This window comes from Camelus bactrianus, chromosome 36 (assembly GCF_048773025.1).
Source record: "Camelus bactrianus isolate YW-2024 breed Bactrian camel chromosome 36, ASM4877302v1, whole genome shotgun sequence".
NCBI lineage: Eukaryota > Metazoa > Chordata > Mammalia > Artiodactyla > Camelidae > Camelus > Camelus bactrianus.
The window spans coordinates 9,615,434-9,687,522 of NC_133574.1; the positions used below are offsets into that span (position 1 = coordinate 9,615,434).

Genomic DNA, 72,089 nt, shown 5'->3' on the forward strand with positions numbered 1-72,089 from the left:
CCTCCGTTTGTACTGTGTATACAGATCTGAACAAAATGAAAGAGGGAAGAGAAAAGGACCATGGGACCCTTCTGGATAGAATCACATTTCCCTTAGGAAACTCTCGTCAATGCAGCATCACCCCCAACACGGATTTGATGCATCAACCACTGGGGATGGCAGTTACCGGATGGATTCCAGGTGGAATGTTGGTGTGTACCACGAGGCTTGTTGCAGCTGGTGGATCCAAGGTAACTGGGCAGAATTCTGTGGGTGGATCAGTTTGATGGTGGGTCTGCTGCCCTATGTGGAGATTGGCTTAGGTCTTTTTTTCGGGTAGCTGAGTAAGTTCGAGATAACGCTGCTGCCCACAGACTTGAGATCACGGGTCAGTTTCCAGAATCTGAAAGGGCAGACAGTGGAAGATCTGCCTGTCATCAGCTTACTGGTGAGGCTCCGAGGTGTTTTCAGACTTGCCCAGTCCTGTTGACATCGACTTTATTGGAGACACGAAGAGAAGCTGGCAGAAAAACTGGCTGCATGGATTGAGGAGATGTGCGAACACATTGTTGAGAGTTGTTCTGTGACAGTGGAGAATATCGGCATGGAGACATCTCTAGAGAATACCAAGCCCGAAAGACATTCATGAGACCTTCTGAACCTCGGTGATACTGGAAGAAACATACGGAGTGTCAACGTGACCTTGAGAAAGTTCCTCGATTCTTAGGTCCAAGAACGGGTCCAAGATTGCTGACGTCTAAAAGAGAAGAGGTGGCAGAGATGGTAAAAGCGCTCATGTTCTTGGAAGAGGTCGTGAGAATCCACACATCCCAAGGGGCATTTACGAATCATTCAGACCAAAATGAACCAAGCCCAGGTAAGCCTATTCCCACGTTTGTGGCTAGCTATCAATCACATGCTCTTCCCTCCAATGCACTCAGGCATCCATTTCAAAATATCAGAACCTGAGCTGTAATGAATCCAGTAGGAGGAGAGCAAGCCCGTACTAGAATCAGAGTTCCTCCAACTTCACACTCGGTGAACAACAGTGAACTCATTAAAGGTCAAATACTCTCGACTAAAATACAGAGGAATTGAATACTTAGCTCACACAAAGAAATGATGACCTTCCCCTAGATTCAGGAAATGCTGGGTTTATGTATTCTTTGGGCTGAAAGGAGTGTGGGAAGTGAGGGGAATCTTTGAATGAACTTGAATATGTATTAGGCCTCAGTTTTTCAATACAGTACAGGAAAATATTAGAAGTCAGATTGTGAGCTAAAATGTAAATGTCGCCAAACACATTAAAGACACATATTTTGTGGACCGTCTTCCCTTCCGTCATTCCCCGGGTTCAGTATATCTTGGAGGTGCAGTCTTGGCTGTGTTAAATTCCTTTACCTAAAATGATCTTATGATTAAGCCTTCTCAGCACTGATAGAACACTTGGTTCTCAATAGCCTAGCATAGCTGCAGCAGGTTTCTCATAGTTAAATGCCTCTAGGTGCTTTTGGAATCAAGCCTAAATGTGTATATTCTGTTTAGATTTTCTTGTATATTCCTAGAGAGGAATGTTACCCCTTGAAATGCCAACATTGCCTAGTATGTATCATTGGGGATAAAGGGCACCACATGCACAAGGGAAACCCAGGTTGGGGGTTATTTCATGTTTCCAATAGGTATTTCATTGTTCCTTTTGTTGTTGGAGGCTTCAAGAGAAAAGAGTTGGCATGTCCCCTTCAAGTTTTTGGACTGCTATTTTACATTGAGACTGTCTGTTTTTTTCCTTAGAGCTGACAAAATGTTACAGAAATTGTCAAGTCTGGCTTTTGGTTGATTTGGTAATTTTCAAAAACTATCTTCACTTTCATATAAATCCCACAACAAGTAAATCGATAATACTAACCTTCTAAAAGACTGCAACTGCCTTATCAACATAATGTCAAAGCTGGTGTCTTCGGACACACCCTCCGAACATGGCTGTAAAGAAAACGGAGCTAAACTAATATCCAATTTCTGTGAATTATTTGTTGAAAGTGTTGATTTATCGATGCCCAGTAGGAAGAGAACCACTGCAAACTACTCTCACTTGCTCCCATACACAAAACTTTGTAAAAATACAATCAGCCTGCCCTTGGCACAGGACACTTGTGGAAGATTGGTCTGTTATTTTCAAAGACAGGATGAGGCCTCAGAAAACCTGGAAGCAGGAAAAGGTAAAGGAGAGAATGGAAAAGAGTGCAGGGTCGGACCTGTGGTAATGGAGAATAAAAGGTGTAACTCTGTTATCCTTGGAAGCAAACTCTCAAGCGGGCAGCAGGCATGGGATTGAAGGTGATGCGCTGAGTATTAGCAGAGTGCACAGCAGATGCTTGGCTGACAGAACTCAAAGAAATCAGCTCAAAATATCCCCACAATTGAATCTGAGACCAAGATCCGAGCTGCCAAATCTGAGCTAGCAGAGGCAGCGGAAAAAGATGGATAGGGCTACGGATGATGGCTCTCACAGAACTCAGGGATCTAGAGTGCGTTGTGGGTTTTGGTGTGTACTTTCAAGAAAGCAAAGATAAATGTGACCTCAGTGAGACAGCAACCGCACTGGCTCGTGAGGTTGAGTTTATCGATATGTCCTATGGCCACATCCACTGCATCTGCAGGTCCAGGGTCCAATTTGACATTTTGACAATAGAGCACCTGTGGGGCTCATTCAGAGGAATCATGCATCTGGTCTGAGTGTTCCAGGGGGCGTTGGGTTTGAAATCAGTATTAAAAGATTTAGGATCCGCTACGTTCTTAACCTGGATTTGGATTACAGTCTGGTTTGAGGCAGACGATGCGGAACAGCTCTGTGGTTGCCTTCGTGAACGCATGATTCAAGCATGAGAGAACTAGGAAGAGTTGTCAAAGTCCACAGCATGAGAAGCTGAAGCATTTCTTACAGCATTATCACCCAAATGCAAATGCTACATTTTGGACGGCACTGACAGGGTACTGCACCGATGACACATAGTTCGGTCTGCGGGATCATCCCAGCAGGCCCTGAATTATGACATCCTTTCATATGCTTCCACTGGTGTTTCTGTAGACAGAGAATCTCTGGGAAGAACTGGTAACATTGGGACTTTCCCATGGCAGTAGAAAGTACAAGCGTACTCTCTGTTGGCTGTTTTGGTGACACTTCAAAATGACATACAGAAGAATGCAGAGCTGAAAACCTATAGAAGCTTCATTTCCACTAGAAGAAGTGCCCTGTGCCCTTTCAGAATTGTGAGATTAGTGTAATAAAAACGAGGATTTACTAACTGAAACATTATGGTGTGTTCATCACATCAAATGCAACACCAGGATTTAGAGATATACCAGACAACACACACAGGAACAGGGCATGGCATCAAGGTCTAGGGAAAATTATCCACACAAAAATACCATGTAATTGCGTACACCAATGAGTCTAAAGTTAGCACTTAACCAAGCCGTAAAAGTCTATGTCAGATACATTATAGTACTTGAACTGTAGTTTAAAGAAGTAGAGTAAAAGAAACAGGAAGTACCATTTTCAGTTCCAAAGAGATTGAAGGCCCAAAAAAAAAACCTTTCAAACAACTAGACGGCAAAACGTTACCACAGCAAGCTCTGAAAATGGATGTGAGGAAAACACTGATGAACAACAGTGCCTCAGAATCACAAAAGGCAGAATACCAGAAAAGGGGAAGGGAAACTATAAAATGAACAAAATAATATCAGAAAACTCAATGGATGAGATAAAAACTGGGCTAAAGTCAATCCTAAGCAGACTATATAATGCAGAGGGACTCGAGAATGACTGTGAGGACAGAGGAACAGAAATCCCTCGACCAGAAGAAGACACAGAACAGCAAGTGCAAACCAACCCTAACATCACTGTTGAATCCTGGATTAAGAAAAAGCAGGTAAGAAAAGGACTCATAGGATTCCCAAATGGAAAAGCAAGAGATAAAATAACAAATACTGAAAAGGAATTTATAGAAAAATCAGAAAGAAACTTGTGAAAGCCAAGAAAGTATCATCTGTACGAATTCATGTATTACAATTCATCCAAAAGATGTGGAATACCAATAGACCAACAAGCAGCTATAGAATTCAAGTAAAAAAAGTTTATGATCATCCCAGTGATGTAAAATGCACCTCGAGGAAAGCAACTTAGTCACAACAGAACCTCCAGAGGGTTTTCAGCTGATATCTCGGCAGAAATTTTGCAGCACTGGGAGGAGTGCCAGGACATATACCATATCCTGAATGAGATAAAGCTGCAATATAGGGTAGCCTATGCCAAATGACCGCCGTTTATAACAACGGCAGAGCTAGGGAAATTCACTGACCGGCAAACCTGAAAAGAATTCAGCAGTTTGAGACTGATCGTAAAACAAAAATTGAGAATCCTACCCTGAGTAGAAAAGCTGCAAGATGAAATGGAAATATCAAAACCATTATTGCAAATGCAAAAAGAGCCTGAGTTGCAAAGAAGTAAGAAGAAGAAGGCAAGTAGGACATCAAAATCCTAAAGATGGGAGAGGGTAGCATAATATCATAGGTGATTTTAAGCACTATCTTAAGTGAATCAGCTTACATGACTGTCTGAAGCAAAAGGAGAGATGCATGGCCTAATGTGTTTGCAAAACATACAAACAATCAGACAAACAAACAAACACCAAAAGTTTACAGTTGGCTGACATATACCAAAAAAACATTAATATTGTACACACTATACTCAAAGTGATGTCAAGGATCATTCAGCACGCATCGACCCAATATCGCGGCTAGCATGTACTCAACAAACTAGTATTCAGAATACAGATGCGTTCATTACTCTTAATAGATACTGATCCAGAAGTGCATATCGTGACCCAACACAAATGTCGGTTTTGAATAAGTGTGGGTCATAGAACGGGATATAGTCTTATATGTCTTCCAACAGAATGAATGAATGCCATATTCTACGCTTCGTAGGAAAGAAATGGCATAAGCCTATAACAAAGACAAGTAGCTCTGCGAAATTGTACAAAGTGCAAAAGAGACAGACAGGAAAGTGCACGTTGGGATTGGTTTCAATTCTAGGAATTTCAGCCCCATGAAACAAATGGATCCATGTTCTGAGAGTGTGGGTGATTTAGCAGAAAGCAACAGACGGATATGTAATCTGGGTGAATGGATATTACTCAAACATGAGTATCCTTGAGTGGGTCTCTGTGTACTGTGAAATGTTAGAAAGTTTAAAGAGGTGTGAATACATAAACTTAACATGGACACACTTCCCTCCATTTGTACTGTGTATACAGATAGGAAAAAAAAGAAAGAGGGAAGAGAAAAGGACCATGGGACCCTTCTGGATAGAATCACATTTCCCTTAGGAAACTCTCGTCTAATGCAGCATCACCCCCAAAATGGACTTGATGCATCAACCAATGGGGATGGCAGTTACCGGTTGGATTCCAGGTGGAATGTTGGTGTGTACCACGAGGCTTGTTGCGGCTGGTGGATCCAAGGTAACTGGGCAGAATTCTGTGGGTGGATCAGTTTGATGGTGGGTCTGCTGCCCTATGTGGAGATTGGCTTAGGTCTTTTTTTCGGGTAGCTGAGTAAGTTCGAGATAACGCTGCTGCCCACAGACTTGAGATCACGGGTCAGATTCCAGAATCTGAAAGGGCAGACAGTGGAAGATCTGCCTGTCATCAGCTTACTGGTTAGGCTCCAAGGTGTTTTCAGACTTGCCCAGTCCTGTTGACATCGACTTTATTGGAGACACGAAGAGAAGCTGGCAGAAAAACTGGCTGCATGGATTGAGGAGATGTGCGAACACATTGATGAGAGTTGTTCTGTGACAGTGGAGAATATCGGCATGGAGACATCTCTAGAGAATACCAAGCTCGAAAGACATTCATGAGACCTTCTGAACCTCGGTGATACTGGAAGAAACATACGGAGTGTCAACGTGCCCTTGAGAAAGTTCCTCGATTCTCAGGTCCAAGAACGGGTCCAAGATTGCTGACGTCTAAAAGAGAAGAGGTGGCAGAGATGGTAAAAGCGCTCATATTCTTGGAAGAGGTCGTGAGAATCCACACATCCCAAGGGGCATTTACGAATCATTCAGACCAAAATGTCCCAAGACCAGGTAAGTTTATTCCCAAGTTTGTGGCTAGTTATCAATCACATGCTCTTCCCTCCACTGCACTCAGGCATCCATTTCAAAGTATCAGAACCTGAGCTGTAATGAATCCAGTAGGAGGAGAGCAAGCCCGTACTAGAATCAGAGTTCCTCCACCTTCACTCTCGGTGAACAACTGTGAACTCAATAAAGGTCAAATACTCTCGACTAAAATACAGAGGAATTGAATACTTAGCTCACACAAAGAAATGATGACCTTCCCCTAGATTCAGGAAATGCTGGGTTTATGTATTCTTTGGGCTGAAAGGAGTGTGGGAAGTGAGGGGAATCTTTGAATGAACTTGAATATGTATTAGGCCTCAGTTTTTCAATACAGTACAGGAAAATATTAGAAGTCAGATTGTGAGCTTAAATGTAAATGTCGCCAAACACATTAAAGACAAATGTTTTGTGGACTGTCTTCCCTTCCGTCATTCCCCGGGTTCAGTATATCTTGGAGGTGTAGTCTTGGCTGTGTTAAATTCCTTTACCCAACATGGTCGTATGATTAAGCCTTCTCAGCACTGATAGAAGAACACCTGGTTCTCAATAGCCTAGCATAGCTGCAGCAGGTTTCTCATAGTTAAATGCCTCTAGGTGCTTTTGGAATCAAGCCTAAATGTGTATATTCTGTTTAGATTTTCTTGTATATTCCTAGATAGGAATGTTACCCCTCGAAATGCCAACATTGCCTAGTATGTGTCATTGGGGGTAAAGGGCACCACATGCACAAGGGAAACCCAGGTTGGGGGTTATTTCATGTTTCCAATAGGTATTTCATTGTTCCTTTTGTTGTTGGAGGCTTCAAGAGAAAAGAGTTGGCATGTCCCCTTCAAGCTTTTGGACTGCTATTTTACATTGAGACTGTCTGTTTTTTTCCTTAGAGCTGACAAAATGTTACAGAAATTGTCAAGTCTGGCTTTTGGTTGATTTGGTAATTTTCAAAAACTATCTTCACTTTCATATAAATCCCACAACAAGTAAATCGATAATATTAACCTTCTAAAAGACTGCAACTGCCTTATCAACATAATGTCAAAGCTGGTGTCTTCGGACAAACCCTCCGAACATGGCTGTAAAGAAAACGGAGCTAAACTAATATCCAATTTCTGTGAATTATTTGTTGAAAGTGTTGATTTATCGATGCCCAGTAGGAAGAGAACCAGTGCAAACTGCTCTCACTTGCTCCCATACACAAAACTTTGTAAAAATACAATCACCCTGCCCTTGGCACAGGACACTTGCGGAAGAGTGGTCTGTTACTTTCAAAGACAGGATGAGGCCTCAGAAAACCTGGAAGCAGGAAAAGGTAAAGGAGAGAATGGAAAAGAGTGCAGGGTCGGACCTGTGGTAATGGAGAATCAAAGGTGTAACTCTGTTATCCTTGGAAGCAATCTCTCAAGCGGGCAGCAGGCATGGGATTGAAGGTGATGCGCTGAGTATTAGCAGAGTGCACAGCAGATGCTTGGCTGACAGAACTCAAAGAAATCAGCTCAAAATATCCCCACAATTGAATCTGAGACCAAGATCCGAGCTGCCAAATCTGAGCTAGCAGAGGCAGCGGAAAAAGATGGATAGGGCTACGGATGATGGCTCTCACAGAACTCAGGGATCTAGAGTGCGTTGTGGGTTTTGGTGGGTACTTTCAAGAAAGCAAAGATAAATGTGACCTCAGTGAGACAGCAACCGCACTGGCTCGTGAGGTTGAATTTATCGATATGTCCTATGGCCACATCCACTGCATCTGCAGGTCCAGGGTCCAATTTGACATTTTGACAATAGAGCACCTGTGGGGCTCAATCAGAGGAATCATGCATCTGGTCTGATTGTTCCAGGGGGCGTTGGGTTTGAAATCAGTATTAAAAGATTTAGGATCCGCTACGTTCTTAACCTGGATTTGGATTACAGTCTGGTTTGAGGCAGAGGATGCGGAACAGCTCTGTGGTTGCCTTCGTGAACGCATGACTCAAGCATGAGAGAACTAGGAAGAGAGGTCAAAGTCCACAGCATGAGAAGATGAAGCATTTCTTACAGCATTATCACCCAAATGCAGATGCTACATTTTGGACGGCACTGAAAGTATACTGCAACGAGGACACATAGGTCGGTCTGCCGGATCATCCCAGCAGGCCCTGATGTATGACATCCATTCATATGCTTCCACTGGTGTTTCTGTAGACAGAGAATATCTGGGAAAAACTGGTAACATTGGGACATTCCCATGGCAGTAGAAAGTACAAGCGTACTCTCTGTTGGCTGTTTTCGAGACATTTCAAAATGACATACAGAAGAATGCAGAGCTGAAAACTTATAGAAGCTTCATTTCCACTAGAGGAAATGCAATGTGCCCTTTCAGAATTGTGAGATTAGTGTAATAAAAACGAGGTTTTACTAACTGAATCATTATGGTGTTTTCATCACATCAAAGGCAACACCAGGATTTAGAAATATATCAGACAACAAACACAGGAACAGGGCATGGCATCAAGGTCTAGGGAAAATTATCCACACAAAATACCATGTAATTGCGTACACCAAAGTGTCTAAAGTTTGCACTTAACCAAGCCCTATAAGTCTATGTTAGATACATTATAGAACTTGAACTGTCGTGTAAAAGAAGTAGAATAAAAGAAACAGGAAGTACCATTTTCAGTTCCAAAGAGATTGAAGACCCAAAAAGAAAGCTTTCAAACAACTAGACGGCAAAACGTTACCAGAGCAAGCTCTGAAAATAGATGTGAAGAAAACACTGATGAACAACAGTGCCTCAGAATCACAAAAGGCAGAATACCAGAAAAGGGGAAGAGAAACTCTAAAGATGAACACAATAATATCAGAAAACTCAATGGATGAGATGAAAACTGGGCTCAAGTCAATCCTAAGCAGACTATATAATGCAGAGGGACTCGAGAATGACTGTGAGGAAAGAGGAACAGAAATCCCTCGACCAGAAGAAGACACAGAAAAGCAAGTGCAAACCAATGCTAACATCACTGTTGAATCCTGGATTAAGAAAAAGCAGGTAAGAGAAGGACTCATAGGTTTCCCAAATGGAAAAGCAAGAGATAAAATAACAAATACTGAAAAGGAATTTACAGAAAAATCAGAAAGAAACTTGTGAAAGCCAAGAAAGTATCATCTCTACGAATTCAGGAAGTACACATCATCCAAAAGAGGTGGAATACCAATAGACCAAACTGCAGCTATAGAATTCAAGAAAAAATTCATGATCATCCCAGTGATGTAAAATGCACCTCGACGAAAGCAACTTAGTCACAACAGAACCTCCAGAGGGGTTTCAGCTGATATCTCGGCAGAAATTTTGCAGCACTGGGAGGAGTGCCAGGACATAGACCATATCCTGAATGAGATAAAGCTGCAATATAGGGTAGCCTATGCCAAATGACCGCCGTTTATAACAACGGCAGAGCTAGGGAAATTCACTGACCGGCAAACCTGAAAAGAATTCAGCAGTTTGAGACTGATCGTAAAACAAAAATTGAGAATCCTACCCTGAGTAGAAAAGCTGCAAGATGAAATGGAAATATCAAAACCATTATTGCAAATGCAAGAAGAGCCTGAGTTGCAAAGAAGTAAGAAGAAGAAGGCAAGTAGGACATCAAAATCCTAAAGATGGGAGAGGGTAGCAGGATATCATAGGTGATTTTAAGCACTATCTTAAGTGAATCAGCTTACATGATTGTCTGTCTGAAGCAAAAGAAGAGATGCATGGCCTAATGTGTTTGCAAAACATACAAACAATCAGACAAAGAAACAAACACCAAAAGGTTACAGTTGGCTGACATATACCAAAAAACCATGAATATTGTAAACACTATACTCAAAATGATGTCAAAGATCATTCAGCACGCATCGACCCAGTATCGCGGCTAGCATGTACTCAAAACACTAGTATTCAGAAAACAGATGCGTTCATTACTCTTCATAGATACTGATCCAGAAGTGCATATCGTGACCCAACACAAATGACGGTTTTGAATAAGTGTGGGTCATAGAACGGGATATAGTCTTATATGTCTTCCAACAGAATGAATGAATGCCATATTCTACGCTTCGTAGGAAAGAAATGGCATAAGCCTATAACAAAGACAAGTAGCTCTGCGAAATTGTACAAAGTGCAAAAGAGACAGACAGGAAAGTGCACGTTGGGATTGGTTTCATTTCTAGGAATTTCAGCCCCATGAAACAAATGGATCCATGTTCTGAGAGTGTGGGTGATTCAGAAGAAAGCAACAGAAGGATATGTAATCTGGGTGAATGGATATTACACAAACATGAGTATCCTTGAGTGGGTCTCTGTGTACTGTGAACTGTTAGAAAGTTTAAAGAGGTGTGAATCCATAAACTGAACATGGACACACTTCCCTCCGTTTGTACTGTGTATACAGATCTGAACAAAAGGAAAGAGGGAAGAGAAAAGGACCATGGGACCCTTGTGGATAGAATCACATTTCCCTTAGGAAACTCTCGTCTAATGCAGCATCAAACCCAAAATGGACTTGATGCATCAACCACTGTGGATGGCAGTTACCGGTTGGATTCCAGGTGGAATGTTGGTGTGTACCACGAGGAATGTTGCGGCTGGAGAATCCAAGGTAACTGGGCAGATTTCTGTGGGTGGATCAGTTTGATGGTGGGTCTGCTTCCATATGTGGGGATTGGCTTAAGTCTTTTTTTCGGGAAGTTGAGTAAGTTCGAGAAACTGATGCTGCCCAGAGTCCTTAGTTCACGGGTCAGTTTCCAGAATCTGAAAGGGCAGACAGTGGAAGATCTGCCTGTCATCAGCTTACTGGAGAGGCTCCGAGGTATTTTCAGACTTGCCCAGTCCTTTTTATATCGACTTTATGGGAGACACGGATAAAAGCTGCAGAAAACGTGGCTGCAAGGATTGAGGAGATGTGCGAACACATTGATGAAAGTTGTTCTTCTACAGTGGAGAATATCGGCATGGAGATATCTCTAGAGCATACCAGGCTCGAAAGACATTCATGAGACCTACTGAACCTCGGTGATACTGGCAGAAACATACGGAGTATCAAGGTACCCTTGAGAAAGTTACTCGATTCTCTGCTCCAGGAACGGGTCCAAGATTCGTGACGTCTAAAAGAGAAGAGATGGCAGAGATGATAAAAGTGCTCATGTTCATGGAAGAGGTCGTGAGATACCACACATCCCAAGGGGCATTTACGAATCATACAGACCGAAATGCACCAAGCCCTGGTAAGCTTATTCCCAAGTTTGTGGCTAGCTATCAATCACATGCTCTTCCCTCCACTGCACTCAGGCATCCATTTCAAAGTATCAGAACCTGAGCTGTAATGAATCCAGTAGGAGGAGAGCAAGCCCGTACTAGAATCAGAGTTCCTCCACCTTCACACTCGGTGAACAACTGTGAACTCAATAAAGGTCAAATACTCTCGACTAAAATACAGAGGAATTGAATACTTAGCTCACACAAAGAAATGATGACCTTCCCCTAGATTCAGGAAATGCTGGGTTTATGTATTCTTTGGGCTGAAAAGAGTGTGGGAAGTGAGGGGAATCTTTGAATGAACTTGAATATGTATTAGGCCTCAGTTTTTCAATACAGTACAGGAAAATATTAGAAGTCAGATTGTGAGCTTAAATGTAAATGTCGCCAAACACATTAAAGACACATATTTTGTGGACTGTCTTCCCTTCCGTCATTCCCCGGGTTCAGTATATCTTGGAGGTGTAGTCTTGGCTGTGTTAAATTCCTTTACCCAACATGGTCGTATGATTAAGCCTTCTCAGCACTGATAGAAGAACACCTGGTTCTCAATAGCCTAGCATAGCTGCAGCAGGTTTCTCATAGTTAAATGCCTCTAGGTGCTTTTGGAATCAAGCCTAAATGTGTATATTCTGTTTAGATTTTCTTGTATATTCCTAGATAGGAATGTTACCCCTCGAAATGCCAACATTGCCTAGTATGTGTCATTGGGGGTAAAGGGCACCACATGCACAAGGGAAACCCAGGTTGGGGGTTATTTCATGTTTCCAATAGGTATTTCATTGTTCCTTTTGTTGTTGGAGGCTTCAAGAGAAAAGAGTTGGCATGTCCCCTTCAAGCTTTTGGACTGCTATTTTACATTGAGACTGTCTGTTTTTTTCCTTAGAGCTGACAAAATGTTACAGAAATTGTCAAGTCTGGCTTTTGGTTGATTTGGTAATTTTCAAAAACTATCTTCACTTTCATATAAATCCCACAACAAGTAAATCGATAATATTAACCTTCTAAAAGACTGCAACTGCCTTATCAACATAATGTCAAAGCTGGTGTCTTCGGACAAACCCTCCGAACATGGCTGTAAAGAAAACGGAGCTAAACTAATATCCAATTTCTGTGAATTATTTGTTGAAAGTGTTGATTTATCGATGCCCAGTAGGAAGAGAACCAGTGCAAACTGCTCTCACTTGCTCCCATACACAAAACTTTGTAAAAATACAATCACCCTGCCCTTGGCACAGGACACTTGCGGAAGAGTGGTCTGTTACTTTCAAAGACAGGATGAGGCCTCAGAAAACCTGGAAGCAGGAAAAGGTAAAGGAGAGAATGGAAAAGAGTGCAGGGTCGGACCTGTGGTAATGGAGAATCAAAGGTGTAACTCTGTTATCCTTGGAAGCAATCTCTCAAGCGGGCAGCAGGCATGGGATTGAAGGTGATGCGCTGAGTATTAGCAGAGTGCACAGCAGATGCTTGGCTGACAGAACTCAAAGAAATCAGCTCAAAATATCCCCACAATTGAATCTGAGACCAAGATCCGAGCTGCCAAATCTGAGCTAGCAGAGGCAGCGGAAAAAGATGGATAGGGCTACGGATGATGGCTCTCACAGAACTCAGGGATCTAGAGTGCGTTGTGGGTTTTGGTGGGTACTTTCAAGAAAGCAAAGATAAATGTGACCTCAGTGAGACAGCAACCGCACTGGCTCGTGAGGTTGAATTTATCGATATGTCCTATGGCCACATCCACTGCATCTGCAGGTCCAGGGTCCAATTTGACATTTTGACAATAGAGCACCTGTGGGGCTCAATCAGAGGAATCATGCATCTGGTCTGATTGTTCCAGGGGGCGTTGGGTTTGAAATCAGTATTAAAAGATTTAGGATCCGCTACGTTCTTAACCTGGATTTGGATTACAGTCTGGTTTGAGGCAGAGGATGCGGAACAGCTCTGTGGTTGCCTTCGTGAACGCATGACTCAAGCATGAGAGAACTAGGAAGAGAGGTCAAAGTCCACAGCATGAGAAGATGAAGCATTTCTTACAGCATTATCACCCAAATGCAGATGCTACATTTTGGACGGCACTGAAAGTATACTGCAACGAGGACACATAGGTCGGTCTGCCGGATCATCCCAGCAGGCCCTGATGTATGACATCCATTCATATGCTTCCACTGGTGTTTCTGTAGACAGAGAATATCTGGGAAAAACTGGTAACATTGGGACATTCCCATGGCAGTAGAAAGTACAAGCGTACTCTCTGTTGGCTGTTTTCGAGACATTTCAAAATGACATACAGAAGAATGCAGAGCTGAAAACTTATAGAAGCTTCATTTCCACTAGAGGAAATGCAATGTGCCCTTTCAGAATTGTGAGATTAGTGTAATAAAAACGAGGTTTTACTAACTGAATCATTATGGTGTTTTCATCACATCAAAGGCAACACCAGGATTTAGAAATATATCAGACAACAAACACAGGAACAGGGCATGGCATCAAGGTCTAGGGAAAATTATCCACACAAAATACCATGTAATTGCGTACACCAAAGTGTCTAAAGTTTGCACTTAACCAAGCCCTATAAGTCTATGTTAGATACATTATAGAACTTGAACTGTCGTGTAAAAGAAGTAGAATAAAAGAAACAGGAAGTACCATTTTCAGTTCCAAAGAGATTGAAGACCCAAAAAGAAAGCTTTCAAACAACTAGACGGCAAAACGTTACCAGAGCAAGCTCTGAAAATAGATGTGAAGAAAACACTGATGAACAACAGTGCCTCAGAATCACAAAAGGCAGAATACCAGAAAAGGGGAAGAGAAACTCTAAAGATGAACACAATAATATCAGAAAACTCAATGGATGAGATGAAAACTGGGCTCAAGTCAATCCTAAGCAGACTATATAATGCAGAGGGACTCGAGAATGACTGTGAGGAAAGAGGAACAGAAATCCCTCGACCAGAAGAAGACACAGAAAAGCAAGTGCAAACCAATGCTAACATCACTGTTGAATCCTGGATTAAGAAAAAGCAGGTAAGAGAAGGACTCATAGGTTTCCCAAATGGAAAAGCAAGAGATAAAATAACAAATACTGAAAAGGAATTTACAGAAAAATCAGAAAGAAACTTGTGAAAGCCAAGAAAGTATCATCTCTACGAATTCAGGAAGTACACATCATCCAAAAGAGGTGGAATACCAATAGACCAAACTGCAGCTATAGAATTCAAGAAAAAATTCATGATCATCCCAGTGATGTAAAATGCACCTCGACGAAAGCAACTTAGTCACAACAGAACCTCCAGAGGGGTTTCAGCTGATATCTCGGCAGAAATTTTGCAGCACTGGGAGGAGTGCCAGGACATAGACCATATCCTGAATGAGATAAAGCTGCAATATAGGGTAGCCTATGCCAAATGACCGCCGTTTATAACAACGGCAGAGCTAGGGAAATTCACTGACCGGCAAACCTGAAAAGAATTCAGCAGTTTGAGACTGATCGTAAAACAAAAATTGAGAATCCTACCCTGAGTAGAAAAGCTGCAAGATGAAATGGAAATATCAAAACCATTATTGCAAATGCAAGAAGAGCCTGAGTTGCAAAGAAGTAAGAAGAAGAAGGCAAGTAGGACATCAAAATCCTAAAGATGGGAGAGGGTAGCAGGATATCATAGGTGATTTTAAGCACTATCTTAAGTGAATCAGCTTACATGATTGTCTGTCTGAAGCAAAAGAAGAGATGCATGGCCTAATGTGTTTGCAAAACATACAAACAATCAGACAAAGAAACAAACACCAAAAGGTTACAGTTGGCTGACATATACCAAAAAACCATGAATATTGTAAACACTATACTCAAAATGATGTCAAAGATCATTCAGCACGCATCGACCCAGTATCGCGGCTAGCATGTACTCAAAACACTAGTATTCAGAAAACAGATGCGTTCATTACTCTTCATAGATACTGATCCAGAAGTGCATATCGTGACCCAACACAAATGACGGTTTTGAATAAGTGTGGGTCATAGAACGGGATATAGTCTTATATGTCTTCCAACAGAATGAATGAATGCCATATTCTACGCTTCGTAGGAAAGAAATGGCATAAGCCTATAACAAAGACAAGTAGCTCTGCGAAATTGTACAAAGTGCAAAAGAGACAGACAGGAAAGTGCACGTTGGGATTGGTTTCATTTCTAGGAATTTCAGCCCCATGAAACAAATGGATCCATGTTCTGAGAGTGTGGGTGATTCAGAAGAAAGCAACAGAAGGATATGTAATCTGGGTGAATGGATATTACACAAACATGAGTATCCTTGAGTGGGTCTCTGTGTACTGTGAACTGTTAGAAAGTTTAAAGAGGTGTGAATCCATAAACTGAACATGGACACACTTCCCTCCGTTTGTACTGTGTATACAGATCTGAACAAAAGGAAAGAGGGAAGAGAAAAGGACCATGGGACCCTTGTGGATAGAATCACATTTCCCTTAGGAAACTCTCGTCTAATGCAGCATCAAACCCAAAATGGACTTGATGCATCAACCACTGTGGATGGCAGTTACCGGTTGGATTCCAGGTGGAATGTTGGTGTGTACCACGAGGAATGTTGCGGCTGGAGAATCCAAGGTAACTGGGCAGATTTCTGTGGGTGGATCAGTTTGATGGTGGGTCTGCTTCCATATGTGGGGATTGGCTTAAGTCTTTTTTTCGGGAAGTTGAGTAAGTTCGAGAAACTGATGCTGCCCAGAGTCCTTAGTTCACGGGTCAGTTTCCAGAATCTGAAAGGGCAGACAGTGGAAGATCTGCCTGTCATCAGCTTACTGGAGAGGCTCCGAGGTATTTTCAGACTTGCCCAGTCCTTTTTATATCGACTTTATGGGAGACACGGATAAAAGCTGCAGAAAACGTGGCTGCAAGGATTGAGGAGATGTGCGAACACATTGATGAAAGTTGTTCTTCTACAGTGGAGAATATCGGCATGGAGATATCTCTAGAGCATACCAGGCTCGAAAGACATTCATGAGACCTACTGAACCTCGGTGATACTGGCAGAAACATACGGAGTATCAAGGTACCCTTGAGAAAGTTACTCGATTCTCTGCTCCAGGAACGGGTCCAAGATTCGTGACGTCTAAAAGAGAAGAGATGGCAGAGATGATAAAAGTGCTCATGTTCATGGAAGAGGTCGTGAGATACCACACATCCCAAGGGGCATTTACGAATCATACAGACCGAAATGCACCAAGCCCTGGTAAGCTTATTCCCAAGTTTGTGGCTAGCTATCAATCACATGCTCTTCCCTCCACTGCACTCAGGCATCCATTTCAAAGTATCAGAACCTGAGCTGTAATGAATCCAGTAGGAGGAGAGCAAGCCCGTACTAGAATCAGAGTTCCTCCACCTTCACACTCGGTGAACAACTGTGAACTCAATAAAGGTCAAATACTCTCGACTAAAATACAGAGGAATTGAATACTTAGCTCACACAAAGAAATGATGACCTTCCCCTAGATTCAGGAAATGCTGGGTTTATGTATTCTTTGGGCTGAAAAGAGTGTGGGAAGTGAGGGGAATCTTTGAATGAACTTGAATATGTATTAGGCCTCAGTTTTTCAATACAGTACAGGAAAATATTAGAAGTCAGATTGTGAGCTTAAATGTAAATGTCGCCAAACACATTAAAGACACATATTTTGTGGACTGTCTTCCCTTCCGTCATTCCCCGGGTTCAGTATATCTTGGAGGTGTAGTCTTGGCTGTGTTAAATTCCTTTACCCAACATGGTCGTATGATTAAGCCTTCTCAGCACTGATAGAAGAACACCTGGTTCTCAATAGCCTAGCATAGCTGCAGCAGGTTTCTCATAGTTAAATGCCTCTAGGTGCTTTTGGAATCAAGCCTAAATGTGTATATTCTGTTTAGATTTTCTTGTATATTCCTAGATAGGAATGTTACCCCTCGAAATGCCAACATTGCCTAGTATGTGTCATTGGGGGTAAAGGGCACCACATGCACAAGGGAAACCCAGGTTGGGGTTATTTCATGTTTCCAATAGGTATTTCATTGTTCCTTTTGTTGTTGGAGGCTTCAAGAGAAAAGAGTTGGCATGTCCCCTTCAAGCTTTTGGACTGCTATTTTACATTGAGACTGTCTGTTTTTTTCCTTAGAGCTGACAAAATGTTACAGAAATTGTCAAGTCTGGCTTTTGGTTGATTTGGTAATTTTCAAAAACTATCTTCACTTTCATATAAATCCCACAACAAGTAAATCGATAATATTAACCTTCTAAAAGACTGCAACTGCCTTATCAACATAATGTCAAAGCTGGTGTCTTCGGACAAACCCTCCGAACATGGCTGTAAAGAAAACGGAGCTAAACTAATATCCAATTTCTGTGAATTATTTGTTGAAAGTGTTGATTTATCGATGCCCAGTAGGAAGAGAAGCAGTGCAAACTGCTCTCACTTGCTCCCATACACAAAACTTTGTAAAAATACAATCACCCTGCCCTTGGCACAGGACACTTGCGGAAGAGTGGTCTGTTACTTTCAAAGACAGGATGAGGCCTCAGAAAACCTGGAAGCAGGAAAAGGTAAAGGAGAGAATGGAAAAGAGTGCAGGGTCGGACCTGTGGTAATGGAGAATCAAAGGTGTAACTCTGTTATCCTTGGAAGCAATCTCTCAAGCGGGCAGCAGGCATGGGATTGAAGGTGATGCGCTGAGTATTAGCAGAGTGCACAGCAGATGCTTGGCTGACAGAACTCAAAGAAATCAGCTCAAAATATCCCCACAATTGAATCTGAGACCAAGATCCGAGCTGCCAAATCTGAGCTAGCAGAGGCAGCGGAAAAAGATGGATAGGGCTACGGATGATGGCTCTCACAGAACTCAGGGATCTAGAGTGCGTTGTGGGTTTTGGTGGGTACTTTCAAGAAAGCAAAGATAAATGTGACCTCAGTGAGACAGCAACCGCACTGGCTCGTGAGGTTGAATTTATCGATATGTCCTATGGCCACATCCACTGCATCTGCAGGTCCAGGGTCCAATTTGACATTTTGACAATAGAGCACCTGTGGGGCTCAATCAGAGGAATCATGCATCTGGTCTGAGTGTTCCAGGGGGCGTTGGGTTTGAAATCAGTATTAAAAGATTTAGGATCCGCTACGTTCTTAACCTGGATTTGGATTACAGTCTGGTTTGAGGCAGAGGATGCGGAACAGCTCTGTGGTTGCCTTCGTGAACGCATGACTCAAGCATGAGAGAACTAGGAAGAGAGGTCAAAGTCCACAGCATGAGAAGATGAAGCATTTCTTACAGCATTATCACCCAAATGCAGATGCTACATTTTGGACGGCACTGAAAGTATACTGCAACGAGGACACATAGGTCGGTCTGCCGGATCATCCCAGCAGGCCCTGAAGTATGACATCCATTCATATGCTTCCACTGGTGTTTCTGTAGACAGAGAATATCTGGGAAAAACTGGTAACATTGGGACATTCCCATGGCAGTAGAAAGTACAAGCGTACTCTCTGTTGGCTGTTTTCGAGACATTTCAAAATGACATACAGAAGAATGCAGAGCTGAAAACTTATAGAAGCTTCATTTCCACTAGAGGAAATGCAATGTGCCCTTTCAGAATTGTGAGATTAGTGTAATAAAAACGAGGTTTTACTAACTGAAACATTATGGTGTTTTCATCACATCAAAGGCAACACCAGGATTTAGAAATATACCAGACAACAAACACAGGAACAGGGCATGGCATCAAGGTCTAGGGAAAATTATCCACACAAAATACCATGTAATTGCGTACACCAAAGTGTCTAAAGTTTGCACTTAACCAAGCCCTATAAGTCTATGTTAGATACATTATAGAACTTGAACTGTCGTGTAAAAGAAGTAGAATAAAAGAAACAGGAAGTACCATTTTCAGTTCCAAAGAGATTGAAGACCCAAAAAGAAAGCTTTCAAACAACTAGACGGCAAAACGTTACCAGAGCAAGCTCTGAAAATAGATGTGAAGAAAACACTGATGAACAACAGTGCCTCAGAATCACAAAAGGCAGAATACCAGAAAAGGGGAAGAGAAACTCTAAAGATGAACACAATAATATCAGAAAACTCAATGGATGAGATGAAAACTGGGCTCAAGTCAATCCTAAGCAGACTATATAATGCAGAGGGACTCGAGAATGACTGTGAGGAAAGAGGAACAGAAATCCCTCGACCAGAAGAAGACACAGAAAAGCAAGTGCAAACCAATGCTAACATCACTGTTGAATCCTGGATTAAGAAAAAGCAGGTAAGAGAAGGACTCATAGGTTTCCCAAATGGAAAAGCAAGAGATAAAATAACAAATACTGAAAAGGAATTTACAGAAAAATCAGAAAGAAACTTGTGAAAGCCAAGAAAGTATCATCTCTACGAATTCAGGAAGTACACATCATCCAAAAGAGGTGGAATACCAATAGACCAAACTGCAGCTATAGAATTCAAGAAAAAATTCATGATCATCCCAGTGATGTAAAATGCACCTCGACGAAAGCAACTTAGTCACAACAGAACCTCCAGAGGGGTTTCAGCTGATATCTCGGCAGAAATTTTGCAGCACTGGGAGGAGTGCCAGGACATAGACCATATCCTGAATGAGATAAAGCTGCAATATAGGGTAGCCTATGCCAAATGACCGCCGTTTATAACAACGGCAGAGCTAGGGAAATTCACTGACCGGCAAACCTGAAAAGAATTCAGCAGTTTGAGACTGATCGTAAAACAAAAATTGAGAATCCTACCCTGAGTAGAAAAGCTGCAAGATGAAATGGAAATATCAAAACCATTATTGCAAATGCAAGAAGAGCCTGAGTTGCAAAGAAGTAAGAAGAAGAAGGCAAGTAGGACATCAAAATCCTAAAGATGGGAGAGGGTAGCAGGATATCATAGGTGATTTTAAGCACTATCTTAAGTGAATCAGCTTACATGATTGTCTGTCTGAAGCAAAAGAAGAGATGCATGGCCTAATGTGTTTGCAAAACATACAAACAATCAGACAAAGAAACAAACACCAAAAGGTTACAGTTGGCTGACATATACCAAAAAACCATGAATATTGTAAACACTATACTCAAAATGATGTCAAAGATCATTCAGCACGCATCGACCCAGTATCGCGGCTAGCATGTACTCAAAACACTAGTATTCAGAAAACAGATGCGTTCATTACTCTTCATAGATACTGATCCAGAAGTGCATATCGTGACCCAACACAAATGACGGTTTTGAATAAGTGTGGGTCATAGAACGGGATATAGTCTTATATGTCTTCCAACAGAATGAATGAATGCCATATTCTACGCTTCGTAGGAAAGAAATGGCATAAGCCTATAACAAAGACAAGTAGCTCTGCGAAATTGTACAAAGTGCAAAAGAGACAGACAGGAAAGTGCACGTTGGGATTGGTTTCATTTCTAGGAATTTCAGCCCCATGAAACAAATGGATCCATGTTCTGAGAGTGTGGGTGATTCAGAAGAAAGCAACAGAAGGATATGTAATCTGGGTGAATGGATATTACACAAACATGAGTATCCTTGAGTGGGTCTCTGTGTACTGTGAACTGTTAGAAAGTTTAAAGAGGTGTGAATCCATAAACTGAACATGGACACACTTCCCTCCGTTTGTACTGTGTATACAGATCTGAACAAAAGGAAAGAGGGAAGAGAAAAGGACCATGGGACCCTTGTGGATAGAATCACATTTCCCTTAGGAAACTCTCGTCTAATGCAGCATCAAACCCAAAATGGACTTGATGCATCAACCACTGTGGATGGCAGTTACCGGTTGGATTCCAGGTGGAATGTTGGTGTGTACCACGAGGAATGTTGCGGCTGGAGAATCCAAGGTAACTGGGCAGATTTCTGTGGGTGGATCAGTTTGATGGTGGGTCTGCTTCCATATGTGGGGATTGGCTTAAGTCTTTTTTTCGGGAAGTTGAGTAAGTTCGAGAAACTGATGCTGCCCAGAGTCCTTAGTTCACGGGTCAGTTTCCAGAATCTGAAAGGGCAGACAGTGGAAGATCTGCCTGTCATCAGCTTACTGGAGAGGCTCCGAGGTATTTTCAGACTTGCCCAGTCCTTTTTATATCGACTTTATGGGAGACACGGATAAAAGCTGCAGAAAACGTGGCTGCAAGGATTGAGGAGATGTGCGAACACATTGATGAAAGTTGTTCTTCTACAGTGGAGAATATCGGCATGGAGATATCTCTAGAGCATACCAGGCTCGAAAGACATTCATGAGACCTACTGAACCTCGGTGATACTGGCAGAAACATACGGAGTATCAAGGTACCCTTGAGAAAGTTACTCGATTCTCTGCTCCAGGAACGGGTCCAAGATTCGTGACGTCTAAAAGAGAAGAGATGGCAGAGATGATAAAAGTGCTCATGTTCATGGAAGAGGTCGTGAGATACCACACATCCCAAGGGGCATTTACGAATCATACAGACCGAAATGCACCAAGCCCTGGTAAGCTTATTCCCAAGTTTGTGGCTAGCTATCAATCACATGCTCTTCCCTCCACTGCACTCAGGCATCCATTTCAAAGTATCAGAACCTGAGCTGTAATGAATCCAGTAGGAGGAGAGCAAGCCCGTACTAGAATCAGAGTTCCTCCACCTTCACACTCGGTGAACAACTGTGAACTCAATAAAGGTCAAATACTCTCGACTAAAATACAGAGGAATTGAATACTTAGCTCACACAAAGAAATGATGACCTTCCCCTAGATTCAGGAAATGCTGGGTTTATGTATTCTTTGGGCTGAAAAGAGTGTGGGAAGTGAGGGGAATCTTTGAATGAACTTGAATATGTATTAGGCCTCAGTTTTTCAATACAGTACAGGAAAATATTAGAAGTCAGATTGTGAGCTTAAATGTAAATGTCGCCAAACACATTAAAGACACATATTTTGTGGACTGTCTTCCCTTCCGTCATTCCCCGGGTTCAGTATATCTTGGAGGTGTAGTCTTGGCTGTGTTAAATTCCTTTACCCAACATGGTCGTATGATTAAGCCTTCTCAGCACTGATAGAAGAACACCTGGTTCTCAATAGCCTAGCATAGCTGCAGCAGGTTTCTCATAGTTAAATGCCTCTAGGTGCTTTTGGAATCAAGCCTAAATGTGTATATTCTGTTTAGATTTTCTTGTATATTCCTAGATAGGAATGTTACCCCTCGAAATGCCAACATTGCCTAGTATGTGTCATTGGGGGTAAAGGGCACCACATGCACAAGGGAAACCCAGGTTGGGGGTTATTTCATGTTTCCAATAGGTATTTCATTGTTCCTTTTGTTGTTGGAGGCTTCAAGAGAAAAGAGTTGGCATGTCCCCTTCAAGCTTTTGGACTGCTATTTTACATTGAGACTGTCTGTTTTTTTCCTTAGAGCTGACAAAATGTTACAGAAATTGTCAAGTCTGGCTTTTGGTTGATTTGGTAATTTTCAAAAACTATCTTCACTTTCATATAAATCCCACAACAAGTAAATCGATAATATTAACCTTCTAAAAGACTGCAACTGCCTTATCAACATAATGTCAAAGCTGGTGTCTTCGGACAAACCCTCCGAACATGGCTGTAAAGAAAACGGAGCTAAACTAATATCCAATTTCTGTGAATTATTTGTTGAAAGTGTTGATTTATCGATGCCCAGTAGGAAGAGAAGCAGTGCAAACTGCTCTCACTTGCTCCCATACACAAAACTTTGTAAAAATACAATCACCCTGCCCTTGGCACAGGACACTTGCGGAAGAGTGGTCTGTTACTTTCAAAGACAGGATGAGGCCTCAGAAAACCTGGAAGCAGGAAAAGGTAAAGGAGAGAATGGAAAAGAGTGCAGGGTCGGACCTGTGGTAATGGAGAATCAAAGGTGTAACTCTGTTATCCTTGGAAGCAATCTCTCAAGCGGGCAGCAGGCATGGGATTGAAGGTGATGCGCTGAGTATTAGCAGAGTGCACAGCAGATGCTTGGCTGACAGAACTCAAAGAAATCAGCTCAAAATATCCCCACAATTGAATCTGAGACCAAGATCCGAGCTGCCAAATCTGAGCTAGCAGAGGCAGCGGAAAAAGATGGATAGGGCTACGGATGATGGCTCTCACAGAACTCAGGGATCTAGAGTGCGTTGTGGGTTTTGGTGGGTACTTTCAAGAAAGCAAAGATAAATGTGACCTCAGTGAGACAGCAACCGCACTGGCTCGTGAGGTTGAATTTATCGATATGTCCTATGGCCACATCCACTGCATCTGCAGGTCCAGGGTCCAATTTGACATTTTGACAATAGAGCACCTGTGGGGCTCAATCAGAGGAATCATGCATCTGGTCTGAGTGTTCCAGGGGGCGTTGGGTTTGAAATCAGTATTAAAAGATTTAGGATCCGCTACGTTCTTAACCTGGATTTGGATTACAGTCTGGTTTGAGGCAGAGGATGCGGAACAGCTCTGTGGTTGCCTTCGTGAACGCATGACTCAAGCATGAGAGAACTAGGAAGAGAGGTCAAAGTCCACAGCATGAGAAGATGAAGCATTTCTTACAGCATTATCACCCAAATGCAGATGCTACATTTTGGACGGCACTGAAAGGATACTGCAACGAGGACACATAGGTCGGTCTGCCGGATCATCCCAGCAGGCCCTGAAGTATGACATCCATTCATATGCTTCCACTGGTGTTTCTGTAGACAGAGAATATCTGGGAAAAACTGGTAACATTGGGACATTCCCATGGCAGTAGAAAGTACAAGCGTACTCTCTGTTGGCTGTTTTCGAGACATTTCAAAATGACATACAGAAGAATGCAGAGCTGAAAACTTATAGAAGCTTCATTTCCACTAGAGGAAGTGCAATGTGCCCTTTCAGAATTGTGAGATTAGTGTAATAAAAACGAGGTTTTACTAACTGAAACATTATGGTGTTTTCATCACATCAAAGGCAACACCAGGATTTAGAAATATACCAGACAACAAACACAGGAACAGGGCATGGCATCAAGGTCTAGGGAAAATTATCCACACAAAATACCATGTAATTGCGTACACCAAAGTGTCTAAAGTTTGCACTTAACCAAGCCCTATAAGTCTATGTTAGATACATTATAGAACTTGAACTGTCGTGTAAAAGAAGTAGAATAAAAGAAACAGGAAGTACCATTTTCAGTTCCAAAGAGATTGAAGACCCAAAAAGAAAGCTTTCAAACAACTAGACGGCAAAACGTTACCAGAGCAAGCTCTGAAAATAGATGTGAAGAAAACACTGATGAACAACAGTGCCTCAGAATCACAAAAGGCAGAATACCAGAAAAGGGGAAGAGAAACTCTAAAGATGAACACAATAATATCAGAAAACTCAATGGATGAGATGAAAACTGGGCTCAAGTCAATCCTAAGCAGACTATATAATGCAGAGGGACTCGAGAATGACTGTGAGGAAAGAGGAACAGAAATCCCTCGACCAGAAGAAGACACAGAAAAGCAAGTGCAAACCAACGCTAACATCACAGTTGAATCCTGGATTAAGAAAAAGCAGGTAAGAGAAGGAATCATAGGTTTCCCAAATGGAAAAGCAAGAGATAAAATAACAAATACTGAAAAGGAATTTACAGAAAAATCAGAAAGAAACTTGTGAAAGCCAAGAAAGTATCATCTCTACGAATTCAGGAAGTACACATCATCCAAAAGAGGTGGAATACCAATAGACCAAACTGCAGCTATAGAATTCAAGAAAAAATTCATGATCATCCCAGTGATGTAAAATGCACCTCGACGAAAGCAACTTAGTCACAACAGAACCTCCAGAGGGGTTTCAGCTGATATCTCGGCAGAAATTTTGCAGCACTGGGAGGAGTGCCAGGACATAGACCATATCCTGAATGAGATAAAGCTGCAATATAGGGTAGCCTATGCCAAATGACCGCCGTTTATAACAACGGCAGAGCTAGGGAAATTCACTGACCGGCAAACCTGAAAAGAATTCAGCAGTTTGAGACTGATCGTAAAACAAAAATTGAGAATCCTACCCTGAGTAGAAAAGCTGCAAGATGAAATGGAAATATCAAAACCATTATTGCAAATGCAAGAAGAGCCTGAGTTGCAAAGAAGTAAGAAGAAGAAGGCAAGTAGGACATCAAAATCCTAAAGATGGGAGAGGGTAGCAGGATATCATAGGTGATTTTAAGCACTATCTTAAGTGAATCAGCTTACATGATTGTCTGTCTGAAGCAAAAGAAGAGATGCATGGCCTAATGTGTTTGCAAAACATACAAACAATCAGACAAAGAAACAAACACCAAAAGGTTACAGTTGGCTGACATATACCAAAAAACCATGAATATTGTAAACACTATACTCAAAATGATGTCAAAGATCATTCAGCACGCATCGACCCAGTATCGCGGCTAGCATGTACTCAAAACACTAGTATTCAGAAAACAGATGCGTTCATTACTCTTCATAGATACTGATCCAGAAGTGCATATCGTGACCCAACACAAATGACGGTTTTGAATAAGTGTGGGTCATAGAACGGGATATAGTCTTATATGTCTTCCAACAGAATGAATGAATGCCATATTCTACGCTTCGTAGGAAAGAAATGGCATAAGCCTATAACAAAGACAAGTAGCTCTGCGAAATTGTACAAAGTGCAAAAGAGACAGACAGGAAAGTGCACGTTGGGATTGGTTTCATTTCTAGGAATTTCAGCCCCATGAAACAAATGGATCCATGTTCTGAGAGTGTGGGTGATTCAGAAGAAAGCAACAGAAGGATATGTAATCTGGGTGAATGGATATTACACAAACATGAGTATCCTTGAGTGGGTCTCTGTGTACTGTGAACTGTTAGAAAGTTTAAAGAGGTGTGAATCCATAAACTGAACATGGACACACTTCCCTCCGTTTGTACTGTGTATACAGATCTGAACAAAAGGAAAGAGGGAAGAGAAAAGGACCATGGGACCCTTGTGGATAGAATCACATTTCCCTTAGGAAACTCTCGTCTAATGCAGCATCAAACCCAAAATGGACTTGATGCATCAACCACTGTGGATGGCAGTTACCGGTTGGATTCCAGGTGGAATGTTGGTGTGTACCACGAGGAATGTTGCGGCTGGAGAATCCAAGGTAACTGGGCAGATTTCTGTGGGTGGATCAGTTTGATGGTGGGTCTGCTTCCATATGTGGGGATTGGCTTAAGTCTTTTTTTCGGGAAGTTGAGTAAGTTCGAGAAACTGATGCTGCCCAGAGTCCTTAGTTCACGGGTCAGTTTCCAGAATCTGAAAGGGCAGACAGTGGAAGATCTGCCTGTCATCAGCTTACTGGAGAGGCTCCGAGGTATTTTCAGACTTGCCCAGTCCTTTTTATATCGACTTTATGGGAGACACGGATAAAAGCTGCAGAAAACGTGGCTGCAAGGATTGAGGAGATGTGCGAACACATTGATGAAAGTTGTTCTTCTACAGTGGAGAATATCGGCATGGAGATATCTCTAGAGCATACCAGGCTCGAAAGACATTCATGAGACCTACTGAACCTCGGTGATACTGGCAGAAACATACGGAGTATCAAGGTACCCTTGAGAAAGTTACTCGATTCTCTGCTCCAGGAACGGGTCCAAGATTCGTGACGTCTAAAAGAGAAGAGATGGCAGAGATGATAAAAGTGCTCATGTTCATGGAAGAGGTCGTGAGATACCACACATCCCAAGGGGCATTTACGAATCATACAGACCGAAATGCACCAAGCCCTGGTAAGCTTATTCCCAAGTTTGTGGCTAGCTATCAATCACATGCTCTTCCCTCCACTGCACTCAGGCATCCATTTCAAAGTATCAGAACCTGAGCTGTAATGAATCCAGTAGGAGGAGAGCAAGCCCGTACTAGAATCAGAGTTCCTCCACCTTCACACTCGGTGAACAACTGTGAACTCAATAAAGGTCAAATACTCTCGACTAAAATACAGAGGAATTGAATACTTAGCTCACACAAAGAAATGATGACCTTCCCCTAGATTCAGGAAATGCTGGGTTTATGTATTCTTTGGGCTGAAAAGAGTGTGGGAAGTGAGGGGAATCTTTGAATGAACTTGAATATGTATTAGGCCTCAGTTTTTCAATACAGTACAGGAAAATATTAGAAGTCAGATTGTGAGCTTAAATGTAAATGTCGCCAAACACATTAAAGACACATATTTTGTGGACTGTCTTCCCTTCCGTCATTCCCCGGGTTCAGTATATCTTGGAGGTGTAGTCTTGGCTGTGTTAAATTCCTTTACCCAACATGGTCGTATGATTAAGCCTTCTCAGCACTGATAGAAGAACACCTGGTTCTCAATAGCCTAGCATAGCTGCAGCAGGTTTCTCATAGTTAAATGCCTCTAGGTGCTTTTGGAATCAAGCCTAAATGTGTATATTCTGTTTAGATTTTCTTGTATATTCCTAGATAGGAATGTTACCCCTCGAAATGCCAACATTGCCTAGTATGTGTCATTGGGGGTAAAGGGCACCACATGCACAAGGGAAACCCAGGTTGGGGGTTATTTCATGTTTCCAATAGGTATTTCATTGTTCCTTTTGTTGTTGGAGGCTTCAAGAGAAAAGAGTTGGCATGTCCCCTTCAAGCTTTTGGACTGCTATTTTACATTGAGACTGTCTGTTTTTTTCCTTAGAGCTGACAAAATGTTACAGAAATTGTCAAGTCTGGCTTTTGGTTGATTTGGTAATTTTCAAAAACTATCTTCACTTTCATATAAATCCCACAACAAGTAAATCGATAATATTAACCTTCTAAAAGACTGCAACTGCCTTATCAACATAATGTCAAAGCTGGTGTCTTCGGACAAACCCTCCGAACATGGCTGTAAAGAAAACGGAGCTAAACTAATATCCAATTTCTGTGAATTATTTGTTGAAAGTGTTGATTTATCGATGCCCAGTAGGAAGAGAAGCAGTGCAAACTGCTCTCACTTGCTCCCATACACAAAACTTTGTAAAAATACAATCACCCTGCCCTTGGCACAGGACACTTGCGGAAGAGTGGTCTGTTACTTTCAAAGACAGGATGAGGCCTCAGAAAACCTGGAAGCAGGAAAAGGTAAAGGAGAGAATGGAAAAGAGTGCAGGGTCGGACCTGTGGTAATGGAGAATCAAAGGTGTAACTCTGTTATCCTTGGAAGCAATCTCTCAAGCGGGCAGCAGGCATGGGATTGAAGGTGATGCGCTGAGTATTAGCAGAGTGCACAGCAGATGCTTGGCTGACAGAACTCAAAGAAATCAGCTCAAAATATCCCCACAATTGAATCTGAGACCAAGATCCGAGCTGCCAAATCTGAGCTAGCAGAGGCAGCGGAAAAAGATGGATAGGGCTACGGATGATGGCTCTCACAGAACTCAGGGATCTAGAGTGCGTTGTGGGTTTTGGTGGGTACTTTCAAGAAAGCAAAGATAAATGTGACCTCAGTGAGACAGCAACCGCACTGGCTCGTGAGGTTGAATTTATCGATATGTCCTATGGCCACATCCACTGCATCTGCAGGTCCAGGGTCCAATTTGACATTTTGACAATAGAGCACCTGTGGGGCTCAATCAGAGGAATCATGCATCTGGTCTGAGTGTTCCAGGGGGCGTTGGGTTTGAAATCAGTATTAAAAGATTTAGGATCCGCTACGTTCTTAACCTGGATTTGGATTACAGTCTGGTTTGAGGCAGAGGATGCGGAACAGCTCTGTGGTTGCCTTCGTGAACGCATGACTCAAGCATGAGAGAACTAGGAAGAGAGGTCAAAGTCCACAGCATGAGAAGATGAAGCATTTCTTACAGCATTATCACCCAAATGCAGATGCTACATTTTGGACGGCACTGAAAGTATACTGCAACGAGGACACATAGGTCGGTCTGCCGGATCATCCCAGCAGGCCCTGAAGTATGACATCCATTCATATGCTTCCACTGGTGTTTCTGTAGACAGAGAATATCTGGGAAAAACTGGTAACATTGGGACATTCCCATGGCAGTAGAAAGTACAAGCGTACTCTCTGTTGGCTGTTTTCGAGACATTTCAAAATGACATACAGAAGAATGCAGAGCTGAAAACTTATAGAAGCTTCATTTCCACTAGAGGAAATGCAATGTGCCCTTTCAGAATTGTGAGATTAGTGTAATAAAAACGAGGTTTTACTAACTGAAACATTATGGTGTTTTCATCACATCAAAGGCAACACCAGGATTTAGAAATATACCAGACAACAAACACAGGAACAGGGCATGGCATCAAGGTCTAGGGAAAATTATCCACACAAAATACCATGTAATTGCGTACACCAAAGTGTCTAAAGTTTGCACTTAACCAAGCCCTATAAGTCTATGTTAGATACATTATAGAACTTGAACTGTCGTGTAAAAGAAGTAGAATAAAAGAAACAGGAAGTACCATTTTCAGTTCCAAAGAGATTGAAGACCCAAAAAGAAAGCTTTCAAACAACTAGACGGCAAAACGTTACCAGAGCAAGCTCTGAAAATAGATGTGAAGAAAACACTGATGAACAACAGTGCCTCAGAATCACAAAAGGCAGAATACCAGAAAAGGGGAAGAGAAACTCTAAAGATGAACACAATAATATCAGAAAACTCAATGGATGAGATGAAAACTGGGCTCAAGTCAATCCTAAGCAGACTATATAATGCAGAGGGACTCGAGAATGACTGTGAGGAAAGAGGAACAGAAATCCCTCGACCAGAAGAAGACACAGAAAAGCAAGTGCAAACCAATGCTAACATCACTGTTGAATCCTGGATTAAGAAAAAGCAGGTAAGAGAAGGACTCATAGGTTTCCCAAATGGAAAAGCAAGAGATAAAATAACAAATACTGAAAAGGAATTTACAGAAAAATCAGAAAGAAACTTGTGAAAGCCAAGAAAGTATCATCTCTACGAATTCAGGAAGTACACATCATCCAAAAGAGGTGGAATACCAATAGACCAAACTGCAGCTATAGAATTCAAGAAAAAATTCATGATCATCCCAGTGATGTAAAATGCACCTCGACGAAAGCAACTTAGTCACAACAGAACCTCCAGAGGGGTTTCAGCTGATATCTCGGCAGAAATTTTGCAGCACTGGGAGGAGTGCCAGGACATAGACCATATCCTGAATGAGATAAAGCTGCAATATAGGGTAGCCTATGCCAAATGACCGCCGTTTATAACAACGGCAGAGCTAGGGAAATTCACTGACCGGCAAACCTGAAAAGAATTCAGCAGTTTGAGACTGATCGTAAAACAAAAATTGAGAATCCTACCCTGAGTAGAAAAGCTGCAAGATGAAATGGAAATATCAAAACCATTATTGCAAATGCAAGAAGAGCCTGAGTTGCAAAGAAGTAAGAAGAAGAAGGCAAGTAGGACATCAAAATCCTAAAGATGGGAGAGGGTAGCAGGATATCATAGGTGATTTTAAGCACTATCTTAAGTGAATCAGCTTACATGATTGTCTGTCTGAAGCAAAAGAAGAGATGCATGGCCTAATGTGTTTGCAAAACATACAAACAATCAGACAAAGAAACAAACACCAAAAGGTTACAGTTGGCTGACATATACCAAAAAACCATGAATATTGTAAACACTATACTCAAAATGATGTCAAAGATCATTCAGCACGCATCGACCCAGTATCGCGGCTAGCATGTACTCAAAACACTAGTATTCAGAAAACAGATGCGTTCATTACTCTTCATAGATACTGATCCAGAAGTGCATATCGTGACCCAACACAAATGACGGTTTTGAATAAGTGTGGGTCATAGAACGGGATATAGTCTTATATGTCTTCCAACAGAATGAATGAATGCCATATTCTACGCTTCGTAGGAAAGAAATGGCATAAGCCTATAACAAAGACAAGTAGCTCTGCGAAATTGTACAAAGTGCAAAAGAGACAGACAGGAAAGTGCACGTTGGGATTGGTTTCATTTCTAGGAATTTCAGCCCCATGAAACAAATGGATCCATGTTCTGAGAGTGTGGGTGATTCAGAAGAAAGCAACAGAAGGATATGTAATCTGGGTGAATGGATATTACACAAACATGAGTATCCTTGAGTGGGTCTCTGTGTACTGTGAACTGTTAGAAAGTTTAAAGAGGTGTGAATCCATAAACTGAACATGGACACACTTCCCTCCGTTTGTACTGTGTATACAGATCTGAACAAAAGGAAAGAGGGAAGAGAAAAGGACCATGGGACCCTTGTGGATAGAATCACATTTCCCTTAGGAAACTCTCGTCTAATGCAGCATCAAACCCAAAATGGACTTGATGCATCAACCACTGTGGATGGCAGTTACCGGTTGGATTCCAGGTGGAATGTTGGTGTGTACCACGAGGAATGTTGCGGCTGGAGAATCCAAGGTAACTGGGCAGATTTCTGTGGGTGGATCAGTTTGATGGTGGGTCTGCTTCCATATGTGGGGATTGGCTTAAGTCTTTTTTTCGGGAAGTTGAGTAAGTTCGAGAAACTGATGCTGCCCAGAGTCCTTAGTTCACGGGTCAGTTTCCAGAATCTGAAAGGGCAGACAGTGGAAGATCTGCCTGTCATCAGCTTACTGGAGAGGCTCCGAGGTATTTTCAGACTTGCCCAGTCCTTTTTATATCGACTTTATGGGAGACACGGATAAAAGCTGCAGAAAACGTGGCTGCAAGGATTGAGGAGATGTGCGAACACATTGATGAAAGTTGTTCTTCTACAGTGGAGAATATCGGCATGGAGATATCTCTAGAGCATACCAGGCTCGAAAGACATTCATGAGACCTACTGAACCTCGGTGATACTGGCAGAAACATACGGAGTATCAAGGTACCCTTGAGAAAGTTACTCGATTCTCTGCTCCAGGAACGGGTCCAAGATTCGTGACGTCTAAAAGAGAAGAGATGGCAGAGATGATAAAAGTGCTCATGTTCATGGAAGAGGTCGTGAGATACCACACATCCCAAGGGGCATTTACGAATCATACAGACCGAAATGCACCAAGCCCTGGTAAGCTTATTCCCAAGTTTGTGGCTAGCTATCAATCACATGCTCTTCCCTCCACTGCACTCAGGCATCCATTTCAAAGTATCAGAACCTGAGCTGTAATGAATCCAGTAGGAGGAGAGCAAGCCCGTACTAGAATCAGAGTTCCTCCACCTTCACACTCGGTGAACAACTGTGAACTCAATAAAGGTCAAATACTCTCGACTAAAATACAGAGGAATTGAATACTTAGCTCACACAAAGAAATGATGACCTTCCCCTAGATTCAGGAAATGCTGGGTTTATGTATTCTTTGGGCTGAAAAGAGTGTGGGAAGTGAGGGGAATCTTTGAATGAACTTGAATATGTATTAGGCCTCAGTTTTTCAATACAGTACAGGAAAATATTAGAAGTCAGATTGTGAGCTTAAATGTAAATGTCGCCAAACACATTAAAGACACATATTTTGTGGACTGTCTTCCCTTCCGTCATTCCCCGGGTTCAGTATATCTTGGAGGTGTAGTCTTGGCTGTGTTAAATTCCTTTACCCAACATGGTCGTATGATTAAGCCTTCTCAGCACTGATAGAAGAACACCTGGTTCTCAATAGCCTAGCATAGCTGCAGCAGGTTTCTCATAGTTAAATGCCTCTAGGTGCTTTTGGAATCAAGCCTAAATGTGTATATTCTGTTTAGATTTTCTTGTATATTCCTAGATAGGAATGTTACCCCTCGAAATGCCAACATTGCCTAGTATGTGTCATTGGGGGTAAAGGGCACCACATGCACAAGGGAAACCCAGGTTGGGGGTTATTTCATGTTTCCAATAGGTATTTCATTGTTCCTTTTGTTGTTGGAGGCTTCAAGAGAAAAGAGTTGGCATGTCCCCTTCAAGCTTTTGGACTGCTATTTTACATTGAGACTGTCTGTTTTTTTCCTTAGAGCTGACAAAATGTTACAGAAATTGTCAAGTCTGGCTTTTGGTTGATTTGGTAATTTTCAAAAACTATCTTCACTTTCATATAAATCCCACAACAAGTAAATCGATAATATTAACCTTCTAAAAGACTGCAACTGCCTTATCAACATAATGTCAAAGCTGGTGTCTTCGGACAAACCCTCCGAACATGGCTGTAAAGAAAACGGAGCTAAACTAATATCCAATTTCTGTGAATTATTTGTTGAAAGTGTTGATTTATCGATGCCCAGTAGGAAGAGAAGCAGTGCAAACTGCTCTCACTTGCTCCCATACACAAAACTTTGTAAAAATACAATCACCCTGCCCTTGGCACAGGACACTTGCGGAAGAGTGGTCTGTTACTTTCAAAGACAGGATGAGGCCTCAGAAAACCTGGAAGCAGGAAAAGGTAAAGGAGAGAATGGAAAAGAGTGCAGGGTCGGACCTGTGGTAATGGAGAATCAAAGGTGTAACTCTGTTATCCTTGGAAGCAATCTCTCAAGCGGGCAGCAGGCATGGGATTGAAGGTGATGCGCTGAGTATTAGCAGAGTGCACAGCAGATGCTTGGCTGACAGAACTCAAAGAAATCAGCTCAAAATATCCCCACAATTGAATCTGAGACCAAGATCCGAGCTGCCAAATCTGAGCTAGCAGAGGCAGCGGAAAAAGATGGATAGGGCTACGGATGATGGCTCTCACAGAACTCAGGGATCTAGAGTGCGTTGTGGGTTTTGGTGGGTACTTTCAAGAAAGCAAAGATAAATGTGACCTCAGTGAGACAGCAACCGCACTGGCTCGTGAGGTTGAATTTATCGATATGTCCTATGGCCACATCCACTGCATCTGCAGGTCCAGGGTCCAATTTGACATTTTGACAATAGAGCACCTGTGGGGCTCAATCAGAGGAATCATGCATCTGGTCTGAGTGTTCCAGGGGGCGTTGGGTTTGAAATCAGTATTAAAAGATTTAGGATCCGCTACGTTCTTAACCTGGATTTGGATTACAGTCTGGTTTGAGGCAGAGGATGCGGAACAGCTCTGTGGTTGCCTTCGTGAACGCATGACTCAAGCATGAGAGAACTAGGAAGAGAGGTCAAAGTCCACAGCATGAGAAGATGAAGCATTTCTTACAGCATTATCACCCAAATGCAGATGCTACATTTTGGACGGCACTGAAAGGATACTGCAACGAGGACACATAGGTCGGTCTGCCGGATCATCCCAGCAGGCCCTGAAGTATGACATCCATTCATATGCTTCCACTGGTGTTTCTGTAGACAGAGAATATCTGGGAAAAACTGGTAACATTGGGACATTCCCATGGCAGTAGAAAGTACAAGCGTACTCTCTGTTGGCTGTTTTCGAGACATTTCAAAATGACATACAGAAGAATGCAGAGCTGAAAACTTATAGAAGCTTCATTTCCACTAGAGGAAGTGCAATGTGCCCTTTCAGAATTGTGAGATTAGTGTAATAAAAACGAGGTTTTACTAACTGAAACATTATGGTGTTTTCATCACATCAAAGGCAACACCAGGATTTAGAAATATACCAGACAACAAACACAGGAACAGGGCATGGCATCAAGGTCTAGGGAAAATTATCCACACAAAATACCATGTAATTGCGTACACCAAAGTGTCTAAAGTTTGCACTTAACCAAGCCCTATAAGTCTATGTTAGATACATTATAGAACTTGAACTGTCGTGTAAAAGAAGTAGAATAAAAGAAACAGGAAGTACCATTTTCAGTTCCAAAGAGATTGAAGACCCAAAAAGAAAGCTTTCAAACAACTAGACGGCAAAACGTTACCAGAGCAAGCTCTGAAAATAGATGTGAAGAAAACACTGATGAACAACAGTGCCTCAGAATCACAAAAGGCAGAATACCAGAAAAGGGGAAGAGAAACTCTAAAGATGAACACAATAATATCAGAAAACTCAATGGATGAGATGAAAACTGGGCTCAAGTCAATCCTAAGCAGACTATATAATGCAGAGGGACTCGAGAATGACTGTGAGGAAAGAGGAACAGAAATCCCTCGACCAGAAGAAGACACAGAAAAGCAAGTGCAAACCAACGCTAACATCACAGTTGAATCCTGGATTAAGAAAAAGCAGGTAAGAGAAGGAATCATAGGTTTCCCAAATGGAAAAGCAAGAGATAAAATAACAAATACTGAAAAGGAATTTACAGAAAAATCAGAAAGAAACTTGTGAAAGCCAAGAAAGTATCATCTCTACGAATTCAGGAAGTACACATCATCCAAAAGAGGTGGAATACCAATAGACCAAACTGCAGCTATAGAATTCAAGAAAAAATTCATGATCATCCCAGTGATGTAAAATGCACCTCGACGAAAGCAACTTAGTCACAACAGAACCTCCAGAGGGGTTTCAGCTGATATCTCGGCAGAAATTTTGCAGCACTGGGAGGAGTGCCAGGACATAGACCATATCCTGAATGAGATAAAGCTGCAATATAGGGTAGCCTATGCCAAATGACCGCCGTTTATAACAACGGCAGAGCTAGGGAAATTCACTGACCGGCAAACCTGAAAAGAATTCAGCAGTTTGAGACTGATCGTAAAACAAAAATTGAGAATCCTACCCTGAGTAGAAAAGCTGCAAGATGAAATGGAAATATCAAAACCATTATTGCAAATGCAAGAAGAGCCTGAGTTGCAAAGAAGTAAGAAGAAGAAGGCAAGTAGGACATCAAAATCCTAAAGATGGGAGAGGGTAGCAGGATATCATAGGTGATTTTAAGCACTATCTTAAGTGAATCAGCTTACATGATTGTCTGTCTGAAGCAAAAGAAGAGATGCATGGCCTAATGTGTTTGCAAAACATACAAACAATCAGACAAAGAAACAAACACCAAAAGGTTACAGTTGGCTGACATATACCAAAAAACCATGAATATTGTAAACACTATACTCAAAATGATGTCAAAGATCATTCAGCACGCATCGACCCAGTATCGCGGCTAGCATGTACTCAAAACACTAGTATTCAGAAAACAGATGCGTTCATTACTCTTCATAGATACTGATCCAGAAGTGCATATCGTGACCCAACACAAATGACGGTTTTGAATAAGTGTGGGTCATAGAACGGGATATAGTCTTATATGTCTTCCAACAGAATGAATGAATGCCATATTCTACGCTTCGTAGGAAAGAAATGGCATAAGCCTATAACAAAGACAAGTAGCTCTGCGAAATTGTACAAAGTGCAAAAGAGACAGACAGGAAAGTGCACGTTGGGATTGGTTTCATTTCTAGGAATTTCAGCCCCATGAAACAAATGGATCCATGTTCTGAGAGTGTGGGTGATTCAGAAGAAAGCAACAGAAGGATATGTAATCTGGGTGAATGGATATTACACAAACATGAGTATCCTTGAGTGGGTCTCTGTGTACTGTGAACTGTTAGAAAGTTTAAAGAGGTGTGAATCCATAAACTGAACATGGACACACTTCCCTCCGTTTGTACTGTGTATACAGATCTGAACAAAAGGAAAGAGGGAAGAGAAAAGGACCATGGGACCCTTGTGGATAGAATCACATTTCCCTTAGGAAACTCTCGTCTAATGCAGCATCAAACCCAAAATGGACTTGATGCATCAACCACTGTGGATGGCAGTTACCGGTTGGATTCCAGGTGGAATGTTGGTGTGTACCACGAGGAATGTTGCGGCTGGAGAATCCAAGGTAACTGGGCAGATTTCTGTGGGTGGATCAGTTTGATGGTGGGTCTGCTTCCATATGTGGGGATTGGCTTAAGTCTTTTTTTCGGGAAGTTGAGTAAGTTCGAGAAACTGATGCTGCCCAGAGTCCTTAGTTCACGGGTCAGTTTCCAGAATCTGAAAGGGCAGACAGTGGAAGATCTGCCTGTCATCAGCTTACTGGAGAGGCTCCGAGGTATTTTCAGACTTGCCCAGTCCTTTTTATATCGACTTTATGGGAGACACGGATAAAAGCTGCAGAAAACGTGGCTGCAAGGATTGAGGAGATGTGCGAACACATTGATGAAAGTTGTTCTTCTACAGTGGAGAATATCGGCATGGAGATATCTCTAGAGCATACCAGGCTCGAAAGAAATTCATGAGACCTACTGAACCTCGGTGATACTGGCAGAAACATACGGAGTATCAAGGTACCCTTGAGAAAGTTACTCGATTCTCTGCTCCAGGAACGGGTCCAAGATTCGTGACGTCTAAAAGAGAAGAGATGGCAGAGATGATAAAAGTGCTCATGTTCATGGAAGAGGTCGTGAGATACCACACATCCCAAGGGGCATTTACGAATCATACAGACCGAAATGCACCAAGCCCTGGTAAGCTTATTCCCAAGTTTGTGGCTAGCTATCAATCACATGCTCTTCCCTCCACTGCACTCAGGCATCCATTTCAAAGTATCAGAACCTGAGCTGTAATGAATCCAGTAGGAGGAGAGCAAGCCCGTACTAGAATCAGAGTTCCTCCACCTTCACACTCGGTGAACAACTGTGAACTCAATAAAGGTCAAATACTCTCGACTAAAATACAGAGGAATTGAATACTTAGCTCACACAAAGAAATGATGACCTTCCCCTAGATTCAGGAAATGCTGGGTTTATGTATTCTTTGGGCTGAAAAGAGTGTGGGAAGTGAGGGGAATCTTTGAATGAACTTGAATATGTATTAGGCCTCAGTTTTTCAATACAGTACAGGAAAATATTAGAAGTCAGATTGTGAGCTTAAATGTAAATGTCGCCAAACACATTAAAGACACATATTTTGTGGACTGTCTTCCCTTCCGTCATTCCCCGGGTTCAGTATATCTTGGAGGTGTAGTCTTGGCTGTGTTAAATTCCTTTACCCAACATGGTCGTATGATTAAGCCTTCTCAGCACTGATAGAAGAACACCTGGTTCTCAATAGCCTAGCATAGCTGCAGCAGGTTTCTCATAGTTAAATGCCTCTAGGTGCTTTTGGAATCAAGCCTAAATGTGTATATTCTGTTTAGATTTTCTTGTATATTCCTAGATAGGAATGTTACCCCTCGAAATGCCAACATTGCCTAGTATGTGTCATTGGGGGTAAAGGGCACCACATGCACAAGGGAAACCCAGGTTGGGGGTTATTTCATGGTTCCAATAGGTATTTCATTGTTCCTTTTGGTGTTGGAGGCTTCAAGAGAAAAGAGTTGGCATGTCCCCTTCAAGCTTTTGGACTGCTATTTTACATTGAGACTGTCTGTTTTTTTCCTTAGAGCTGACAAAATGTTACAGAAATTGTCAAGTCTGGCTTTTGGTTGATTTGGTAATTTTCAAAAACTATCTTCACTTTCATATAAATCCCACAACAAGTAAATCGATAATATTAACCTTCTAAAAGACTGCAACTGCCTTATCAACATAATGTCAAAGCTGGTGTCTTCGGACAAACCCTCCGAACATGGCTGTAAAGAAAACGGAGCTAAACTAATATCCAATTTCTGTGAATTATTTGTTGAAAGTGTTGATTTATCGATGCCCAGTAGGAAGAGAAGCAGTGCAAACTGCTCTCACTTGCTCCCATACACAAAACTTTGTAAAAATACAATCACCCTGCCCTTGGCACAGGACACTTGCGGAAGAGTGGTCTGTTACTTTCAAAGACAGGATGAGGCCTCAGAAAACCTGGAAGCAGGAAAAGGTAAAGGAGAGAATGGAAAAGAGTGCAGGGTCGGACCTGTGGTAATGGAGAATCAAAGGTGTAACTCTGTTATCCTTGGAAGCAATCTCTCAAGCGGGCAGCAGGCATGGGATTGAAGGTGATGCGCTGAGTATTAGCAGAGTGCACAGCAGATGCTTGGCTGACAGAACTCAAAGAAATCAGCTCAAAATATCCCCACAATTGAATCTGAGACCAAGATCCGAGCTGCCAAATCTGAGCTAGCAGAGGCAGCGGAAAAAGATGGATAGGGCTACGGATGATGGCTCTCACAGAACTCAGGGATCTAGAGTGCGTTGTGGGTTTTGGTGGGTACTTTCAAGAAAGCAAAGATAAATGTGACCTCAGTGAGACAGCAACCGCACTGGCTCGTGAGGTTGAATTTATCGATATGTCCTATGGCCACATCCACTGCATCTGCAGGTCCAGGGTCCAATTTGACATTTTGACAATAGAGCACCTGTGGGGCTCAATCAGAGGAATCATGCATCTGGTCTGAGTGTTCCAGGGGGCGTTGGGTTTGAAATCAGTATTAAAAGATTTAGGATCCGCTACGTTCTTAACCTGGATTTGGATTACAGTCTGGTTTGAGGCAGAGGATGCGGAACAGCTCTGTGGTTGCCTTCGTGAACGCATGACTCAAGCATGAGAGAACTAGGAAGAGAGGTCAAAGTCCACAGCATGAGAAGATGAAGCATTTCTTACAGCATTATCACCCAAATGCAGATGCTACATTTTGGACGGCACTGAAAGGATACTGCAACGAGGACACATAGGTCGGTCTGCCGGATCATCCCAGCAGGCCCTGAAGTATGACATCCATTCATATGCTTCCACTGGTGTTTCTGTAGACAGAGAATATCTGGGAAAAACTGGTAACATTGGGACATTCCCATGGCAGTAGAAAGTACAAGCGTACTCTCTGTTGGCTGTTTTCGAGACATTTCAAAATGACATACAGAAGAATGCAGAGCTGAAAACTTATAGAAGCTTCATTTCCACTAGAGGAAGTGCAATGTGCCCTTTCAGAATTGTGAGATTAGTGTAATAAAAACGAGGTTTTACTAACTGAAACATTATGGTGTTTTCATCACATCAAAGGCAACACCAGGATTTAGAAATATACCAGACAACAAACACAGGAACAGGGCATGGCATCAAGGTCTAGGGAAAATTATCCACACAAAATACCATGTAATTGCGTACACCAAAGTGTCTAAAGTTTGCACTTAACCAAGCCCTATAAGTCTATGTTAGATACATTATAGAACTTGAACTGTCGTGTAAAAGAAGTAGAATAAAAGAAACAGGAAGTACCATTTTCAGTTCCAAAGAGATTGAAGACCCAAAAAGAAAGCTTTCAAACAACTAGACGGCAAAACGTTACCAGAGCAAGCTCTGAAAATAGATGTGAAGAAAACACTGATGAACAACAGTGCCTCAGAATCACAAAAGGCAGAATACCAGAAAAGGGGAAGAGAAACTCTAAAGATGAACACAATAATATCAGAAAACTCAATGGATGAGATGAAAACTGGGCTCAAGTCAATCCTAAGCAGACTATATAATGCAGAGGGACTCGAGAATGACTGTGAGGAAAGAGGAACAGAAATCCCTCGACCAGAAGAAGACACAGAAAAGCAAGTGCAAACCAACGCTAACATCACAGTTGAATCCTGGATTAAGAAAAAGCAGGTAAGAGAAGGAATCATAGGTTTCCCAAATGGAAAAGCAAGAGATAAAATAACAAATACTGAAAAGGAATTTACAGAAAAATCAGAAAGAAACTTGTGAAAGCCAAGAAAGTATCATCTCTACGAATTCAGGAAGTACACATCATCCAAAAGAGGTGGAATACCAATAGACCAAACTGCAGCTATAGAATTCAAGAAAAAATTCATGATCATCCCAGTGATGTAAAATGCACCTCGACGAAAGCAACTTAGTCACAACAGAACCTCCAGAGGGGTTTCAGCTGATATCTCGGCAGAAATTTTGCAGCACTGGGAGGAGTGCCAGGACATAGACCATATCCTGAATGAGATAAAGCTGCAATATAGGGTAGCCTATGCCAAATGACCGCCGTTTATAACAACGGCAGAGCTAGGGAAATTCACTGACCGGCAAACCTGAAAAGAATTCAGCAGTTTGAGACTGATCGTAAAACAAAAATTGAGAATCCTACCCTGAGTAGAAAAGCTGCAAGATGAAATGGAAATATCAAAACCATTATTGCAAATGCAAGAAGAGCCTGAGTTGCAAAGAAGTAAGAAGAAGAAGGCAAGTAGGACATCAAAATCCTAAAGATGGGAGAGGGTAGCAGGATATCATAGGTGATTTTAAGCACTATCTTAAGTGAATCAGCTTACATGATTGTCTGTCTGAAGCAAAAGAAGAGATGCATGGCCTAATGTGTTTGCAAAACATACAAACAATCAGACAAAGAAACAAACACCAAAAGGTTACAGTTGGCTGACATATACCAAAAAACCATGAATATTGTAAACACTATACTCAAAATGATGTCAAAGATCATTCAGCACGCATCGACCCAGTATCGCGGCTAGCATGTACTCAAAACACTAGTATTCAGAAAACAGATGCGTTCATTACTCTTCATAGATACTGATCCAGAAGTGCATATCGTGACCCAACACAAATGACGGTTTTGAATAAGTGTGGGTCATAGAACGGGATATAGTCTTATATGTCTTCCAACAGAATGAATGAATGCCATATTCTACGCTTCGTAGGAAAGAAATGGCATAAGCCTATAACAAAGACAAGTAGCTCTGCGAAATTGTACAAAGTGCAAAAGAGACAGACAGGAAAGTGCACGTTGGGATTGGTTTCATTTCTAGGAATTTCAGCCCCATGAAACAAATGGATCCATGTTCTGAGAGTGTGGGTGATTCAGAAGAAAGCAACAGAAGGATATGTAATCTGGGTGAATGGATATTACACAAACATGAGTATCCTTGAGTGGGTCTCTGTGTACTGTGAACTGTTAGAAAGTTTAAAGAGGTGTGAATCCATAAACTGAACATGGACACACTTCCCTCCGTTTGTACTGTGTATACAGATCTGAACAAAAGGAAAGAGGGAAGAGAAAAGGACCATGGGACCCTTGTGGATAGAATCACATTTCCCTTAGGAAACTCTCGTCTAATGCAGCATCAAACCCAAAATGGACTTGATGCATCAACCACTGTGGATGGCAGTTACCGGTTGGATTCCAGGTGGAATGTTGGTGTGTACCACGAGGAATGTTGCGGCTGGAGAATCCAAGGTAACTGGGCAGATTTCTGTGGGTGGATCAGTTTGATGGTGGGTCTGCTTCCATATGTGGGGATTGGCTTAAGTCTTTTTTTCGGGAAGTTGAGTAAGTTCGAGAAACTGATGCTGCCCAGAGTCCTTAGTTCACGGGTCAGTTTCCAGAATCTGAAAGGGCAGACAGTGGAAGATCTGCCTGTCATCAGCTTACTGGAGAGGCTCCGAGGTATTTTCAGACTTGCCCAGTCCTTTTTATATCGACTTTATGGGAGACACGGATAAAAGCTGCAGAAAACGTGGCTGCAAGGATTGAGGAGATGTGCGAACACATTGATGAAAGTTGTTCTTCTACAGTGGAGAATATCGGCATGGAGATATCTCTAGAGCATACCAGGCTCGAAAGACATTCATGAGACCTACTGAACCTCGGTGATACTGGCAGAAACATACGGAGTATCAAGGTACCCTTGAGAAAGTTACTCGATTCTCTGCTCCAGGAACGGGTCCAAGATTCGTGACGTCTAAAAGAGAAGAGATGGCAGAGATGATAAAAGTGCTCATGTTCATGGAAGAGGTCGTGAGATACCACACATCCCAAGGGGCATTTACGAATCATACAGACCGAAATGCACCAAGCCCTGGTAAGCTTATTCCCAAGTTTGTGGCTAGCTATCAATCACATGCTCTTCCCTCCACTGCACTCAGGCATTCATTTCAAAGGATCAGAACCTGAGCTGCAATGAATCCAGAGGAGCAAAGCAAGCCCGTACTAGAATCAGAGTTCCCCCTACTTCACACTCGGTGAACAACAGTGAAGTACTTAAAGGTCAAATACTCTTGACTGAAATAGATAGGAATTGAATAATTAGCTCACACAAAGAAATGATGACCTTCCCCTAGATTCAGGAAATGCTGGGTTTATGTATTCTTTGGGCTGAATATATTGGGGGAAGTGAGGGGATTTTTTGAATGAAATTGAATATGTATTAGACCTCAGATTTTCAAGACAGTACAGGAAAATATTAGAAGTCAGATAGTGAACTGAACTGTAAATGTCGCCAAACACATTAAAGACACAGGTTATGTGGACAGTCATTCACTTCCATGAAGCACCGGGTGCACTATATCTTGGAGGTGCAGACTTGGTTGTGTTAAATTGCTTTCCCCAACATGATCGGATGATTAAACCTTCTCAGCACTGATTGAAGTGCACCTGGTTCTCAATAGCCTAGCATAGCTGCAGCAGGTTTCTCATAGTTAAATGCCTCTAGGTGCTTTTGGAATCAAGCCTAAATGTGTATATTCTGTTTAGATTTTCTTGTATATTCCTAGAGAGGAATGTTACCCCTTGAAATGCCAACATTGCCTAGTATGTGTCATTGGGAATAAAGGGCAACAGGTGCACAAGGGAAACCCAGGTTGGGGGTTATTTCATGGTTCCAATAGTTATTTCATTCTTCCTTTTGTTGTTGGAGGCTTCAAGAGAAAATGGTTGGCATATCCCATTCAAACATTTGGACTGCTATTTTACATTGAGTCTGTCTGTATTTTCCTTAAAGCTGACATAATCTTACAGAAATTGTCCAGTCTGGCTTCTAGGTTGATTTGGAAATTTTCAAAAACTAACTTCTTTCATATAAATCCCAAAACATGTAAATCAATACTTTTAACTTCCTTAAGAACTGCAACTGCCTTGTCAACATAAGCTCAATGATGGAGTCTTCGGGAAAATCATCCGACCATGGCTGCAAATAAACGGAGTGAAACAAATATCCAATTTCTGTGAATTATTTGTGAAAAGTGTTGATGTGTCGATGCCCAGTAGGAAGAGAACAAGTGCAAACTGTTCTCACTAGCTACCATACACAAAACATTGTAAACACCCACTCATGCAGCACTCGGCAAGGACGATTTCCTAAGAGTGGTCTGTTACTTCCAAAGACAGGATGAGGCCTCAGAAAAACCGGAAGCAGGAAAAGGCAAAGTAGAGAATGGAAACCAGTGCAGGATCTGACCTCTGGTAATGGAGCATCAAAGGTGAAACTCTGTTTTACTTGGAAGTACACTCTCAAGAGGGCAGCAGACATGGGATTGAAGGTGATGCGCTGAGTATTAGCAGAGTGCACAGCAGATGCTGGGCTGACAGAACTCAAAGAAATCAGCTCAAAATATCCCCACAATTTGAATCTGGGACCAAGATCCGAGCTGCCAAATCTGTGCTAGCAGAGGCAGCGAAAAAAGTGGGATAGGGCTACGGATGATGGCTCACGCAGAACTCAGGGATCTAGAGTGCGTTGTGTGTTTTGGTGTGTACTTTCAAGAGAGGAAAGAGAAATGTGACCTCAGGGAAACAGCAATAGCCTTGGCGCGTTAGGTTGAGTTTATCGATATACCCTATGGCCACATCCACTGCATCTGCAGGACCAGGGTCCAATTTTACATTTTGCCAATAGAGCACGTGTGGGGCTCAATCAGAGTTATCATGCACCTGGACTGAGCGTTCCTTAGGCAGTTGGGAATGAAATCAGTATTAAAAGATTTAGGATATGCTACATTCAAAACGTGGAATGGGATTACAGTCTGGTTTGAGGCAGACGATGCGGAACAGCTCTGTGGTTGCCTTCGTCAACCCAAAACTCAAGAATGAGAGAACTAGGAAGAGTGGTCAAAGTCCACAGCATGAGAAGATGAAGCATTTCTTATAGCATTATCACCCAAATGCAGATGCTACATTTTGGACGGCCCAGACAGTGTACTGCAAAGAGGAAACATTGGTCGGTCTGCAGGATCATCCCAGCAGGCCCTGAAATATGACATCCATACATATGCTTCCACTGGTGTTCCTGTAGACAGAGAAGCTCTGGGAATAACCGGTAACATTGATACATTCCCATGGCAGTAGAAAGTACAAGCGCACTGTATGTTGGCTATATTGGAGACATTTCAAAATGTCATACAGAAAAATGCAGAGCTGAAAACATATAGAAGCTTCATTTCCACTAGAGGAAGTGCCCTGTGCCCTTTCAGAATTGTGAGATAATTGTAATAAAAATGAGGTTCTACTAACTGAAACAGTATGGTGTGTTCATCACAACAAAGGCAACACCAGGATTTAGAGATATACCAGACAACACCCACAGGAAAAGGGCATGGCATCAAGGCCTAGAGAAAATTGTCCTCACAGAAATACCATGGAATTGCATACACCAAAAAGTCTAAAGTTTGCACTTACCGAGCTCTATAAGTCAATATTACCTACATGATAGTACCGGATAGGTAGAGTAAATGAAGTATAGTAAAAGAAAGAGGAAGTACCATTTTGAGTTCCAAAGAGATTGAAGGCCCAAAAAATAAGTTTTCAAACAACTCGACGGCAAAACGTTACCAGAGCAAGCTCTGAAATTGGAGGTGAGGAAAACACTGATGAACCACAGTGCCTCAGAATCACAAAAGGCAGAATACCAGAAAAGGGGAAGGGAAACTCTAAAGAAAAAACCAATAGTATCAGAAAACTCAATGGATGAGATAAAAACTGGTCTAAAGTCAATCCTAAGCAGACTACATAATGCAGAGGGACTTGTGAATGACTGTGAGGACAGGGGAACAGAAATCCCTCCATCACAAGAAGACACAGAAAAGCAAGTGCAAACCAACGCTAACATCAATGTTGAATCCTTCGTTAAGAAAAAGCAGGTAAGAATAGGAATCATAGGATTCCTAAATGGAAAAGCAAGAGATAAAATAATAAATTCTGAAAAGAATTTGTAGAAAAATCAGAATGAAACTTGCTGAAAGCCAAGAATGTATCATCTATACGTATTCAGGAAGTACACATCATCCAAAAGTGGTGGAATAGCAGTAGACCAACAAGCAGCTGTAGAATTCAAATAAACAAATTTCATGATCATCCCAGTGATGTAAAATGCACCTCGAGGAAAGCAACTTAGTTAAAACAGAACCTCCAGAGGAGTTTCAGCTGATAACTCGGCAGAAATTTTGCAGCACGGTGAAGGGTGCCAGGACATAGACCATATTCTAAATGAGAAAATACTGCAATCTAGGGTAGCCTATGCCAAAAGACCGCCGTTTATAACAACGGCAGAGCTAGGGAATTTTAGTGACTGGCAAACCTGAAAAGAATTCAGCAGTTTGAGACTGATCCTAAAACAAAATTTGAGAATACTACACTGAGTAGAAAAGTAACAAGATGAAATGGAAATAACAAAACCATTATTGCAAATGAAAGAAGAGCCTGAGTTGCAAAGAAGTAAGAAGAAGAAGGCAAGGAGGACATCAAAATCAAAAAGAAGGGAGAGGGTAGCAGGAAATCATAGGTGATTTTTAGCACTGTCTTAAGTGAATCAGCTTACATGACTGTCTGAAACAAAAGGAGAGATGCATGGCCTAATGTGTTTGCAAAACATACAATCAGACAAACAATCACCAAAAGATTACAGTTGGCTGACATATAGCAAACAAACATGATTATTCAAGACAAAATACTCAAAGTGATGTCAAGGATCATTCAGCACTCATCGACCTATTATCGCTGTTAGCATGTACTCAACACAGTTGTATTCAGAAAACAGACGCGTGCATAATTATTCATAGATACTGATCCAGAAGTGCATATCGTGAGCCAAACCAAATGACGGTTTTGAATAAGAGTGAGTCATAGAACGGGATATAGACTTACAAGTCTTCCAACAGGATGAACGAATGTCTTATTCTACCCTATGTAGTGAAGAAATGGCATAGCCTATAACAAAGACAAGTAGCTCTGCATAACTGTACTAAGAGCAAAAGAGACAGACAGGAAAGTGCACGTTGGGACTGGTTTAATTTCTAGGAATTTCAGCCCCCATGAAACAAATGGATCCATGTTCTGAGAGTGTGGGTGTTTAAGCAGAAAGCAACAGACGGATATGTAATCTGGGTGAATGGATATTAAACAAACATGAGTTTCCTTGAGTGGGTCTCTGTGTACTGTGAACTGCTAGAAAGTTTAAATAGGTGTGAATCCATAAACTGATCATGAAAACTCTTCCCTCCGTTTGTACTGTGTATACAGATCTGAACAAAAGGAAAGAGGGAAGAGAAAAGGACCATGGGACCCTTCTGGATAGAATCACATTTCCCTTAGGAAACTCTCGTCTAATGCAGCATCACCCCCAAAAAGGACTTGATGCATCAACCACTGGGGATGACAGTTACAGGTTGAATTCCAGGTGGAATTTTGTTGTGTACCACGAGGCTTGTTGCGGCTGGTGGATCCAAGGTAACTGGGCAGAATTCTGTGGGTGGATCAGTTTGATGGTGGGTCTGCTGCCCTACGTGGAGATTGGCTTAGGTCTATTGTTCGGGTAGCTGAGTAAGTTCGAGATAATGCTGCTGCCCAAAGACCTGAGTTCATGGGTAAGTTTCCAGAATCTGAAAGGGCAGACAGTGGAAGATCTGCCTGTCATCTGCTTACTGGTGAGGCTTCGCGGTATTTTTAGACATGCCCAGTGCTCTTGACATCGACTTTATTGGAGACCCGAAGAGAAGCTGGCAGAAAAACTGGCTGTATGGATTGAGGAGATGTGAGAACACATTGATGAGAGTTGTTCTGTTACAGTGGAGAATATCGGCATGGAGAAATCTCTAGAGAATACCAGGCTTGAAAGACATTCATGAGACTTACTGAACCTCGGTGATTCTGCAGGAAATTAAGGAGAGTCAACGTGCCCTTGAGAAAATTACTCGATTCTCTGCTCCAAGAACGGGTCCAAGATTCCTGAAGTTTAAAAGAGAAGAGATGGCAGAGATGAAAAAGCGCTCATGTTCTTGGAAGTGGTCGTGGGAATCCACACATCCCAAGGGGCATTTACGAATCATTCAGACCGAAATGCACCAAGCCCAGGTAAGCCTATTCCCAAGTTTTTGCCTAGCTATCAATCACATGGTCTTCCCTCCACTCCACTCTGGCATCCATTTCAAAGAATCAGAACCTGAGCTGCAATGAATCCAGTAGGAGGAGAGCAAGCCCCTACTAGAACCAGAGTTCCACCTCCTTCACACTCGGTGAACAACAGTGAAGTCCTTAAAGGTCAAATACTCTCGACTGAAATAGATAGGATTTGAATAATTAGCTCACACAAAGAAATGATGACCTTCCCCTAGATTCAGGAAATGCTGGGGTTATATATTCTTTGGGATGAAAGGAGTGTGGGAAGTGAGGGGAATCTTTGAATGAACTTGAATATGTAATAGGCCTCAGTTTTTCAAGACAGTACAGGAAAATATTAGAAGTCAGATATTGAACTGAACTGTAAAAGTTGCCAAACACTTTAAAGACATAGGTTATCTGGACAGTCATTCACTTCCGTCAAGCTCCGGGTGCACTATATCTTGGAGGTGAAGACGTGGATGTGTTAAATTGCTTTACCCAACATAATCGGATGATTAAGCATTCTCAGTACTGATAGAAGAGCACCTGGTTGTCAATAGCTTAGCATAGCTGCAGCAGGTTTCTCATAGTTAAATTCCTCTAGGTGCTTTTGGAAAAAAGCCTAAATTTATATATTCGGTTTAGATTTTCTTGTATATTCCTAGAGAGGAATGTTAACCCTTGAAATGCCAACATTGCCTAGTATGTGTCATTGGGATTAAAGGGCACCAGGTTCACAAGGGAAACACAGGATAGGGGTTATATCTTGGTTCCAATAATTATTTCATCGTTCCTTTTGTTGTTGGAGGCTTCAAGAGAAAAGGGTTGGCATGTACCCTTCAAACTTTTGGACTGCTATTTTACATTGAGACTGTCTGTTTTTTCCTCATTGCTGACAAAATCTTACAGAAATTGTCAAGTCAGACTTCTACATTGATTTGGTAATTTTCAAAATCTAACTTCACTTTCATATAAATCCCAAAACACATAAATCGATACTATTAAACTTCTTAAAGTCTGCAACTGCCTTATCAATATTATGTCAAAGCTGGAGTCTTCGGTTAATCCATCCGACCATGGCTGCAAAGAAAAAGGAGTGAATCAAGTATCCAATTTCTGTGAATTACTTCTGGAAAGTGTTGATTTGTCGATGCCCAGTAGGAAGAGAACGAGTGCAAACTGCTCTCACTAGCTACCATACACAAAATATTGTAAACACAAACTCACCCAGCCCTTGGCAAGGATACTTCCCTAAGAGTGGTCTGTTAATTCCAAAGACAGGATGAGGCCTTAGAAAAACCGGAAGCAGGAAAAGGAAAAGTAGAGAATGGACACCAGTGCAAGATCTGATCTCTGGTAATGGAGCATCAAAGGTGAAACTCTGTTATACTTGGAAGCACACTCTCAAGCGGGCAGCAGGCATGGGATTGAAGGTGATGCGCTGAGTATTAGCAGAGTGCACAGCAGATGCTTGGCTGACAGAACTCAAAGAAATCAGCTCAAAATATCCCCACAAATGAATCTGGGACCAAGATCCGAGCTGCCAAATCTAAGCAGGCAGAGGCAGCGGAAAAAGAGGGGTTGGGCGACGGATGACGGCTCTCGCAGAACTCAGGGATCTAGAGTGCATTGTGGGTTTTGGTGTGTACTTTCAAGAGAGCAAAGAGAACTGTGACCTCAGTGAGACAGCAACCGCACTGGCTCGTGAGATTGAGTTTATCGATATGTCCTATGGCCACATCCACTGCATCTGCAGGACCAGGGTCCAATTTGACATTTTGCCAATAGAGCACGTGTGGGGCACAATCAGAGGTATCATGCATCTGGACTGAGGGTTCCAGGGGGCGTTGGGTTTGAAATCAGTATTAAAAGATTTAGGATACGCTACATTCATAACCTGGATTGGGATTACAGTCTGGTTTGAGGCAGAGGATGCGGAACAGCCCTGTGGTTGCCTTCGTGAACGCATGACTCAAGCATGAGAGAACTAGGAAGAGTGGTCAAAGTCCACAGCATGAGAAGATGAAGCATTTCTTACAGCATTATCACCGAAATGCAGATGCTATATTTTGGACGGCACTGACATTGTACTGAACCGAGGACACATAGGTCGGTCTGCGGGATCATCCCAGCTGGCCCTGAAGTACGACATCCATACATATGCTTCCACTGGTGTTTCTGTAGACAGAGAAGCTCTGGGAAGGACTGGTAACATTGGGACATTCCCATGGCAGTAGAAAGTACAAGCGCACTCTATTTTGGCTGTTTTGGAGACACTTCAAAATGTCATACAGAAGAATGCAGAGCTGAAAACCTATAGAAGCCTCATTTCCACTAGAGGAAGTGCCCTGTGCCCTTTAATAATTGTGAGAATTGTGTAATAAACATGTGGTTCTTCTAACAGAAGCAGTATGGTGTTTTCATCACAAAAAAGGCAACACCAGGATTTAAAGATATACCAGACAACACCCACAGGAACAGGGCATGGCATCAAGGTCTAGGGAAAATTGTTCTAACAGAAATACCATGGAATTGCATACACCAAAGAGTCTAAAATTTGCAATTAACCAAGCCCAATAAGTGTATAATAGATACATTATAATATCTGACCTGTAGTGTAAAAGAAGTATAGTAAAAGAAACAGGAAGTACCATTTTCAGTTCCAAAGAGATTGAAGGCCCAAAAAATAAGCTTTCAAACAACTAGACGGCAGAACGATACCAGAGCAAGCTCTGAAAATGGAGGTGAGGGAAACACTGATGAACCACAGTGCCTAAGAATCACAAAAGGCAGAATACCAGAAAAGTGGAAGAGAAACTCTAAAGAAGAAACCAATAGTATCAGAAAACCCAATGGATGAGATAAAAACGGGGCTAAATCAATCCTAAGCAGACTATATAATGCAGAGGGACTCGTGAATATCTGTGAGGACAGGGGAACAGAAATCCCTCCATCTGAAAAAGACTCAGAAAAGCAAGTGCAAACCAACGCTAACATCACTGTTGAATCCTGGATTAAGAAAAAGCAGGTAAGAATAGGACTCATAGGATTTCCAAAAGGAAAAGCAAGAGATAAAATAATATATTCTGATAAGGAATTTGTAGAAAAATCAGAATGAAACTTGCTGAAAGCCAAGAAAGTATCATCTATACGTATTCAGGAAATACACAGCGTGCAAAAGAGGTGGAATACCAATAGTCTAACAAGCAGCTGTACAATTCAAATAAACAAATTTCATGATCATCCCAGTGATGTAAAATGCACCTCGAGGAAAGCAACTTAGTTAAAACAGAACCTCCAGAGGGGTTTCAGCTTATATCTCGGCAGAAATTTTGCAGTACAGGGAGGAGTGCCAGGACATAGACCATACGCTGAATGAGAAAAAGCTGCAATCTAGGGTAGCCTATGCCAAATGACCGCCGTTTATAACAACGGCAGAGCTAGGGAATTTCACTGACTGGCAAACCTGAAAAGAATTCAGCAGTTTGAGACTGATCCTAAAACAAAAATTGAGAATCCTTCCCTGAGTAGAATAGTAGCAAGATGAAATGAAAATAACAAAACCATTATTGCAAATGCAAGAAGAGCCTGAGTTGCAAAGAAGTAAGAAGAAGAAGGCAAGGAGGACATCAAAATCAAAAAGAAAGGAGAGGGTAGCAGGGAATCATAGGTGATTATAAGCACTATCTTAAGTGAATCAGTTTACATGACTTTTTGAAGCAAAAGGAGAGACGCATGGCCTAATGTGTTTGCAAAACAATCAGACATACAAACAAACACCAAAAGATTACAGTTGGCTGACATCTACCAAAAAACCATGATTATTCAAGACAAAATACTCAAAGTGATGTCAAGGATCATTCAGCACTCATCGACCTATTATCGCTGTTAGCATGTACTCAACACAGTTGTATTCAGAAAACAGACGCGTGCATAATTATTCATAGATAATGATCCAGAAGTGCATATCGTGAGCCAAACCAAATGACGGTTTTGAATAAGAGTGAGTCATAGAACGGGATATAGACTTACAAGTCTTCCAACAGGATGAACGAATGTCTTATTCTACCCTATGTAGTGAAGAAATGGCATAGCCTATAACAAAGACAAGTAGCTCTGCATAACTGTACTAAGAGCAAAAGAGACAGACAGGAAAGTGCACGTTGGGACTGGTTTAATTTCTAGGAATTTCAGCCCCCATGAAACAAATGGATCCATGTTCTGAGAGTGTGGGTGTTTAAGCAGAAAGCAACAGACGGATATGTAATCTGGGTGAATGGATATTAAACAAACATGAGTTTCCTTGAGTGGGTCTCTGTGTACTGTGAACTGCTAGAAAGTTTAAATAGGTGTGAATCCATAAACTGATCATGAAAACTCTTCCCTCCGTTTGTACTGTGTATACAGATCTGAACAAAAGGAAAGAGGGAAGAGAAAAGGACCATGGGACCCTTCTGGATAGAATCACATTTCCCTTAGGAAACTCTCGTCTAATGCAGCATCACCCCCAAAAAGGACTTGATGCATCAACCACTGGGGATGACAGTTACAGGTTGAATTCCAGGTGGAATTTTGTTGTGTACCACGAGGCTTGTTGCGGCTGGTGGATCCAAGGTAACTGGGCAGAATTCTGTGGGTGGATCAGTTTGATGGTGGGTCTGCTGCCCTACGTGGAGATTGGCTTAGGTCTATTGTTCGGGTAGCTGAGTAAGTTCGAGATAATGCTGCTGCCCAAAGACCTGAGTTCATGGGTAAGTTTCCAGAATCTGAAAGGGCAGACAGTGGAAGATCTGCCTGTCATCTGCTTACTGGTGAGGCTTCGCGGTATTTTTAGACATGCCCAGTGCTCTTGACATCGACTTTATTGGAGACCCGAAGAGAAGCTGGCAGAAAAACTGGCTGCATGGATTGAGGAGATGTGAGAACACATTGATGAGAGTTGTTCTGTTACAGTGGAGAATATCGGCATGGAGAAATCTCTAGAGAATACCAGGCTTGAAAGACATTCATGAGACTTACTGAACCTCGGTGATTCTGCAGGAAATTAAGGAGAGTCAACGTGCCCTTGAGAAAATTACTCGATTCTCTGCTCCAAGAACGGGTCCAAGATTCCTGAAGTTTAAAAGAGAAGAGATGGCAGAGATGAAAAAGCGCTCATGTTCTTGGAAGTGGTCGTGGGAATCCACACATCCCAAGGGGCATTTACGAATCATTCAGACCGAAATGCACCAAGCCCAGGTAAGCCTATTCCCAAGTTTTTGCCTAGCTATCAATCACATGGTCTTCCCTCCACTCCACTCTGGCATCCATTTCAAAGAATCAGAACCTGAGCTGCAATGAATCCAGTAGGAGGAGAGCAAGCCCCTACTAGAACCAGAGTTCCACCTCCTTCACACTCGGTGAACAACAGTGAAGTCCTTAAAGGTCAAATACTCTCGACTGAAATAGATAGGATTTGAATAATTAGCTCACACAAAGAAATGATGACCTTCCCCTAGATTCAGGAAATGCTGGGGTTATATATTCTTTGGGATGAAAGGAGTGTGGGAAGTGAGGGGAATCTTTGAATGAACTTGAATATGTAATAGGCCTCAGTTTTTCAAGACAGTACAGGAAAATATTAGAAGTCAGATATTGAACTGAACTGTAAAAGTTGCCAAACACTTTAAAGACATAGGTTATCTGGACAGTCATTCACTTCCGTCAAGCTCCGGGTGCACTATATCTTGGAGGTGAAGACTTGGATGTGTTAAATTGCTTTACCCAACATAATCGGATGATTAAGCATTCTCAGTACTGATAGAAGAGCACCTGGTTGTCAATAGCTTAGCATAGCTGCAGCAGGTTTCTCATAGTTAAATTCCTCTAGGTGCTTTTGGAAAAAAGCCTAAATTTATATATTCGGTTTAGATTTTCTTGTATATTCCTAGAGAGGAATGTTACCCCTTGAAATGCCAACATTGCCTAGTATGTGTCATTGGGATTAAAGGGCACCAGGTTCACAAGGGAAACACAGGATAGGGGTTATATCTTGGTTCCAATAATTATTTCATCGTTCCTTTTGTTGTTGGAGGCTTCAAGAGAAAAGGGTTGGCATGTACCCTTCAAACTTTTGGACTGCTATTTTACATTGAGACTGTCTGTTTTTTCCTCATTGCTGACAAAATCTTACAGAAATTGTCAAGTCAGACTTCTACATTGATTTGGTAATTTTCAAAATCTAACTTCACTTTCATATAAATCCCAAAACACATAAATCGATACTATTAAACTTCTTAAAGTCTGCAACTGCCTTATCAATATTATGTCAAAGCTGGAGTCTTCGGTTAATCCATCCGACCATGGCTGCAAAGAAAAAGGAGTGAATCAAGTATCCAATTTCTGTGAATTACTTCTGGAAAGTGTTGATTTGTCGATGCCCAGTAGGAAGAGAACGAGTGCAAACTGCTCTCACTAGCTACCATACACAAAATATTGTAAACACAAACTCACCCAGCCCTTGGCAAGGATACTTCCCTAAGAGTGGTCTGTTAATTCCAAAGACAGGATGAGGCCTTAGAAAAACCGGAAGCAGGAAAAGGAAAAGTAGAGAATGGACACCAGTGCAAGATCTGATCTCTGGTAATGGAGCATCAAAGGTGAAACTCTGTTATACTTGGAAGCACACTCTCAAGCGGGCAGCAGGCATGGGATTGAAGGTGATGCGCTGAGTATTAGCAGAGTGCACAGCAGATGCTTGGCTGACAGAACTCAAAGAAATCAGCTCAAAATATCCCCACAAATGAATCTGGGACCAAGATCCGAGCTGCCAAATCTAAGCAGGCAGAGGCAGCGGAAAAAGAGGGGTTGGGCGACGGATGACGGCTCTCGCAGAACTCAGGGATCTAGAGTGCGTTGTGGGTTTTGGTGTGTACTTTCAAGAGAGCAAAGAGAACTGTGACCTCAGTGAGACAGCAACCGCACTGGCTCGTGAGATTGAGTTTATCGATATGTCCTATGGCCACATCCACTGCATCTGCAGGACCAGGGTCCAATTTGACATTTTGCCAATAGAGCACGTGTGGGGCACAATCAGAGGTATCATGCATCTGGACTGAGGGTTCCAGGGGGCGTTGGGTTTGAAATCAGTATTAAAAGATTTAGGATACGCTGCATTCATAACCTGGATTGGGATTACAGTCTGGTTTGAGGCAGAGGATGCGGAACAGCCCTGTGGTTGCCTTCGTGAACGCATGACTCAAGCATGAGAGAACTAGGAAGAGTGGTCAAAGTCCACAGCATGAGAAGATGAAGCATTTCTTACAGCATTATCACCGAAATGCAGATGCTATATTTTGGACGGCACTGACATTGTACTGAACCGAGGACACATAGGTCGGTCTGCGGGATCATCCCAGCTGGCCCTGAAGTACGACATCCATACATATGCTTCCACTGGTGTTTCTGTAGACAGAGAAGCTCTGGGAAGGACTGGTAACATTGGGACATTCCCATGGCAGTAGAAAGTACAAGCGCACTCTATGTTGGCTGTTTTGGAGACACTTCAAAATGTCATACAGAAGAATGCAGAGCTGAAAACCTATAGAAGCCTCATTTCCACTAGAGGAAGTGCCCTGTGCCCTTTAATAATTGTGAGAATTGTGTAATAAACATGTGGTTCTTCTAACAGAAGCAGTATGGTGTTTTCATCACAAAAAAGGCAACACCAGGATTTAAAGATATACCAGACAACACCCACAGGAACAGGGCATGGCATCAAGGTCTAGGGAAAATTGTTCTAACAGAAATACCATGGAATTGCATACACCAAAGAGTCTAAAATTTGCAATTAACCAAGCCCAATAAGTGTATAATAGATACATTATAATATCTGACCTGTAGTGTAAAAGAAGTATAGTAAAAGAAACAGGAAGTACCATTTTCAGTTCCAAAGAGATTGAAGGCCCAAAAAATAAGCTTTCAAACAACTAGACGGCAGAACGATACCAGAGCAAGCTCTGAAAATGGAGGTGAGGGAAACACTGATGAACCACAGTGCCTAAGAATCACAAAAGGCAGAATACCAGAAAAGTGGAAGAGAAACTCTAAAGAAGAAACCAATAGTATCAGAAAACCCAATGGATGAGATAAAAACGGGGCTAAATCAATCCTAAGCAGACTATATAATGCAGAGGGACTCGTGAATATCTGTGAGGACAGGGGAACAGAAATCCCTCCATCTGAAAAAGACTCAGAAAAGCAAGTGCAAACCAACGCTAACATCACTGTTGAATCCTGGATTAAGAAAAAGCAGGTAAGAATAGGACTCATAGGATTTCCAAAAGGAAAAGCAAGAGATAAAATAATATATTCTGATAAGGAATTTGTAGAAAAATCAGAATGAAACTTGCTGAAAGCCAAGAAAGTATCATCTATACGTATTCAGGAAATACACAGCGTGCAAAAGAGGTGGAATACCAATAGTCTAACAAGCAGCTGTACAATTCAAATAAACAAATTTCATGATCATCCCAGTGATGTAAAATGCACCTCGAGGAAAGCAACTTAGTTAAAACAGAACCTCCAGAGGGGTTTCAGCTTATATCTCGGCAGAAATTTTGCAGTACAGGGAGGAGTGCCAGGACATAGACCATACGCTGAATGAGAAAAAGCTGCAATCTAGGGTAGCCTATGCCAAATGACCGCCGTTTATAACAACGGCAGAGCTAGGGAATTTCACTGACTGGCAAACCTGAAAAGAATTCAGCAGTTTGAGACTGATCCTAAAACAAAAATTGAGAATCCTTCCCTGAGTAGAATAGTAGCAAGATGAAATGAAAATAACAAAACCATTATTGCAAATGCAAGAAGAGCCTGAGTTGCAAAGAAGTAAGAAGAAGAAGGCAAGGAGGACATCAAAATCAAAAAGAAAGGAGAGGGTAGCAGGGAATCATAGGTGATTATAAGCACTATCTTAAGTGAATCAGTTTACATGACTTTTTGAAGCAAAAGGAGAGACGCATGGCCTAATGTGTTTGCAAAACAATCAGACATACAAACAAACACCAAAAGATTACAGTTGGCTGACATCTACCAAAAAACCATGATTATTCAAGACAAAATACTCAAAGTGATGTCAAGGATCATTCAGCACTCATCGACCTATTATCGCTGTTAGCATGTACTCAACACAGTTGTATTCAGAAAACAGACGCGTGCATAATTATTCATAGATAATGATCCAGAAGTGCATATCGTGAGCCAAACCAAATGACGGTTTTGAATAAGAGTGAGTCATAGAACGGGATATAGACTTACAAGTCTTCCAACAGGATGAACGAATGTCTTATTCTACCCTATGTAGTGAAGAAATGGCATAGCCTATAACAAAGACAAGTAGCTCTGCATAACTGTACTAAGAGCAAAAGAGACAGACAGGAAAGTGCACGTTGGGACTGGTTTAATTTCTAGGAATTTCAGCCCCCATGAAACAAATGGATCCATGTTCTGAGAGTGTGGGTGTTTAAGCAGAAAGCAACAGACGGATATGTAATCTGGGTGAATGGATATTAAACAAACATGAGTTTCCTTGAGTGGGTCTCTGTGTACTGTGAACTGCTAGAAAGTTTAAATAGGTGTGAATCCATAAACTGATCATGAAAACTCTTCCCTCCGTTTGTACTGTGTATACAGATCTGAACAAAAGGAAAGAGGGAAGAGAAAAGGACCATGGGACCCTTCTGGATAGAATCACATTTCCCTTAGGAAACTCTCGTCTAATGCAGCATCACCCCCAAAAAGGACTTGATGCATCAACCACTGGGGATGACAGTTACAGGTTGAATTCCAGGTGGAATTTTGTTGTGTACCACGAGGCTTGTTGCGGCTGGTGGATCCAAGGTAACTGGGCAGAATTCTGTGGGTGGATCAGTTTGATGGTGGGTCTGCTGCCCTACGTGGAGATTGGCTTAGGTCTATTGTTCGGGTAGCTGAGTAAGTTCGAGATAATGCTGCTGCCCAAAGACCTGAGTTCATGGGTAAGTTTCCAGAATCTGAAAGGGCAGACAGTGGAAGATCTGCCTGTCATCTGCTTACTGGTGAGGCTTCGCGGTATTTTTAGACATGCCCAGTGCTCTTGACATCGACTTTATTGGAGACCCGAAGAGAAGCTGGCAGAAAAACTGGCTGCATGGATTGAGGAGATGTGAGAACACATTGATGAGAGTTGTTCTGTTACAGTGGAGAATATCGGCATGGAGAAATCTCTAGAGAATACCAGGCTTGAAAGACATTCATGAGACTTACTGAACCTCGGTGATTCTGCAGGAAATTAAGGAGAGTCAACGTGCCCTTGAGAAAATTACTCGATTCTCTGCTCCAAGAACGGGTCCAAGATTCCTGAAGTTTAAAAGAGAAGAGATGGCAGAGATGAAAAAGCGCTCATGTTCTTGGAAGTGGTCGTGGGAATCCACACATCCCAAGGGGCATTTACGAATCATTCAGACCGAAATGCACCAAGCCCAGGTAAGCCTATTCCCAAGTTTTTGCCTAGCTATCAATCACATGGTCTTCCCTCCACTCCACTCTGGCATCCATTTCAAAGAATCAGAACCTGAGCTGCAATGAATCCAGTAGGAGGAGAGCAAGCCCCTACTAGAACCAGAGTTCCACCTCCTTCACACTCGGTGAACAACAGTGAAGTCCTTAAAGGTCAAATACTCTCGACTGAAATAGATAGGATTTGAATAATTAGCTCACACAAAGAAATGATGACCTTCCCCTAGATTCAGGAAATGCTGGGGTTATATATTCTTTGGGATGAAAGGAGTGTGGGAAGTGAGGGGAATCTTTGAATGAACTTGAATATGTAATAGGCCTCAGTTTTTCAAGACAGTACAGGAAAATATTAGAAGTCAGATATTGAACTGAACTGTAAAAGTTGCCAAACACTTTAAAGACATAGGTTATCTGGACAGTCATTCACTTCCGTCAAGCTCCGGGTGCACTATATCTTGGAGGTGAAGACTTGGATGTGTTAAATTGCTTTACCCAACATAATCGGATGATTAAGCATTCTCAGTACTGATAGAAGAGCACCTGGTTGTCAATAGCTTAGCATAGCTGCAGCAGGTTTCTCATAGTTAAATTCCTCTAGGTGCTTTTGGAAAAAAGCCTAAATGTATATATTCGGTTTAGATTTTCTTGTATATTCCTAGAGAGGAATGTTACCCCTTGAAATGCCAACATTGCCTAGTATGTGTCATTGGGATTAAAGGGCACCAGGTTCACAAGGGAAACACAGGATAGGGGTTATATCTTGGTTCCAATAATTATTTCATCGTTCCTTTTGTTGTTGGAGGCTTCAAGAGAAAAGGGTTGGCATGTACCCTTCAAACTTTTGGACTGCTATTTTACATTGAGACTGTCTGTTTTTTCCTCATTGCTGACAAAATCTTACAGAAATTGTCAAGTCAGACTTCTACATTGATTTGGTAATTTTCAAAATCTAACTTCACTTTCATATAAATCCCAAAACACATAAATCGATACTATTAAACTTCTTAAAGTCTGCAACTGCCTTATCAATATTATGTCAAAGCTGGAGTCTTCGGATAATCCATCCGACCATGGCTGCAAAGAAAAAGGAGTGAATCAAGTATCCAATTTCTGTGAATTACTTCTGGAAAGTGTTGATTTGTCGATGCCCAGTAGGAAGAGAACGAGTGCAAACTGCTCTCACTAGCTACCATACACAAAATATTGTAAACACAAACTCACCCAGCCCTTGGCAAGGATACTTCCCTAAGAGTGGTCTGTTAATTCCAAAGACAGGATGAGGCCTTAGAAAAACCGGAAGCAGGAAAAGGAAAAGTAGAGAATGGACACCAGTGCAAGATCTGATCTCTGGTAATGGAGCATCAAAGGTGAAACTCTGTTATACTTGGAAGCACACTCTCAAGCGGGCAGCAGGCATGGGATTGAAGGTGATGCGCTGAGTATTAGCAGAGTGCACAGCAGATGCTTGGCTGACAGAACTCAAAGAAATCAGCTCAAAATATCCCCACAAATGAATCTGGGACCAAGATCCGAGCTGCCAAATCTAAGCAGGCAGAGGCAGCGGAAAAAGAGGGGTTGGGCGACGGATGACGGCTCTCGCAGAACTCAGGGATCTAGAGTGCGTTGTGGGTTTTGGTGTGTACTTTCAAGAGAGCAAAGAGAACTGTGACCTCAGTGAGACAGCAACCGCACTGGCTCGTGAGATTGAGTTTATCGATATGTCCTATGGCCACATCCACTGCATCTGCAGGACCAGGGTCCAATTTGACATTTTGCCAATAGAGCACGTGTGGGGCACAATCAGAGGTATCATGCATCTGGACTGAGGGTTCCAGGGGGCGTTGGGTTTGAAATCAGTATTAAAAGATTTAGGATACGCTACATTCATAACCTGGATTGGGATTACAGTCTGGTTTGAGGCAGAGGATGCGGTACAGCCCTGTGGTTGACTTCGTGAACGCATGACTCAAGCATGAGAGAACTAGGAAGAGTGGTCAAAGTCCACAGCATGAGAAGATGAAGCATTTCTTACAGCATTATCACCCAAATGCAGATGCTACATTTTGGACGGCACTGACATGGTACTGAACCGAGGACAAATAGGTCGGTCTGCGGGATCATCCCAGCTGGCCCTGAAGTACGACATCCATACATATGCTTCCACTGGTGTTTCTGTAGACAGAGAAGCTCTGGGAAGGACTGGTAACATTGGGACATTCCCATGGCAGTAGAAAGTACAAGCGTACTCTCTGTTGGCTGTTTTGGAGACACTTCAAAATGTCATACAGAAGAATGCAGAGCTGAAAACCTATAGAAGCCTCATTTCCACTAGAGGAAGTGCCCTGTGCCCTTTAATAATTGTGAGAATTGTGTAATAAACATGAGGTTCTTCTAACAGAAGCAGTATGGTGTGTTCATCACAAAAAAGGCAACACCAGGTTTTAAAGATATACCAGACAACACCCACAGGAACAGGGCATGGCATCAAGGTCTAGGGAAAATTATTCTAACAGAAATACCATGGAATTGCATACACCAAAGCGTCTAAAATTTGCAATTAACCAAGCCCAATAAGTGTATATTAGATACAATATAGTAACAGACCTGTAGAGCAAATTAAGTATAGTAAAAGAAACAGGAAGTACCATTTTCAGTTCCAAAGAGATTGAAGGCCCAAAAAATAAGCTTTCAAACAACTAGATGCAGAACGATACCAGAGCAAGCTCTGAAAATGGAGGTGAGGGAAACACTGATGAACCACAGTGCCTAAGAATCACAAAAGGCAGAATACCAGAAAAGTGGAAGAGAAACTCTAAAGAAGAAACCAATAGTATCAGAAAACCCAATGGATGAGATAAAAACGGGGCTAAATCAATCCTAAGCAGACTATATAATGCAGAGGGACTCGTGAATATCTGTGAGGACAGGGGAACAGAAATCCCTCCATCTGAAAAAGACTCAGAAAAGCAAGTGCAAACCAACGCTAACATCACTGTTGAATCCTGGATTAAGAAAAAGCAGGTAAGAATAGGACTCATAGGATTTCCAAAAGGAAAAGCAAGAGATAAAATAATATATTCTGATAAGGAATTTGTAGAAAAATCAGAATGAAACTTGCTGAAAGCCAAGAAAGTATCATCTATACGTATTCAGGAAATACACAGCGTGCAAAAGAGGTGGAATACCAATAGTCTAACAAGCAGCTGTACAATTCAAATAAACAAATTTCATGATCATCCCAGTGATGTAAAATGCACCTCGAGGAAAGCAACTTAGTTAAAACAGAACCTCCAGAGGGGTTTCAGCTTATATCTCGGCAGAAATTTTGCAGTACAGGGAGGAGTGCCAGGACATAGACCATACGCTGAATGAGAAAAAGCTGCAATCTAGGGTAGCCTATGCCAAATGACCGCCGTTTATAACAACGGCAGAGCTAGGGAATTTCACTGACTGGCAAACCTGAAAAGAATTCAGCAGTTTGAGACTGATCCTAAAACAAAAATTGAGAATCCTTCCCTGAGTAGAATAGTAGCAAGATGAAATGAAAATAACAAAACCATTATTGCAAATGCAAGAAGAGCCTGAGTTGCAAAGAAGTAAGAAGAAGAAGGCAAGGAGGACATCAAAATCAAAAAGAAAGGAGAGGGTAGCAGGGAATCATAGGTGATTATAAGCACTATCTTAAGTGAATCAGTTTACATGACTTTTTGAAGCAAAAGGAGAGACGCATGGCCTAATGTGTTTGCAAAACAATCAGACATACAAACAAACACCAAAAGATTACAGTTGGCTGACATCTACCAAAAAACCATGATTATTCAAGACAAAATACTCAAAGTGATGTCAAGGATCATTCAGCACTCATCGACCTATTATCGCTGTTAGCATGTACTCAACACAGTTGTATTCAGAAAACAGACGCGTGCATAATTATTCATAGATAATGATCCAGAAGTGCATATCGTGAGCCAAACCAAATGACGGTTTTGAATAAGAGTGAGTCATAGAACGGGATATAGACTTACAAGTCTTCCAACAGGATGAACGAATGTCTTATTCTACCCTATGTAGTGAAGAAATGGCATAGCCTATAACAAAGACAAGTAGCTCTGCATAACTGTACTAAGAGCAAAAGAGACAGACAGGAAAGTGCACGTTGGGACTGGTTTAATTTCTAGGAATTTCAGCCCCCATGAAACAAATGGATCCATGTTCTGAGAGTGTGGGTGTTTAAGCAGAAAGCAACAGACGGATATGTAATCTGGGTGAATGGATATTAAACAAACATGAGTTTCCTTGAGTGGGTCTCTGTGTACTGTGAACTGCTAGAAAGTTTAAATAGGTGTGAATCCATAAACTGATCATGAAAACTCTTCCCTCCGTTTGTACTGTGTATACAGATCTGAACAAAAGGAAAGAGGGAAGAGAAAAGGACCATGGGACCCTTCTGGATAGAATCACATTTCCCTTAGGAAACTCTCGTCTAATGCAGCATCACCCCCAAAAAGGACTTGATGCATCAACCACTGGGGATGACAGTTACAGGTTGAATTCCAGGTGGAATTTTGTTGTGTACCACGAGGCTTGTTGCGGCTGGTGGATCCAAGGTAACTGGGCAGAATTCTGTGGGTGGATCAGTTTGATGGTGGGTCTGCTGCCCTACGTGGAGATTGGCTTAGGTCTATTGTTCGGGTAGCTGAGTAAGTTCGAGATAATGCTGCTGCCCAAAGACCTGAGTTCATGGGTAAGTTTCCAGAATCTGAAAGGGCAGACAGTGGAAGATCTGCCTGTCATCTGCTTACTGGTGAGGCTTCGCGGTATTTTTAGACATGCCCAGTGCTCTTGACATCGACTTTATTGGAGACCCGAAGAGAAGCTGGCAGAAAAACTGGCTGCATGGATTGAGGAGATGTGAGAACACATTGATGAGAGTTGTTCTGTTACAGTGGAGAATATCGGCATGGAGAAATCTCTAGAGAATACCAGGCTTGAAAGACATTCATGAGACTTACTGAACCTCGGTGATTCTGCAGGAAATTAAGGAGAGTCAACGTGCCCTTGAGAAAATTACTCGATTCTCTGCTCCAAGAACGGGTCCAAGATTCCTGAAGTTTAAAAGAGAAGAGATGGCAGAGATGAAAAAGCGCTCATGTTCTTGGAAGTGGTCGTGGGAATCCACACATCCCAAGGGGCATTTACGAATCATTCAGACCGAAATGCACCAAGCCCAGGTAAGCCTATTCCCAAGTTTTTGCCTAGCTATCAATCACATGGTCTTCCCTCCACTCCACTCTGGCATCCATTTCAAAGAATCAGAACCTGAGCTGCAATGAATCCAGTAGGAGGAGAGCAAGCCCCTACTAGAACCAGAGTTCCACCTCCTTCACACTCAGTGAACAACAGTGAAGTCCTTAAAGGTCAAATACTCTCGACTGAAATAGATAGGATTTGAATAATTAGCTCACACAAAGAAATGATGACCTTCCCCTAGATTCAGGAAATGCTGGGGTTATATATTCTTTGGGATGAAAGGAGTGTGGGAAGTGAGGGGAATCTTTGAATGAACTTGAATATGTAATAGGCCTCAGTTTTTCAAGACAGTACAGGAAAATATTAGAAGTCAGATATTGAACTGAACTGTAAAAGTTGCCAAACACTTTAAAGACATAGGTTATCTGGACAGTCATTCACTTCCGTCAAGCTCCGGGTGCACTATATCTTGGAGGTGAAGACTTGGATGTGTTAAATTGCTTTACCCAACATAATCGGATGATTAAGCATTCTCAGTACTGATAGAAGAGCACCTGGTTGTCAATAGCTTAGCATAGCTGCAGCAGGTTTCTCATAGTTAAATTCCTCTAGGTGCTTTTGGAAAAAAGCCTAAATGTATATATTCGGTTTAGATTTTCTTGTATATTCCTAGAGAGGAATGTTACCCCTTGAAATGCCAACATTGCCTAGTATGTGTCATTGGGATTAAAGGGCACCAGGTTCACAAGGGAAACACAGGATAGGGGTTATATCTTGGTTCCAATAATTATTTCATCGTTCCTTTTGTTGTTGGAGGCTTCAAGAGAAAAGGGTTGGCATGTACCCTTCAAACTTTTGGACTGCTATTTTACATTGAGACTGTCTGTTTTTTCCTCATTGCTGACAAAATCTTACAGAAATTGTCAAGTCAGACTTCTACATTGATTTGGTAATTTTCAAAATCTAACTTCACTTTCATATAAATCCCAAAACACATAAATCGATACTATTAAACTTCTTAAAGTCTGCAACTGCCTTATCAATATTATGTCAAAGCTGGAGTCTTCGGATAATCCATCCGACCATGGCTGCAAAGAAAAAGGAGTGAATCAAGTATCCAATTTCTGTGAATTACTTCTGGAAAGTGTTGATTTGTCGATGCCCAGTAGGAAGAGAACGAGTGCAAACTGCTCTCACTAGCTACCATACACAAAATATTGTAAACACAAACTCACCCAGCCCTTGGCAAGGATACTTCCCTAAGAGTGGTCTGTTAATTCCAAAGACAGGATGAGGCCTTAGAAAAACCGGAAGCAGGAAAAGGAAAAGTAGAGAATGGACACCAGTGCAAGATCTGATCTCTGGTAATGGAGCATCAAAGGTGAAACTCTGTTATACTTGGAAGCACACTCTCAAGCGGGCAGCAGGCATGGGATTGAAGGTGATGCGCTGAGTATTAGCAGAGTGCACAGCAGATGCTTGGCTGACAGAACTCAAAGAAATCAGCTCAAAATATCCCCACAAATGAATCTGGGACCAAGATCCGAGCTGCCAAATCTAAGCAGGCAGAGGCAGCGGAAAAAGAGGGGTTGGGCGACGGATGACGGCTCTCGCAGAACTCAGGGATCTAGAGTGCGTTGTGGGTTTTGGTGTGTACTTTCAAGAGAGCAAAGAGAACTGTGACCTCAGTGAGACAGCAACCGCACTGGCTCGTGAGATTGAGTTTATCGATATGTCCTATGGCCACATCCACTGCATCTGCAGGACCAGGGTCCAATTTGACATTTTGCCAATAGAGCACGTGTGGGGCACAATCAGAGGTATCATGCATCTGGACTGAGGGTTCCAGGGGGCGTTGGGTTTGAAATCAGTATTAAAAGATTTAGGATACGCTACATTCATAACCTGGATTGGGATTACAGTCTGGTTTGAGGCAGAGGATGCGGTACAGCCCTGTGGTTGACTTCGTGAACGCATGACTCAAGCATGAGAGAACTAGGAAGAGTGGTCAAAGTCCACAGCATGAGAAGATGAAGCATTTCTTACAGCATTATCACCCAAATGCAGATGCTACATTTTGGACGGCACTGACATGGTACTGAACCGAGGACAAATAGGTCGGTCTGCGGGATCATCCCAGCTGGCCCTGAAGTACGACATCCATACATATGCTTCCACTGGTGTTTCTGTAGACAGAGAAGCTCTGGGAAGGACTGGTAACATTGGGACATTCCCATGGCAGTAGAAAGTACAAGCGTACTCTCTGTTGGCTGTTTTGGAGACACTTCAAAATGTCATACAGAAGAATGCAGAGCTGAAAACCTATAGAAGCCTCATTTCCACTAGAGGAAGTGCCCTGTGCCCTTTAATAATTGTGAGAATTGTGTAATAAACATGAGGTTCTTCTAACAGAAGCAGTATGGTGTGTTCATCACAAAAAAGGCAACACCAGGTTTTAAAGATATACCAGACAACACCCACAGGAACAGGGCATGGCATCAAGGTCTAGGGAAAATTGTTCTAACAGAAATACCATGGAATTGCATACACCAAAGCGTCTAAAATTTGCAATTAACCAAGCCCAATAAGTGTATATTAGATACAATATAGTAACAGACCTGTAGAGCAAATTAAGTATAGTAAAAGAAACAGGAAGTACCATTTTCAGTTCCAAAGAGATTGAAGGCCCAAAAAATAAGCTTTCAAACAACTAGATGGCAGAACGATACCAGAGCAAGCTCTGAAAATGGAGGTGAGGGAAACACTGATGAACCACAGTGCCTAAGAATCACAAAAGGCAGAATACCAGAAAAGTGGAAGAGAAACTCTAAAGAAGAAACCAATAGTATCAGAAAACCCAATGGATGAGATAAAAACGGGGCTAAATCAATCCTAAGCAGACTATATAATGCAGAGGGACTCGTGAATATCTGTGAGGACAGGGGAACAGAAATCCCTCCATCTGAAAAAGACTCAGAAAAGCAAGTGCAAACCAACGCTAACATCACTGTTGAATCCTGGATTAAGAAAAAGCAGGTAAGAATAGGACTCATAGGATTTCCAAAAGGAAAAGCAAGAGATAAAATAATATATTCTGATAAGGAATTTGTAGAAAAATCAGAATGAAACTTGCTGAAAGCCAAGAAAGTATCATCTATACGTATTCAGGAAATACACAGCGTGCAAAAGAGGTGGAATACCAATAGTCTAACAAGCAGCTGTACAATTCAAATAAACAAATTTCATGATCATCCCAGTGATGTAAAATGCACCTCGAGGAAAGCAACTTAGTTAAAACAGAACCTCCAGAGGGGTTTCAGCTTATATCTCGGCAGAAATTTTGCAGTACAGGGAGGAGTGCCAGGACATAGACCATACGCTGAATGAGAAAAAGCTGCAATCTAGGGTAGCCTATGCCAAATGACCGCCGTTTATAACAACGGCAGAGCTAGGGAATTTCACTGACTGGCAAACCTGAAAAGAATTCAGCAGTTTGAGACTGATCCTAAAACAAAAATTGAGAATCCTTCCCTGAGTAGAATAGTAGCAAGATGAAATGAAAATAACAAAACCATTATTGCAAATGCAAGAAGAGCCTGAGTTGCAAAGAAGTAAGAAGAAGAAGGCAAGGAGGACATCAAAATCAAAAAGAAAGGAGAGGGTAGCAGGGAATCATAGGTGATTATAAGCACTATCTTAAGTGAATCAGTTTACATGACTTTTTGAAGCAAAAGGAGAGACGCATGGCCTAATGTGTTTGCAAAACAATCAGACATACAAACAAACACCAAAAGATTACAGTTGGCTGACATCTACCAAAAAACCATGATTATTCAAGACAAAATACTCAAAGTGATGTCAAGGATCATTCAGCACTCATCGACCTATTATCGCTGTTAGCATGTACTCAACACAGTTGTATTCAGAAAACAGACGCGTGCATAATTATTCATAGATAATGATCCAGAAGTGCATATCGTGAGCCAAACCAAATGACGGTTTTGAATAAGAGTGAGTCATAGAACGGGATATAGACTTACAAGTCTTCCAACAGGATGAACGAATGTCTTATTCTACCCTATGTAGTGAAGAAATGGCATAGCCTATAACAAAGACAAGTAGCTCTGCATAACTGTACTAAGAGCAAAAGAGACAGACAGGAAAGTGCACGTTGGGACTGGTTTAATTTCTAGGAATTTCAGCCCCCATGAAACAAATGGATCCATGTTCTGAGAGTGTGGGTGTTTAAGCAGAAAGCAACAGACGGATATGTAATCTGGGTGAATGGATATTAAACAAACATGAGTTTCCTTGAGTGGGTCTCTGTGTACTGTGAACTGCTAGAAAGTTTAAATAGGTGTGAATCCATAAACTGATCATGAAAACTCTTCCCTCCGTTTGTACTGTGTATACAGATCTGAACAAAAGGAAAGAGGGAAGAGAAAAGGACCATGGGACCCTTCTGGATAGAATCACATTTCCCTTAGGAAACTCTCGTCTAATGCAGCATCACCCCCAAAAAGGACTTGATGCATCAACCACTGGGGATGACAGTTACAGGTTGAATTCCAGGTGGAATTTTGTTGTGTACCACGAGGCTTGTTGCGGCTGGTGGATCCAAGGTAACTGGGCAGAATTCTGTGGGTGGATCAGTTTGATGGTGGGTCTGCTGCCCTACGTGGAGATTGGCTTAGGTCTATTGTTCGGGTAGCTGAGTAAGTTCGAGATAATGCTGCTGCCCAAAGACCTGAGTTCATGGGTAAGTTTCCAGAATCTGAAAGGGCAGACAGTGGAAGATCTGCCTGTCATCTGCTTACTGGTGAGGCTTCGCGGTATTTTTAGACATGCCCAGTGCTCTTGACATCGACTTTATTGGAGACCCGAAGAGAAGCTGGCAGAAAAACTGGCTGCATGGATTGAGGAGATGTGAGAACACATTGATGAGAGTTGTTCTGTTACAGTGGAGAATATCGGCATGGAGAAATCTCTAGAGAATACCAGGCTTGAAAGACATTCATGAGACTTACTGAACCTCGGTGATTCTGCAGGAAATTAAGGAGAGTCAACGTGCCCTTGAGAAAATTACTCGATTCTCTGCTCCAAGAACGGGTCCAAGATTCCTGAAGTTTAAAAGAGAAGAGATGGCAGAGATGAAAAAGCGCTCATGTTCTTGGAAGTGGTCGTGGGAATCCACACATCCCAAGGGGCATTTACGAATCATTCAGACCGAAATGCACCAAGCCCAGGTAAGACTATTCCCAAGTTTTTGCCTAGCTATCAATCACATGGTCTTCCCTCCACTCCACTCTGGCATCCATTTCAAAGAATCAGAACCTGAGCTGCAATGAATCCAGTAGGAGGAGAGCAAGCCCCTACTAGAACCAGAGTTCCACCTCCTTCACACTCGGTGAACAACAGTGAAGTCCTTAAAGGTCAAATACTCTCGACTGAAATAGATAGGATTTGAATAATTAGCTCACACAAAGAAATGATGACCTTCCCCTAGATTCAGGAAATGCTGGGGTTATATATTCTTTGGGATGAAAGGAGTGTGGGAAGTGAGGGGAATCTTTGAATGAACTTGAATATGTAATAGGCCTCAGTTTTTCAAGACAGTACAGGAAAATATTAGAAGTCAGATATTGAACTGAACTGTAAAAGTTGCCAAACACTTTAAAGACATAGGTTATCTGGACAGTCATTCACTTCCGTCAAGCTCCGGGTGCACTATATCTTGGAGGTGAAGACTTGGATGTGTTAAATTGCTTTACCCAACATAATCGGATGATTAAGCATTCTCAGTACTGATAGAAGAGCACCTGGTTGTCAATAGCTTAGCATAGCTGCAGCAGGTTTCTCATAGTTAAATTCCTCTAGGTGCTTTTGGAAAAAAGCCTAAATGTATATATTCGGTTTAGATTTTCTTGTATATTCCTAGAGAGGAATGTTACCCCTTGAAATGCCAACATTGCCTAGTATGTGTCATTGGGATTAAAGGGCACCAGGTTCACAAGGGAAACACAGGATAGGGGTTATATCTTGGTTCCAATAATTATTTCATCGTTCCTTTTGTTGTTGGAGGCTTCAAGAGAAAAGGGTTGGCATGTACCCTTCAAACTTTTGGACTGCTATTTTACATTGAGACTGTCTGTTTTTTCCTCATTGCTGACAAAATCTTACAGAAATTGTCAAGTCAGACTTCTACATTGATTTGGTAATTTTCAAAATCTAACTTCACTTTCATATAAATCCCAAAACACATAAATCGATACTATTAAACTTCTTAAAGTCTGCAACTGCCTTATCAATATTATGTCAAAGCTGGAGTCTTCGGATAATCCATCCGACCATGGCTGCAAAGAAAAAGGAGTGAATCAAGTATCCAATTTCTGTGAATTACTTCTGGAAAGTGTTGATTTGTCGATGCCCAGTAGGAAGAGAACGAGTGCAAACTGCTCTCACTAGCTACCATACACAAAATATTGTAAACACAAACTCACCCAGCCCTTGGCAAGGATACTTCCCTAAGAGTGGTCTGTTAATTCCAAAGACAGGATGAGGCCTTAGAAAAACCGGAAGCAGGAAAAGGAAAAGTAGAGAATGGACACCAGTGCAAGATCTGATCTCTGGTAATGGAGCATCAAAGGTGAAACTCTGTTATACTTGGAAGCACACTCTCAAGCGGGCAGCAGGCATGGGATTGAAGGTGATGCGCTGAGTATTAGCAGAGTGCACAGCAGATGCTTGGCTGACAGAACTCAAAGAAATCAGCTCAAAATATCCCCACAAATGAATCTGGGACCAAGATCCGAGCTGCCAAATCTAAGCAGGCAGAGGCAGCGGAAAAAGAGGGGTTGGGCGACGGATGACGGCTCTCGCAGAACTCAGGGATCTAGAGTGCGTTGTGGGTTTTGGTGTGTACTTTCAAGAGAGCAAAGAGAACTGTGACCTCAGTGAGACAGCAACCGCACTGGCTCGTGAGATTGAGTTTATCGATATGTCCTATGGCCACATCCACTGCATCTGCAGGACCAGGGTCCAATTTGACATTTTGCCAATAGAGCACGTGTGGGGCACAATCAGAGGTATCATGCATCTGGACTGAGGGTTCCAGGGGGCGTTGGGTTTGAAATCAGTATTAAAAGATTTAGGATACGCTACATTCATAACCTGGATTGGGATTACAGTCTGGTTTGAGGCAGAGGATGCGGAACAGCCCTGTGGTTGCCTTCGTGAACGCATGACTCAAGCATGAGAGAACTAGGAAGAGTGGTCAAAGTCCACAGCATGAGAAGATGAAGCATTTCTTACAGCATTATCACCCAAATGCAGATGCTACATTTTGGACGGCACTGACATGGTACTGAACCGAGGACAAATAGGTCGGTCTGCGGGATCATCCCAGCTGGCCCTGAAGTACGACATCCATACATATGCTTCCACTGGTGTTTCTGTAGACAGAGAAGCTCTGGGAAGGACTGGTAACATTGGGACATTCCCATGGCAGTAGAAAGTACAAGCGTACTCTCTGTTGGCTGTTTTGGAGACACTTCAAAATGTCATACAGAAGAATGCAGAGCTGAAAACCTATAGAAGCCTCATTTCCACTAGAGGAAGTGCCCTGTGCCCTTTAATAATTGTGAGAATTGTGTAATAAACATGAGGTTCTTATAACAGAAGCAGTATGGTGTGTTCATCACAAAAAAGGCAACACCAGGTTTTAAAGATATACCAGACAACACCCACAGGAACAGGGCATGGCATCAAGGTCTAGGGAAAATTGTTCTAACAGAAATACCATGGAATTGCATACACCAAAGCGTCTAAAATTTGCAATTAACCAAGCCCAATAAGTGTATATTAGATACAATATAGTAACAGAACTGTAGAGCAAATGAAGTATAGTAAAAGAAACAGGAAGTACCATTTTCAGTTCCAAAGAGATTGAAGGCCCAAAAAATAAGCTTTCAA

The 72,089-nt window shown here is 42.0% G+C and overlaps 1 long non-coding RNA gene across 1 annotated transcript; it reads right to left on the minus strand.

The window, feature by feature from the left end:
* Positions 1-10,667: 10,667 nt before the first annotated feature.
* On the minus strand, positions 10,668-37,615 carry LOC141576116 (uncharacterized). The gene is made up of 6 exons (XR_012504347.1): positions 37,082-37,615; positions 31,808-32,376; positions 26,534-27,102; positions 21,260-21,828; positions 15,987-16,555; positions 10,668-11,281 (listed from the first exon to the last, which is right to left on the minus strand). It is a non-coding gene; the product is annotated as an uncharacterized LOC141576116 (long non-coding RNA).
* Between the last annotated feature and the right edge of the window lie 34,474 nt (positions 37,616-72,089).